This window comes from Amphiura filiformis, unplaced genomic scaffold, assembly GCF_039555335.1.
Source record: "Amphiura filiformis unplaced genomic scaffold, Afil_fr2py scaffold_21, whole genome shotgun sequence".
Classification (NCBI taxonomy): domain Eukaryota; kingdom Metazoa; phylum Echinodermata; class Ophiuroidea; order Amphilepidida; family Amphiuridae; genus Amphiura; species Amphiura filiformis.
The window spans coordinates 976,438-1,048,526 of record NW_027305485.1 but is presented as its reverse complement, the minus strand read 5'-3'; the positions used below and the strand labels follow the sequence as shown (position 1 = coordinate 1,048,526).

The window sequence follows — 72,089 nt, the reverse complement described above, 5'->3', positions numbered from 1 at the left end:
GATTTATTAAAATGAAACAAAGATGATTCAAAAGAATTCGCGCATAACATGATTTTTATAGTAAACCGTGAGGAATCGATATCGACCAAATGGCTCAAGCTAACTGTAGTACCATCCTTTAGGTGCGCGTAGTTAAGCCTAGTTCAGCGTTGTAGCTTCTCATAGTCATGATAGTGGAAAGGTGGATACGAGGATGTGCGGCAGATTCGGGAAGCATCTCAGGCTCATTAGGTTGAGAATCGGATCTCACATTTCAGAAAAATGGTTTAGAGAAGGGGCGATTTTTTTCCCAAATATTTCTCCAAAAATCTGAGAAAAAATACTGTTTTTTTTAAATTGTTTTTCTAGTAGAAATTTTAAAACAATTTTCAGTGCGTTGGTAAATTTACCGTCATTGTGACAGGAATCATTGCAAAGTTCAAAACAGTAGTATATTTTGGGTCCCTTTTTCGTCAAGATATGCACTTTGGGGCTAAATTTTCAGAATCCCAGCCGCATACCCCCAATCCATGACCCAATCCAAAACCAAGTCGAACCGTGAAAAACATTAAAATATCGCAGTACTTCAACATAATTACAATGAAAATCATAATGTAAATTTTTAAGTTTCAAATTGTGGTATTTCAACATAATAACATGTAATACTTTTTATCTCATATGTGGTGTGATCAAACAAACTCAGTCTGAAGTCGGACATATTCAATTTCAGTTTCTTATAGGATTGTAAACAGCATTTGCAACGCTACATTTTGCAGGAACCTCTATTGAATTTGGACAACAAGTTCACAAGATGTGAGCAATTAAAGAGTTTCCAAAACAAAACAAAAGGAAATACTTCCTTTGTTTGGCTATATATCTCAAAATCAATATTTCCGACTTCCGACTGATTTTGCTTAATCACACCTCATACCGTAAAACCTCGTCTACAAGCATATATAGTGTTTTTGATGAAAGCTAAATTAATACGAAAGAGTCGAAAATATGCCAATACAATAGATGGTCTTACAAAAGTACTTGTTTGTATATATACACGGTATGCTTGTATCGGTGAGTTAATTGCTCAAACTCACTAATGTTATACATTTGTCGATGGATGGCGCCTGGATTAATTTAGTTATCATCAAAAGCATCATGCTCGTAGACGAGGTTTTACGGTATTTTATTTACTTCTCTATTTCAGGCGAACCACAAGTAATAAGACTACAAGTACGTCTTGCAAAAGATTATCCATTGGATTTGTATTATCTCATGGATTTGAGCAATTCACTCAGGCTTGATCTCAAAAATGTTGCGAATCTTGGAGTTTTTCTAGGTAAATTAGCTTCTTGTATTTTCATTGCATGTTATGAAATAATATACGGCTTTAATATGACATTGGGCTATTCCAGAAAATAAATGCACACCCCCTATAGAGGAGTTCGGATATCCGGACTTTTTGTCCAGTCGTGACTGTTGGAAATCCAGACTTTTAAAGTGCCCAAAGGCAAAAAAATCCGGCAGAAAAATAGTTTAAAATCAGAAATCCTCAATATGAGAGCTCATTTTCAACATTTCCGTGATTTTTCCTTCATTTGATTGGATTTCCAAGCTTTTCCCAGTAACATTGGCAACTGGAAATCCAGTCGTTTTCAGAAAGCAAACTTGGAAATCCGGACATTTCTTTGATTGAAAATTTACTCCTCTATAGGGGGTGTGCACCTATTTTCTGGAATAGCCCATTCAACAACGGTTGGTAAAAGCCCATGCTTTGCTTGCTCAGTTGCAATTACATGTGCATATTATTTTAATAGTGACATAATGGTCAGAAGCAAAAATTGCTGATTTTTGTAGTGGCGATCTGACCAAACCAAATTTTGGTTTGATTTTACCGATCTTATTCCCCTATCTTGCCCGATGATGATGATGCGCGATGCGCGATGAACCTCCCTAAATCATATTGTAAGCAGAACGGGGTAACCGGTTCACATACAGTGGCGGCGCAAGGAATTTATTTTTTCTGGGGGAAAATGGGAGGGGTGAAATTGGGGGAGAGGATAAAATTCACCAATGTGAAATTTTCCTACAATTAGGACGAATTTGGCCCATTCAAAAATAGTGGACTTTTTGTGGGGGTTTTTTGTCCTGACTGGGGGAATGGAGGGCAAAGAAAAAACGGGAATGCCCCTTGCTCCCCTATCCCGAGACACGGCCGCCACTATTTACATGGATGTCAGGGGCAAGTATTATTCTTTTATAATTTTTTATTTATTTATAGAACGTGAACTGAAAAAATTAACTGCCGATTTACAGCTTGGCTTTGGATCTTTCGTTGACAAGACTACTTCACCATTTACCACCAACATAGATACGTAAGATTTCTATTTGTTTGTTTGTTTGTTTGTTTGTATGCTATTCATATCAGCTCATATCGCATCGCCTTTTCCGTCGTCTGTTAAGGGCAGACGAGGTGTAGTTGGTCAAAGCAACCAAAATATCGATTGTCATGATCGAAATCAATATATTATTGAAAAAGTACACTTTGATCCTTCATTCTACAAATCATATACTTTGAAAACTTGCTTGATTTATTGTTGTTAATGAGTTATGTAAGCCTACGTTTTACAAAAGTGTTGTTGTTTAAGTCCTCTTTACAACATAACCCGAGAACCACATGATCTACTAAAGTAAACATCTCAAAAAAAGTAACTAACCCCCTTAAATAATGGCCATTATTCTAAAAGGGGTTATTGTATTACAAATCTGTCAAATGCATTGGAAGCAGAATTTATTTCTGCGCATTTTGACACCTCATTTGATACGATAGCCCAAAAAACAATAAAACACCGGTCAATTTAATGTAGTGAGGTCCAGATTTGAAAGTTGCACTAACATACAAATTTTTACAATACAAAAACACTTAGATATCATTACACAGATTTCCTTCCATTATTATATTTATTTATTTTAATCATATTTATCCAGGGTAGCCCAATTCAGCCAAATAGCTGGTCTAACATGGGGCCCTGCTACACATATATACAATAATTTAAAAGCAACAATTATCAGCATACAATTTATATAGTATATACAACTCTTAGATACATATTTAAAATACAAAAATACATACAATTTTCAAAGTAATAAAACACATCATTTACAAGTATATGCACAAAATTTTAGGACTTGAATCTTTGCTTGAAAGTCTGCATATTTGTTGAGCTTCTTAATTCATTACTCAGCTTGTTCCAAACTTCAACCCCACTGTACGAAAAAGATGACTTAAAATATTCAGTATCATAACCATTCATGCAAGGCGGTAGAGCCAATAAATTTGTCGCAGCTTGTCTGGTATTAACATTATGCTTTTCATGTATATAAGAAAACCTGTTGATTAGGTACTGTGGAGCCATATCGTTTAGACATTTAAACATTAACAGAGATTTGAAGTACATTGCACGATTCGGAAGTGATTCCCATCCTAATATAGGAAACATTATATCAGAAGACGTAAGGTAATTGGCACGTAATATTATTCTTGCACATCGCTTCTGTAACACGCTTAATTTACGCATATCTTCATTGAAGCGACCAAACCACACTACACTACAATAGTCGAACTGCAGTTGAATAAGAGCTTCGTATAAAACATTAAGAGTGCGTACGTCAAGAAATGTTTTAAGGGTACATGCCCATGAGTTTCATTCAGGGGCGTGTTTGTAAAACGGCACAGCGCATTAGTAAAAAGAATAAAAAATAATAAAATACTAACCGGGGTTCGAACCACTGCCAATTTCACTGAATGCTAAAGATGCCTATGCTGTGCCACGGTGACTGTGGTTAACATTCGGCGATTTTCAAAGATATACATATCAACACGTTTCTAGTGTACTGAAAATCATTTTGATTTTGATTTTGGTAGGAATACGGTCATAGAAAGACATATGACTCTACTTGTCTGTTTGTTTTTCATTTAATACAAATTAATTTTGATACATTGAACTGGTACAACTCTTAGCACTCGTGATAAACGACGATTAATTTAGTAATAATAAAATGAAAACGCTGGGTCATTCACGACGTCATTTGTAATTTATGTCAAAACCTGGGGAGGACCACACACATCCGTGCTGCATGTATACGTGCTCAATCGATATCAATGATCCAGACAATAGCGTTTGAATATACCGCCCTGCTTGACACATCTTGTCACTTGCGGGAAGATATACTATAGGCCTACCCTAATAGCTTACAATAGATACCCCACCGTAAATAGCTCTGTTCGTTATCTCGCTGTGCTAGTTTATACACGCAGCGTACGGACTTTTGAACCATATTTTGTTCAAAAATGATAGGAAGGGACTGTTTTCAGCTAAAATGTTGGTTATCAGCAGATGCTTAATGATACCGGGAAGTGTTGCAGAAAGGTAAGCGTACTCTTTATTTATTCAAAATATGTATATCAATAAATTTAAATTTGAAATCCAAAAAGTAAATGTCAGGTCAAAATTCTCACCTTAGAATTATTGTGAAATAAAATCAAACCAAATTTAGGCTCCGCAAACAACGTCCAATTATTCCCATTGGTGTTTGCTACACGTGCATATAATAAATTATGATTTGGGGCTAATTTGAGAAGAGTTAATGCCTCGAGTTTCAAAATACACCGAGTGATGTTTTTTGATCAAAAACATCGACAATTCAAGACTCTGTAAAAACAAATCAAGAATTTTCTGGGATAATTGCAACTAAGTGCAATGAAAGTTATGATCTAAGCTACCATATGCATCATTAATTTCCTGACTATGATATTTAGTTGTGGGAAAAGATTACTTTAATGTTTTGGCGGGATTATTTCCCGCCAAAAATTTCAACCAAAAAGAGCCTTAAGACGTCTTAAGAGTCCTATTTTACAAAAAAGCTTCTGTATAACAGAGTTAACATGATTGTGCCAGAGTAATTTAGAATCAATCTTTACACCAAGACATTTGGCACTATGAACTCTTTCAAGTTGGCAATCATCAATGGTAACTGAAAAAGCAGAACATTTATCATTACGTAACTTAGGCTCACTACCAATGAGCATAACGTTTGTCTTTTCAGTATTAAGGTTACACGAAGAAACGTATAAAAAACGTATAAAAGACGTATAAAGTTGTTCTCTAAAACAGAGTTTTCTCAGTAATCAAATATCGCAGCGAGTGAAATGTTGGTGCATTGGATGTAGCTTAACATTTTTGTGTGTGTTATATACAAATTTTTAGAATAAGTTTGAAAATCCTTCGTTTAAAGCATTTTTACGCACCATGTTCACAAGACAAAAAACACGTTCCATGACGTTTTTTTTCAAATGTGCGCCCCGTATAAATCCACGCCGAGTGATTGTTTTCTTCTTTTTCGTATTGTACTACAAATCGATCAAAGAAATAATGTTGCCATGGGGAAGAACCAAATACAGTACCGATTAAATTTTAAAAGCCCGTTTTGGGGAAAATTTTGGAGAATTTGCTTGAGAAAAAGCTGGTTTGTGAAATTATCGATATCTTGATTACGGGACGTTAATTTAGACAATTGAATACCTACATTATTTCTCAACATTCTGCCAATTGCTATTCCATTTGATTTTCACTCCAAATTGAAGCTAGTTTTGCAAAAAACGATGTTTTTCTCCATCGGGTTCGTCCAAAATTTCAGCGCCGACATGCGTGTTTATTCTAAGAGCCATTATGCGGACGCAATTGTAATCAAGTCATTGCGTCAAATTATAATTATATATCCCCTTCGAGGACAATCAATTGCGTAAGCTGATGTGTGGCCGAGCGGATAGAGCGTTGGACTTTGAATCTATTATGATTTATTTTTTGTGGGTTCGAGTCCCCGTGCGGCTAAAATTTCGGGTTTTTCCTCTTTTCTCATTTTTACTTCTGTTCTTCCCTCTTTTCTTTCTCCTTTTCTTTTTTTCATTTCTTTTGTTTCTTTCTTTCTTTCTTTTTTATTCACTATTTCTTTATTCTTTCTTGCTCCTCGATCCTTTCTTTTATATTTTTTGTATATTTGTTTTAATCGCTGACTACAGTGATTGATTGTTTTTCACTTTATATAATTCAGAAATTTGTAGGCCTGCTAAGTCTGTCTTGTTGAATATTCCCAAATTCAATTTAAAAATAATTGCTTCATGATGTTGTTGTTGATGTTATGTATTTATTTCATCAAAGATATCAAGGCTCTATAAATTTAATATCAACACATTTTCTAGACGGGGCGGGCATAGGGGCCAGAGGAAGTGCCCCCAATCGATTTTAAAATGTATAAAATCCTCATGAAAATTGCCGAAAACGGCTTGTGCCCCCCCCGCCGCATCACGAGCTCCGGGCACGAGCTGAGCCAAGTTTCATGTCTCCCATGGCATTCTGTACAGTCCAACCAAAGCCTCAAGCTTTTATATCAGTACTCATGCAAAACCCATCATCTATTAATAAACCATTACTTCAATCACATTTTCACAACATTGCTGCAATCTTGGGATTTCCCAAGATTAATTATACACATTCACCTTTCACATTACATCACTTCCTGGGGTTTTATTCTGATGGTGCAATAATGAACTGGGGATTTCCAAATTCCAAACATAGCTCTGACTTTGTTTACAGTAATTTGGGGGGAATTCCAAAATGACTTTCCACACCATTATCTTGCAATTACAAGGGGCTTTTCCATCTCATGAAATACTTTCAGCTTGTAAACAAAGTTAAATAATTAAATTAAATTAAATTACTCAGGGCATATCACATGGGGAAAACCAATAAAGTGTTTCTTGACTTTGAAAATAAATATATCTATTCAACTGGACTCACTTTTATTGGAGTGGCTACAATATCACACCTTATCCAAGGTGCATCTACACGTCGAGTGATATTCTGGCGGCAATGGCTTATTGAACTGTGACAAGATGGATTTGCCAAAGGTCGTAAATTTTGGGGCCCATAATTCTGTAAAACAGTTATAAGATATTTGGCACAAAATTAACGACCTTTGGCAATAACATCTTTTCACGGGTCAATGACCAACTGCCGCCAAAACATCAGTTGACCTGAAGATGCACCTTGGATAAGGTGTGATACCGGGTGTCCCAAAAAAGGTTACATGTAGATTTTTGAAAATAATCTAAGCTAATGTTAACAAATATAAACGTCCTTTTCATGGCAGAATCTATGTACCCTCTTCTAGCACCCCTGTTAATGTCAAGTTCACAACGTGCGTATTTAGCCCGCATTCCACGAATTCCTGAGCCAGCTGTTTACCATGTTTACGTGACATTATGCAACACGAGGTTCGCTGCCCGCACACGGCGCACAGTGCATTAAAAGCTGGTCATTTGAATAGGTCCAGCCATAGCATGGCCGGCGCAGTATATTATTCTGTTGAACAGTTAATTAATTTTGTTCAGTTTTATTTCAGAAAATGGACAATATTTTTTCAAGTATATAACACAGCAGCGATTTCAACTCAACAAAACCCAAACAAAGCCTAAATGCAAATTGTTATTAATTTCATTATGTTGATGGCATGAGATACAGCGGGCAGAAATGCCTTCACCAAGAAAAAAGTGTTCCTCTCTAATGACCATCTACCTTTATTTATACCACCAAGAGTCAAGAAGCTCTATAAAAGATGTGCAATATTTAATTGTCAATAAGGTTCTTTAGTGCAATAGTTTTTTCAACCATGGAAGAAATACGAGAAAAATAAAAAGTAATAAAAAAAAAATAGAAAACAAGATGTGCTTGTGTTTAACTTTCGTTGGACGATATTTTGATGATCAGTCACTCTTGACATCCCTGTCATCTTGCGCTCATAAGTTAAGTTGCTTTTAAGATATGGAGTTAGAACTCAGCAAACAATTACAAGAAGGATGAATGAATAATACCTGAAAAAATGACAGTGTTTTGTTGTACCGTCGCAAAATGCGGCTCATTTTCTACATGTAACCTTTTTATGGGACACCTTGTATTATAGCCACTCCAATAAAAGTGAGTCAAGTTGATTAATATATTTATGTCCATTTAATGCCTTCAGAGAATGAACTTTAAAACGCACTTTCAAATTCCCTTTGCATTATTGCTTTTACATTGTCGTAATGAAAGTAGAATGAAGTTCTGCAAATCTATTTAAAGTGATCACAATATGAATATCAAATTCAAACATCAACACATTAAATTAACAATTTTAATTGACATTAAAAGACATTAAAATGTCTTTTGTTTTTGGTTTTCTTTGTTGAGATAGTTGTGAAGCGGATTCCTGTTGCTTCGATTGTGATGTACCATTCGGTTTTAAGAATCAACTTCCCCTTACGACGGATACCGGAAGGTTTTCAGTAAGTATAGATTTAAAGATAAAGAAGTATCAGCCATTTCTTCTTTTATCCACGGTATTTTTACCCTAATCATAGCAGACATCAAAGAAAGTTCAAAAAAAGTTTCAACTTCTTTCAATCCTTGGGGAAAATATCTGCTGCGGGTGATAACTGAATGTCGAAAGCTTTACCAGTAATAGACGTTGGTGGCCGGCTTTTTGGTTTTTCTAGCAGGTGGTGAGCGCAATGCATTCTCTAAATTCAGTAAATTTCCTTTGTCGGCCGTGTAATTGAATGGGATTATTTTGACATTTTTAAACGCTCAAAATATCACAAACAAGTAGACCTATGTTAATAAACAATATAAATACAAGCTAAAACCGTTGCCATACGGCTGAGCAGTTTTGCCGTCTCTCTCTATCATGTCATCCGCCGCCTGGTTTCCAGCAGATAATTATAAATTCTTGAAAGTTTATAACCTCTGTCCTTTCACCTCAAACTTTGTCCCATTATAAAGTGAGTCATCAATATTACTGTGGTTATATTATTATTATTATTATTATTATTATTATTATTATTATTATTATTATTATTATTATTATTATTATTATTATTATTATTAGTGTTATTATTATTATTATTATTATTATTATTATTATTATTATTATTATTATTATTATTATTATTATTATTATTATTATTATTATTTGTCTTGTTTTTCCAGGAACGTGTTGCAACATTAAAGGTATCAACAAGCATAGATTCTCCAGAAGGAGGTTTAGATGCTCTCCTGCAAGTAGCTGTATGTAAGGTAGGTATACAGACTGTATCAATAAAAATTATACAATTGAATACATGAATCCAAAACCCACCCAAGTCCATGGGAAGTGATTTTGAGAAAAAAATCTGTGTATCAGTTTAATTCCTTCAGTTAGATTTACCTGGTCAATATGGTAAGTTGTACGTGCAAATGGGTGGGTTAAACTGTATTAGGTATGACGATTAGCATTTTGGGGACTTCGTGGGGTTCATTTTAAATTCTGGACTTGGGTGGTTTTTTGAATCATATACAAAGACACTAATGTTGGAATGAGATTAACACTAGTAAGATAATACAAAATAAAGCACACAGTTATGTATAATGTTGATAAGCATTCTGCCATGTAATATAAACCGCACACTTTCCTTGATTAAACCCATTTTTTATTCAAAAGTCACTCTCCAGCAATGAATGTGTTATAAGTGGACTTTTATACATACTGGATTTCAATCAATGTGTTACAAGACTCAAATCATGGACTTGGGTTGATTCGTTCATACATGCTATTTTTCACATGCTCAATAGACACAGAGGATGAATTTGAGTTGTTCTTTCATACATATGACAGGCCTATGTATAGCAACACTTTCTCCTGCTTAACTCAATTTGACCAAAGTACGGACTTGGGTGGGTTTTGTATTCATATATTCAATTGCAATTTCGCTTTTTAGAACAAAATAAAAGAGATCGTGGCAACAATCTTATATGCAGTGGAATCAGTAATATCTTGACTGACAGAAAAAAAATACTTGGTTTCTTTGCTAGTTGGGGCTCAAACGTCTTGCTCAGTTAACTAAATCGTCCAGAAAACGAGTTGAGCCAAATTGACTTTTATAATTAGCAAGTGCATTTTTGCACTTCAGAAAAAAAGTGGTCATGGCGTAAATGTGATATGCAGTGGAATCAGTAATATCTTGCCTAACAGAAAAACTTGGTTTCTTTCCTAGTTCAGGTTCAAACGCTATGCCCGATTTTACTTAATCGCCCGAGTTGGACCACTTTTTGTCATGTTCGCACGTAAACCACCAAATGACTCAAACTAATTGTAGGACCATCCTTTAGGTGCGTAGTTAACATACGGGTGATGACAAAATCCCCACAAACCAGGTATCACATTTCGTATAAGAGCAGAACATGGTTGCAAAGCTTTTATTTGAATCTTGAATTAAGAAAATAATGTCGTTATAATTCTTAATGTTTTGGGTTTTAATTGTTTGAGTCTAACTCGTGAATGAGCTATATTAATTTTATGGCATATATCTATACCTTTAACTTATACGTCTCTTTTGTTTTTCTTTTTCGCAGGAACAAATTGGCTGGAGAAATCGCGCTCGACGTATGATAGTTTTCGCAACAGACGCAGGCTTCCACATGGCTGGAGATGGAAAAGTATGACGTCCTTATAAAAGCATAATAACATTTCTATATAAATTAAGTGAAAAAGAGATGATGATTATGATGAGGATGATGATGATAAATGAAATTTGAAAGAATTTGTAACTGGGCTATTCCAGTTGAAATCCGTATACCCATTGTGGAAGATATGACTTAAATCTCACACACAGGGAGTGGGCATTTCAAATGGAGTTACCTGAATGGGTGACTCCATTTGAAATTCATACCATACCATGTAATCGATAAATACGATCGTCTGAACTTGTCTTTCGTAAACATGAGAGCCATCTTGATTATGCAAATTACATGACCTTTGCTGATGAGCCGATATTGGAGCCATCCAGAACCGATCAATCGATACTGAAAAACCCCGTATGTCGTATTAGCATTAATGGACCGCCTAGAATTCTTCTCTGCCATTGGACAGTGCCTTAAAAATTGAAGCAGTAAGACAGGTGAAAAAACGAAAATCACAAATCATATATATTCGTTATCCAAACCGGTCACTAGCACAATAGGGTTGGTGGTATGTGCTATTGACTGGTTAAAACAGGTGAAAGATTAGGATGAGGATTTTTTTTTGGTTTTTTAAGGCACTAGCAACGGAATGTCATGTGTGAGAGATTGAGGTCATGTAATAAGGGCTTTCAATAGCCCAATCCACTTTACAACTACATAAATTTTAAGAAATAATTTCTGATAGCGCAAAAAGAAAGACAAGTTAGTCAACCTAATTGAAGTAAATAATTAACTTCTGCAGTACCTTTAATTCTTCTTGTCTAGTTAGCAGGGATTTCTAAACCAAATGATGGAGAGTGTCACTTGGATCCAGTAACGAATGAATATACGAAATCAACTGATCAGGTAGGCGCATTATGAGCATTATGGTGAAGAGGTGTCACTGAAAGTAATTGGGTGTCATGGGGGTCAAAGGGTGTCATGGTTGATTAGGGGTGTCATAGCGGGTCAATCTAGACTTCGGTGGTCAAAGCCTAATATGGTTGGTCAACTGTCATGATAGGTCAAAGGGTTTTATGGTGGGTCAATGGTGTCTAATATGACCCATAGGATGGTGTCAAATGAATGAGAAAAAAATAAGGAATACAATAAAAAAAAAACTGGGGTCGTACACTTATATTTCTCAAATGCTTAAGCAATAAAATATACGTCACTTATACGTTGAACACGGATCGATTGGCGCGAGGTTCATATTGGTTCGTATGCACCAAATATGTATCTTGTGTATTTTTTAAGGGGGTACTACACCCTTGCCCAATTTTGTGCCTATTTTGTATTTTTTTCAAAAATTATAGCGCATTGGTGACAAGTAAGATATGTATATTATAGGGGCAAGGACTACAACTACTGCACTGGAAATTTTATTTCAGTACAGACAACAGTTGTGGAGTTACAGTCAAAAATGAGGGAAAACCAATATTTGATCAATAAATCAATAACTACTTGCCTTGAGTTGCTGAATTTTCAGTGCAGTAGTCATGGTAGTTGTAGTCCTTGCCCCTATATAATATACATCTTGTCACTAATGCGCTATGATTTTTGAGAAAAATGCAAAAATAGGCACAAAATTGGCCAGGGGTGTAGTACCCCCTTAAATGGACAATTCGGCAAAATACGAGAAAAATCGCAGTATTGACAAAGTTGAAACACCATCCAAAAATTGAATTCATGTAAAATATCTTATTTTATCTTTCGGCTTTTGGCTTAAAAGCACTTGCAGGCTATGTTAGCACATCTATGACACGAACAAAAATACCCATATCTGAAGTTCGGTGATTTTTAGGATCATCCGGATAAGCATATTACTGAATAGGCCTTTAAGAGCCTATCCTATTTAATATGACAATATTAGAACAAACTGTTTAAAGAAGTACCAGTAATAGTAATACTCTCAGCAGTGTCTTATTATAAATTCTTTCAACAATTTTGCTACAAATGTTTATGTTCCTGCAGGATTTTCCATCGATTGGGCAAATCAATGCCAAGTTTCAAAAGAAAAATATTGTACCAGTCTTTGCTGTTGATGAAAGAAAATACAATCTGTACCTGGTAAGTGACAATATCGTCTCAACCTAGACTCTTGCTAAAGTGCTAATATAAAGCACTGTACAATATGAGTATTTAAGTGGAGAGTGATAGCACCCTCTGTTGATGACACAAATCAAATCCTGTTAAAATAAATGTTTTTAAAAACACTTTGTTTTTTGACACCAAGCTATAAATAAATAAATAAAAGAAGTAGATATAAATTAGCACAGTAAAGAAAAGATGGGGAGTGGTTAAGCGTAGCATAGCCCGTCACAAAATGCGTTATTTATTAAATCATTATTTATTCCGTTATTCCTTTTTACAATTGTTTGCTACCATTACGCCAACTATAGAAAGATCTTGGTAATCGAATTAAAGGAGGATTTCGTGATCCTAGTATCCTCTTTTTATGACATTTTCAGTAGATATCCACGAAAAAAGCTTATTCCCAAAATTTAAGTTGATTCCGATTTTGCGTTTGAGAGTTATGCATGATTATGTGTATTGCACTGCTCCATAGGCCACTGTTGTAATTTCGTTCTGGTATACCAGAACGAAATTAAAATTTTACGATATTTTTGCTAAACGAATTAATCTGCAAGAAATATTTGGTGCATAAACATTATGTAGCCAGAGGTTTCCAGTGGTATAAAAATCTTAACTTTTTTTTAAAAAAGTGGGAGGGGGGGGGGGTGAGGCTGTGGATCACGAAATGCCCTTTTAAGCTTTAGATCCAATTTAGACGACTTATATATAAGGTTAGAAAGATAACTGCACTAAAATGCTTAATATTAGCACTTTAAGACATATTTTACAGTGCGTAATATTAGCAATTTGAGAGACTGGGATGCCGGTTGTCTATTGTGAATATATTGCTGATCTAGTATGATGACCCAAAGCAAGTCCTGTTTGTAAACACTCAAAATAAGACGTTATCTTCTAACATAATATTTTCAAATCTTTATTTCAGGAATTGCGACAATTAATAGAAGGTACAAAAGTAGGCATTTTAGCTCCAGATTCAGTCAATGTAGTGAGACTTGTAACAAATGCATACAGGGTATGTATAATACTAAATTGCATGCTTGACAATTGAATACATGAATACAAAACCCACCCAAGTCCATGGGAAGTGATTTTGAGAGAAAAACATGTGTATCATTTTAATTCCTTCAGTTATATTTACCTGGTCAATATGGTAAGTTTTACGTGCAAATGAGTGGGTTAAACTGTATTAAGTATGACGATTAGCATTTCAGGGACTTCGTGGGGTTCATTTTAAATTTTGGACTTGGGTTTTTGAATCATATACAATGACAACAATGTTTGAATGAGATTACCACTAGTAAGATAATACAAAATAAAGCACACAGGTATGTATAATGTTGATAAGCATTCTGCCATGTAATATAAACCACACACTTTCCTTTATTAAACCCATTTTTTTTTTCAAAAGTCACTCTGAAGCAATGAAATGTGTTACAAGTGGACTTTTATACATACTGGATTTCAATCAATGTGTTACAAGACTCAAATCATGGACTTGGGTGGTTCTTTCATACATGCTATTTTTCACATGCTCAATAGACACAGTGGATGAATTTGAGTTGTTTTTTCATACATATGACAGGCCTATGCATAGCAACAAATTCCCATGCTTAAATCAATTTGGCCACAGTATGGACTTGGGTGGCTTTTGTATTCATATATTCAATTATTTTCCTCTACTGTATTTTTGTCTTCGTCATCTCCTCCTTCTCGTCGTCCTATTTCGCTTTCTCGTTCATTGTCTTCGTCTTAACTTGTTCTCCTTACTTTCTTCCACATCTGTTGGTGCTTCGTCTTCCGGTGCTGTTGGATCTTCTTCATCACATTCTTTTCCCCTTTTTTCGTCTTCATCTTGTTTCAACTTCTGCTGCTGCTTGATCTTCTTGATCTTCTGCTCTTCCTCCTTCTTCACTTCACCCCTCTTTGTATTTATCTTCTACTTTTCCTTCCAACTTTATACTTCATAGTTTAATCAGCTACCTTCAGCTATATTTATAAATACGTATTATAAATACGCACGTGACCCATGGGCACGACATGCCAGCAAGACCAGCAAGTGTGACCAAATACTCATTGCTCTTGACCACTATCAGAAATTATAGCAAATTATTACACATGGGAGGATTCCGAATTTGTAATTGTCAAAAACAACATTTTGAAAGTATTTGCCGACGGAAAAAGTTATTTAACAACGGAAACGTTTACAATAATATTACAAAATTGAATAAAATAGACAATTTTGCCGCAAAATCTGGTGTCGTTTACCGCCTTTGCATTAAAATGTTTAATGTGGTGACTTTGAGCGTTTTGCTATTCTTCCATGGAGACTTTGTCGGTTTGGTAAAAGTTTCCATGGAAAGTCTCGTGGCGACTTCCTACTTTTTGCTCTCATTCCTAGCTCAAATGTACAGGAAGACCATCCGCTGTGTCGAAGGTCACTTCCAGACTTCCTGTCTACAATGTGTTATGGCAGCACGGAGGTGGTCACGTGCCTATTTATAAATATAGTCCAAGCATACTGTTGATCAAAAACAAAAATAAGACTGAAATATGATGTTGAGAAAGTACCAGTTTCTTCACAGAAGAGTCGAAAACTAATCAATATAAAAAGATGAAGCAAAGAAATAACACATTTACGATCGTTTGTTTAATTATTTTCAATACCATCAGCAAATTACGTCCGAAGTCAACGTTGGGGACACTTCTCCAGATAATATCGATATTTCTTACACGTCCTATTGTGTTGGCCAAGGCGCAGTTCCCGGTTCATCAAAATGCACTGATCTGTTACTTCAAGAAGTTGTGGAGTTTGATGTAAAGATTATGGCTAAAGATTGCTCACCTGATGGCGGACAACAAACGTATGTATCGTATTTGTTAACAATTGCATACCTTCCCTCTTAAAAAAACAAAACAAAACAAACCAAAAAACTGCAAATATATAGTGCACTACGCACAGGTACAAATTGAAGCTTAGACATTGATCCACAAGCCTCAGCAGACTCTAGCTGACCACTTCTGCTCCACATCATTCCATAACCATTAAAACAACTCGGGGACTTTGCTGCTTTAAAACGCACACCCAAGACATTCCACAATTGACCACCGCAGCCAGAATCAGCTTCTCGAGTTTCGTACGGGTTACAAATAGGGAAAATCACCAGTAAGGAAACTCAATTTTTCAACGAGAGCGTACTAAACCACCGCCATGGTTCGAACCCGCAACCTCTCGCACCATAGTCGAACGCCTTATCAATTGAGCTAACGTGACTGCTGAAAGACCACTGATATCGTGAGGTCCTTGATTTTGACGAACGATGTTATTCGCAATCCCTTTTTAAAGCGAGAGTACAGATCACTCGTCTTGAGTCTTGAGAACGATGCCTTCTATTTGCGAACTTTTGAAAAGATCAAATTTTCACCTCCAAATCAAGAGAGTATAAAGCTGCACTGAAAAAAGTGATTTTCTAAAGTATTTGACCTGTGCACTTGTAAATTGGTGGGAATGTGTGTGCTGATCAAACTTAGCGATTCCAGCCAAAAAAATGATCGTCGTTATAACGGTTGCCATGGTAACGGTGGCCATGTTGGATTTTCACATGATGTCGTTGCGCGTCATTTTTCTCAGTCGTTCTTTGGTATTTTTTTCTGAAATTTGTTTTATTTGACAAATTTAGGTCTAATTATAAAATGTATAGAGGGAATTTAAAAAAAAGGTTGTACGGTTACGCTACGGTGCATTAAAATTGGTAAATTTGCGCATTTTGGCGGTAAATTTACAAAAACGGGTCGTTTCCATGGTTACCAGATGTTTTTCAAAATTTCCTTCTATAAATATTTAGATACAGGTCTGTCCAACATACTTGCCAAAAATAAGCTCAAACAGATACACCATTACCAAGAAAAGTGACGCGCAAGGTAAAAAATGATGCGAAACAACATCTGGCAGAAAATGGCATTTTAAGTCTAGAAACACTTAATATGTTAATTAGGCAGCAATTATGCATATCAAATATTATAAAATCATGTTTCTGACAACAATAACATTTATACTAATTATTAGCACTCTTTATAGACAATAAACATATTACATTATTCAGAAATTAATTTTTAGCTGGAAATTAATATCGCCCCTTGAAAACAATACAATACATAAGAAATACATTACGTGTATTAGTATAGGACAGAATTCAATTCGCGACTTTTTCACGTCACGTTGTTCCCTTTGATTACTTGCAACTTCTGAACCAAATGTCCGATTTGAATCAAATAAAAAGCAAATAAAGGCCCAAATTCTATAGATTTTTTAATTTAGAAAAAACATAAAAAGACTAAAATATCCCTATTTCACAACAATCCTGGTGCAGCTTCCCCTTAATGCAGGTTATATTTTGTTCCACAGATTCACAATCAGACCGTTTGGATTTGACGAGAGTCTAACAGTGACTGCTGACGTCATATGCTCATGTGATTGTGAAAGTAAAGGGGTAAGATTTTTTGAAATTAAGAACTTTTCCTGATCAATATCTATCGCTGCCTGAACTGAGACATAATAAAACAGATATATATCTCAGTAAAATCAATACAAAAATATACATAAATATTGTATGTGTTTCATGCTTTTTTTATTCCCTGTGCTTTGAACTGGTTCAAGGAGAAAAGAAAAGCACCAGGTCCAGTAATCATTTATCTTTGCATAATAATCTCTCTTTTTGTTGTTGTTGTTGCTTTATGATATGAATCATTATAAATCGAGGGTTGAGAGGTAGAATGCCTCAACTCACAATCACATGCTCTCACAAAACGAGCATAAAAGTCGCCAGGGCACTATAGAAGATACAGTCCATCAGTCATGACAAAATTCAGTAGAAAACAAAAGACATTCTGAAGGAAATATTGATATTTGAAGACCAAAGCGAGGAGCCATCCTAACATGTCTGGTATGATTTTAAAGCATGTAAAATAAGGATTCAAATCTGGAATATCTCAGACAAACATTTTGTTAATTTTATGCTCATTTTGTGAGAGCTGGTCATTGTGAATTAAGGCTTTCTGGTTCTGGGCCCTCTATTTAGGTAAAAGACCGTTCGTTATGCAGTGGTGGAAATGGTACATTTACATGTGGACAATGTCAGTGTGACGAGGGTCGTTATGGAACAGAGTGTGAATGCGATGGTGACTCCGGGACTGACGCAGAAGATTTATCAAGCTGTATTCGGTATGCGTATTCGCTAAGCGATCATTTAAAATAATACACTCATAGGTTGTGTAAGAAATATCATTCACAACCGTAGGCAACTTGATGGGGTATTTGCAAAGACAGAAGTATGAATTTAATTGGAAACATCTGTAGGATAAATTCCGACTTCTGCTCCCCCGTGATGCATAAAGTTATCCATGAGAGTTTTCTGTCAATCGGAGGGGAGGGGCGTTAAGCCATCGATCCCGTGTACAGAGAGACATACGTATACATGTATCTCGCAGTTGGTTTAAAAAAGAGCAATGTGTTTACTCCTGATTGTCCTTTCCAATCCATCCCAAATGCATTTGTCATGAATAGTTTGGATGCTTTTATAGGGCCAAGGTTCTAGTTTTCAAGCAATCCAAATAAACAATCAAATCAAGGAAGATTCTATTCAACGATATCATCTCACACCACCAAATAAATCCCCATAGAGATATGTACTAAACTTGCCTCAAGGAAACGTCATTTTTTCTTCGCAAGAGCGACTCAGTTCCTAGCGACAGCTATGATGGTTGAAATTAGCCCTAGCCTGATCCCCCTGACTGGGAAAAAATATAGGTTGACCGTCATCATTTTTTACGACTGGCCCTTGAAGTCTATGATATGTCTGGGAATTACCTAATTTACCTGCAAAATCATGCCAGTGTTTCTGTATAGAAAAGGCTGCTTAAAATCATTAAAAAATACTCGATCTCTCCCACCTGTAGTACATTTGCAGGATTTGATATTACTAATCATGACCAATCCAAATTTATGCAAATTTCTGCTCATTTTAATGCTTACTTTAGGCCATCTATGGGTTTTTCTGAGAAATGCATTCAGGGCGTACAAACGTATAATACTATTTGGTGGTGTAAAATCATATTGAAAGTTTTATTTACGCTTGTGTTGGCTTTAGTAGATTCCACCATAACTAATTACAATTTTGTCCTCATATTTCTAGACAAAACTCCACCAACGTGTGTCAGCTGCGAGGGCAATGTATATGTGGTCAGTGTGCGTGTAGTAATCCAGAGGTGGGTATACGGTATACCATTCGATATGCATGATCAGGGGCGTAGCCAGCTTTCTTGGTCAGGGGGGGCAAAATAACATTTTTGGGGCACAGACGAAAAAAATTGCAGTTGCATCATACAATACATAGAGACTGTATGTCTTCGAGCTTCCCGAAAAGGGCCTTATTGGGATAATGTGCGCACGTAGCGCGAAAAAAATGGTATTTTACACTATTTTCGCCCATTATCCGGGTAAAAAAGGGCTTTATTGTTACAATTTGCGCGCGTAGCGCGGAAAAAATTTTGTATTTTACACTATTTTGGCCCTGAATTTTGCTAGAAAAGGGGCTCCTTGCCCTTTTTCTTTTCCTTTGCCCTCCTGATTTTCTCTCTCATTTTTTGTCAGAGGGGCACTTTTTCTTTCATTTTTTGTCAGGGGGGCACTCTGCCCCACCTGCCCCCCGCTGGCTACGCTACTGTGCATGATGAATAAAATGCCCGGGGATCTTAAAAATGTGTACGGAGAGGTGCCACGCAGACTTTCGGATGCTGACTTTACCTACTATTTGCTGTTTTGCTACCCAACAGCATACAAATTTTTAACAAAAATCACCCGAATTTGCCCTAAACCCACCCATCGATATACAAATTCGCTAAAAAGGTACCCCAAAACCGTGGCACATCCCCGTATACTTTCAACCAGGAAGAGATCCCCGGTAATATGCTTTATTCACAGCTTCACTAGTGGCGTCGCCAGAATTCATTTCGAGGGGGGGCAATGGGGGAAGATGAATTTGGGGGTGGGGTGGGGGAGTCGGAATATTCTCTTAAAATAGGGCCATTTTGGTCTAAAAAAGGCAATTTTGCCCCCTCCCCATATAGGTCGATGTTGGCCCAAAATAGGGGAAATTTCAAAACTAGTGAATTTTCATTATACTGCAATGTAATGTATATATATATCTCGTGATAATAAATGTTTGACAATATTATTGTGATACTGCTTTTTAAAGTGAACATATAACAAATGCTAATGTTTTCTGATGAAAGAAGTATTAATCTTTGTCTCGCTTCTGTTTCTAATACTTTTTCAGTATTTTGGCCAACATTGTGAATGTGATTATAATTGTGAAGAGTTTCAGGGATTACCGTGTGGAGGTAAGCTTAGTATCATCATCATTTATAAAATCATCGTTGTTTATCGTCTTCATCGTTGTCGTCATTATCATCACCGACGTCGTTGAAGTCAACATCATTGTAATTGGCATCGGTGTGTTTTCACCGTCGACATCGCCGTCGTCGCGCCGTCGCAGGTTGTCATGGATATTTATCTTGTTTTTGTTTTTTAACTTATATTTTGTGTACAATGTAATTCGGCATCAGGGCCGCGATTTTGTGAGGATAAATAAGTTATATCATATCATATCATATTATATCATATCATATCATTTCTTAAAATATCATATTATATGATATCATAGCATATCATAACATAGCATAGCATATCAGAGAAAAGCATATCATATCATTTATCATATCATTTATCATATCATATCATATCATATCATATCGTATCATATCTCATATATCATATCATATCATATATCATATCATATCATAGCATAGCATATTATATCATATCACACTGTAAGTACGTCAAGTTTCTGCAAATTATCACCCGACAATCAAAATTTGGTAGCTACAATTACAACCCTGCTGTTGACCCTAAAATGGAACAACTACCCTTTTAGCAGAAATACACATTTCTGTGTTATCTGTTGATGAATTATTGGATGTTTTTTACAGGTGAAGAAAGGGGTGACTGTAACTGTGACACAAGGACACTGAAAAGAGAATGTCGTTGTAAGCCTGACTACTACGGATCTGCGTGTGAATGTATAACAAGTAGAAAGGACTGTGAAACTATAAATGGGGTAAATATTAAGAGTGACATAACGTTATATTTATGATATTACACGTTTATATCCGTATAAATTGCCATTGTGGTAACAAATTAATATATTTAACATTTGTGTTTTTCTTGTAGTTACTTTGTAATGGTTGGGGGAACTGCACGTGTGAAGGTAAATGCGAATGCAAAAAGGAGTCGCCATTCAGTGGTGACAAATGTGACGAATGCGCGGTACGTATAGCGTCCATCGCGACTTTCTAAATCTCCTCGTCATCCTTATGTCACGTGATAATATCATGGCTCGTCGTATTTGCTCATGATATTTCAGTCAACTGATATTTGTATTTCAGCCCATAACTAATACGTGTTCAGCTGCAAGAAAGCCCATGCATATACCGTACACAATGTTTCTCATTTCCCCTCATTCCAAATCATTTTCTCGAAAATTGAAACCGGCCCGACCGGTCCTAATAATTGTCCCGGCCCATTACCGCTCACTCTGTGAGTCCGTCTATGATTGTAACTATTGTAGAGGAGGGTGACTCGATTGGCCGCCTCATTTAGGCTTTTATTGACAGTACTTTGATGAAGTTCATAGAATTCATCTACAATTTCTTCAGAGTTGGCCGAAATTGGTGCATAACTGCAGGGGCGTAGCCCGGGGGGGGGGGCGTAGCAAGCGGGGGGATAGGGGGGACGAAGTCCATGGGCCCTGATGACTATTATTGGTTAGGGATAGGGCTGATAAAGGAGATGTTAAAAAGGCCACATACTGCTCCTTGTCCATGGCCCCGTTGCTCCTACGCACTTGCATAACTGCAAACATTGAAGAATGGTCAGTTCTCCATTCTGTTTTTTGAATCTTGCAGATATGAGGCGTGGTGATACTGGGTTATATCCAAGAAGTGCATTTTGTGCTATCTTGCTTAGGATGAACGCCACTCCTGCACGGTGTATTATGTGATTTTCCGAACACACAATCTTGAATCCTTGACTAGTCCAATGAGTTTCTGTTACTACTACAATTTCCCATCAGGGATGTTCCACATCATTACTTGAATTTGACATTTGTTTTTGCTGCTGAACATTACCTTACCAACGTGTTTCTTCTACCTTAAACAGACGTGTGTAGGACAATGTGCTTCGTTTCAAGACTGCGTTTTGTGTGAGGTTTTTGACAAAGGACCTTTTACTGATGAACAATGTGACATGTGCAAAGCTCCGATTACTTTAGTGGATGATCTTGTAAGCCGTAAGTATGATTCTCTAGATGAGTTGACCTTGACAGTCGCGTAGCCAAGGGGGAGGGACAAAGGGCCCAAGCTATCCAATGCGATAAGTCTTGCCCATTTGAGGTGCTGGCAGGGGCGTAGCAAACGGGTGGACAGTGTGGACGGAGTCCATGGGCCCCGAGCAAAAGCAAAAATGATGTTTGTTAGGGATAGGGCTTTAAAGGAGATGTTAAAAGGGCCCCACACTGCTATGGGTTCTCGAAGCTCTTGATACGCTCCTGGATGCTGACCACCTTTTTTTATTTAAGACTCTTATGCATTTATTTGTACCTTTTAGCTCATTTGACCCTTTTCGTCAAATTTTGCCCCCCCCCCCCCCGCTATAAATGTCCTGGCTACGCCACTGACCCATGATATCATATGCATGCATAGTGCATTCAGGAAAGGAAGTTTCCTATTACTAAGACCTAACTTTTGAGACAGCTTGTATATTTAAAGGTGCAAATTTAACCATAATGGCACCTTGTTTTACCTTATCGTTCAGAAATTCTTGTGACACTCTTATACATACACACCGTGTCCGAGTTTCATTGACATGATTGTGCAATCAGACGCAAACTAGTGTTTTTGATTCTGTCTTTGATTATCTGTGGGTTTGTGTTTAATCGTGTTTTTACTTCGTTTCATGCAGTAAATGGTACAGATATCGTACTATGCGAGTACAGAGATGATGATAACTGCACTATTCTATACACATACAACCTACAGGAGGATGGCACGTACACACTGTCAGTACAGAGAGAAAAAGGTACGAATATCAATATTATATCAATAACAACAATAGGTCTGCCATTACACAAACAAAAAGCCAAACAAACAATATTATGAATTGTAAGGAATAGGTCATATTATATGGCTAATTTAAATTTAAAATATGTGACCGTCCACGGCGAATGAGCCGTAAATTCATACCCCGGTCAATTTTGTTTTATTTCGTGTTTAAAAAATAAACATCATAAACTGAAAAATGGTATATCATTTGACTTCAAACGATATCCAGAAGCGGGGTTATGGTTTGTTAAACTTTGCTCCTTCAACAAAATTATAGCTTTTACGTTTTTACATGTGTCTCTTTTTCCACATTGTTGGCAAATTATAAATATCAAACAGTCATAATTGGCGGTCATTTCAAATCATCCCCAAGTCAACGAGGTTTAAGAAAGTTCTCTCATTGTTAATTGTTGGTTATGCATACCTGTACAAAATACAATGCCTGGTAACCCACCACTTGAACAGGATTTAGCAATATAAGCAAACAAAGACCAGAGCTATTAAAAGTTCTATCGCCATCTAAGGTAGAAGCTTATTATCCACTTCAACAATAGGATTATTGATTAGATTTTGACTATCGAAATGAGACGGATGTCGGGCCAGCTTAAGTTACCGATGAATATGACCTTACACCGTAACTTAGAATACAATTTAGGGCATTTACGGCTCATTTGTGCTGCCGGGTCACATATATGTAAACAGCGCCCTCAATTTGTACACAAATGACCAGTTTATAGAATAAAAATTACCACATAAAGTCAAAAGTCAAAAAGAAAAATGAATAAATGACCACAACAAACAACCGTGGCCTATAATACACCACAACACATGTTTTTTTGTTTTGTTTCTGTTTTGATTTTTTGCGGGGGTGGGGTGAATAAAATATAAACTACTAATAATTTAATTGATAATCTTTTGTTTCTTCTTAACGCAAACCTTCATTTTCATTACCTTATGTAGTGTGTTTCAAACCTAAAGACGGCGGCAGATTAACTCAGGTTGCGTGGATGTGGATTATAATCGGCATTATAGCCGGTATCCTATTGCTGGGAATCATCATTATTGCTCTTATCCGATTATGGATTTTTATCCAAGAACGCAGAGAATATGCCAGATTTGAAAAGGAAAGGAAAGGCGCAGGCTGGAACAAGGTAAAGAGCTCGAAAGCAGAAAATGTATACTTTGCCGCTGTGAATATTTTGGCTAATAATGTAGGCCTAGTGTGCCTTTGCTGTGCAGGAAATTGAAATATAAAGTTTCAGTTGGTCGTCGCTCACGTGGCGTAGCTATAGGGGTTGTGACGGCCGAGGGCAAGGATATTATAACCGAATGATGCTCCCCGAACTCTCCCCATCAATCAAACAAATGCACGCGCGCAAAGCGCGAGAAAATTTGCACACATATTACTAATTGGTTACAATCAAGTTGAATTTCGGCCTTTAAATGGGCTTTCAAAAAACGTTATATGTTGAACTGAGCGGGAAGCGAAACTTTTGACTTTCGCCGCTTGGAGGAAGCGATTCGGCGCCTCCTAGCCTCCTAAGCCCCCATGCCACGTGTCACCGTGACCTTCTAGCTACGCCACTGGTCTCTCAAATATCGGGTGTTTTTAAAAAAAGCCAGTACATAGTACATTAATAACGTTTGCGTCAGTAGATCACATCAGGACTATTGTAATCGTATCCGCACGGAATCGTCAATCATATCAAAGACCCAATGAGCAGCCACAATTGGATAGCTAGTTCAACTTAATGTATTGTAATTTGTAAACATTTACTTACGACGTTTGTCGGCTATAATACTGTTGTCTAATATAATACAATATAAATCTTGATGTTTCTATTTTCAGAGTGACAATCCTTTGTTTAGAAAATCAACGACAACATTCCTGAATCCCATGCATGGAAAGTGAAGTCTGTCAATATGAAAATTATCCTCGATGATCCTCACCCTGTATCCAAATTCATCACCATCACAAAGCTTTGAAATAATGGCTAGCAATGTAAATAGGGTCTATTACAAACGATGAACATTTGATTTTTGACCAATGAAATGAATTGTTCTTTCCAAAGTAAGAATAAATAAAGGAACCAGCCCATTCATGCCATTGGTCAAATCTCAATCACCCCTCGCTAGCGCCGGGAGTATAATGCAGTAACTTACCAAAATGATGTAGCTTACATGTATAATTGTGGTACAATGTCGACCCGGAACTACTTGTGTATCGGAAGGATTTGGACATAACTTTTCGACCCGGAACCACTTGGATCATCGTGGAATGTTTGAAAAGGAAATTAAAATGTAAACAATGGTATATAATTTGTAGCAAAACGAGAGGTTTCCTTAATTTAATGCAACTGAAAACATAAAGAATGGCATATCACATAGAATAGAAATATTATTTGATGTCATTAAAAGACATGATTAATATATTGTAAAATGTAGTTTTGTATTAATTTTATAGCAACAAATAATCATTCAGTAAAATACGGTGCAATACTCACACATGTCCAAAAAGTTTAAAGCATTGCATTTAAGGACCATTATGCAGTCCAAAGTCTGAAGGTATGCACATCACATCGAGGTTTTTCAAAGAGACGAAAAAGTAGTAGTCTCATCATCGCGGTTGATCAAAATTCGCTGTCCAATCAACACGGAAAAGGCGAGAAATATCATCTAGAAAGCGGAGAAAGACCTAATCGGTGAGCGTATTCGTGTAGGCATACATTCTAGATAAAGACTTTAACGCCGCATCACGCAGAATTAGAGAAGCAATACAAATACGCAGAAAGGGGGCCAAAACGATCAACCGCGCGACGGGGCCTTTCGCGCGAATTTATTCCACTTTTGCAGCATATTTCATCAGTTTAGCTTCAATATGGCAACATTTTTACTCTCCTCTTCCGTTACAATGCGTTCTTTCTTGTCAAACACGAGTTCTTATGACACCCATTTGTGATGCAGGGGTTAGTGGGACTTGAAACTCCGGTCCTGGTCAGTATTGGTTGGCTTGCGGTAAATGAGAAGTTTAACCGTACAGTGTTTCTTTCTGGCTATGAGGGTATCCAGAAATTGGATGGTTCCTTCCGCCTCTTCCTCATAAGTGAACTTTATGGTTCAACGCCACTAAGTATGTATTACACGGGTTTCAATAGGAAAATGGGTAATTTCGGGTGGAATTTTCTCATATTCAGAACTCTCACAGTTAAATGCCACTAATATCAGGTGAAACTATATGATTTAGATGCCAAATGATTAAAAGCTCAACATAGCATAGGTTGACCTGAGACTTTTCTTGTTTTAACGCACTGAACCGTAAACACCTTAAAATGGCAGTGCGCCCTCGAAGCTGAAAGTTACAAGGGCGAATATTTACTAGAAAACCAAAGCCGTGCGTATGAATTTTGGTACTGTTACAACAAAAATGTCATATAATGAGAGATAATATTCCATTTTGAGCATCAAACCCAAAAAGTACTTTTTGGGTATATTAATATACTTAGTCAATTTCAGCGATTTTAAAGCAGCCTTTTTCAGATGCCATGCAAAAAATAGTTACTTACTCGTACTTCCATGTATCGCCCAGGCCTATTAGTGGTATATAACCTAATGGAGTCCGATTTCATTTATCAGTTTTGTTGATGTGGTCCATTTGCTGTTGGACTGTGTTTCTCTTCGCCATCGACATATCTTAACCGCAATTGTGGCTTGCAATCCTGGGAAGCCGTGGCAAAAGCTTGATGTTCCAATGCTTCCATAAAGATGTTAGCCGCAATCGGTGATACTGGGCTTCCCATCGCGGTCCCAAACAACTGACGGTAAATTTTCCCTCTGAAGGTGAAGTAGGTGGTTGTCAGAATAAAATCCAGAAGTTGAAACCGGTTTTTTCGTTGTATACTCTCAAGACGCTTTCTTTTCCCAGTCTTTTATGGCTTTCCTTTCTTCTTTGGTAACAGTTTGCTACGGTACTTTTGAAGACTTCAACGTGCTCGCTACTTTCGCTCTCAGTTGGATTCCATCAGGTGTTTCCTATAGGTGTTTACATGCCAACTCGGTAGCCAATACAAATTCTTCCGCAGATATCTCTGGTGGCGAATGGCGACAGGAAAAAAAACTGACAACGCCAAGAAATCAATAGGTGATTGGATGACCAGTTCTCAGTAGCATCTTCATCCAGTGTTGACAAAGATAACAGAGTAGTTATCGAAACGTAGGCTACACATTAAGTGCAATTTATTGGATCAGAAATGAGACTTTATTCTACCGATTCTGATGATTTTGTTCAACCATGGGTCAAAATTGGGTTACATAACCAATAAAATGGGACCCTGCACTTTAACATGTTTAAGGCTCAGAGATGTATTTTTATATTCTTTTCCGACAAGTCCCGCGACCTCTTTTGGAAGAGGCCGCGACCCCCAAAAGGGGAACCTCTAGCTTTCAGTAATTCGCTATTTTTGAATACTCTCATATTCATCAAAATTACGGTCTTGGCATCTTTTGGAATAAACATTGATATAAACCGTGAAAATGGCAAGCGATCACGCGAGAATTTGCAATGTTAAATTTCATTTATGAAATAAGGTTAAATTTGACAAAGTATAGAAAAGCTGCTGTGATTATTACTTTAATTGAAAACTTTGAATTAGGACGTTAGACTGGGTTATTGGGTATTAAAACTTTCAATAAGGATGCCGGATGTTTGTGATCGGCTTCCATCTGGGTAAATAAGGATGTGGGTGAAGTTACAAAAATACCACGTTATAAACGTGGACCAACTGTCTACCTTTAATATTGATATAGGCCATGTCACTGTGTGTAGGCAGTGCGTCTCCGGATACGTGTGGTCGGAATTTATGTTGGAAAACTCGAGAGACAGTCACGTACACTTAATGGGAAACCGTAGTGTGGCTAAGAAGAAGGTTATTTCAAAAATAGTAAAGCCAGGCTTCAAGTTTCATGAAATCGAATCGGTTTTGCTACGTTACGTTGTGGTGAATCCCTGCACGGTCTACGTATTCGTAAATGAGTTGCCATTTTGGGGTTAGTCAAGGCAAGATTTATCGGTGAAGTTCCAACAATATTTCAGCAATATTCTAGACAGCATCTCAAAGAAGATAAACATTCTGATGAATTTGTAGCAGGCTTTGCAAGGAATATTTCTAACACCAGATTACGTTTACGATAAAGTAAGTATACTTTATATCAAACTTTGTAATGTCATTTTGTTATCTGAATTATTGTGGTATCTGATCAGAAAACAAGTAGCCTACATAAATAAAGACCTACTTTTGCCATTCCCAGCGTTACGGTTTAGAAATTAGATTGTACGTAGTCCAGTTGATGCACCCGACAAGCCCCAGAAAACACAAACATTTTCGTGAAAGAGTAGACAAGAGCAAAAAAGGTTGCCAGAAAACGTAGGCCTACGGTTAAAATATCGGGTTATATAGCCTAAAGGGTATATGATTGAGTAACATTTTAAGACCATCAAGGTGTATCAGAGTAGTCATGGTCGTTCAACGCCAAAAACAATCTAGATTCTAGATTAGGGGATTAATTAAAAGTTACACCTCGGCGATCGGAATGGGTACGGAATGCAATTTTTTTCAAACCTGACTTTTTGGCATTGTATTTAAATGTTTACACATGTCCCAACTTACACATTAATGGAATCAGCCAAATTCGTAAACAGGGCAATGTCGACATCACAAGCAGTTATGTACACATTAGCTGAATTGCTTTCACTTATCATGCCTACTTGATCTGAATATTGGTCCTTAAAAGGGGTCTCCGGCAATCATAACATTATGCCTTATATGTTATAAAATAATTATCAAGCACGAATCACATGGTTTTATTTAAAACATACTCATATTGACCATAAAAACAGTCGGCTCTCAACTCGCGATATTCAAAATTCCCGCGCATGACGTAATGGTTATTTGTGCTCAATTGTCGATATTTTGAATATCGCGTGTTGAGAAACGGATGTTTTATTCCTTTTTATGGCCAATATTTGTTTGAAATAAAACCAGGTGATTCGTTCTTGACAATTATTTTTCTTACATATAAGGCATAATGTTGTGATTGACGGAGACTTCCTTTAAGCTTTATCTTGATCTGAATATTGGTCTTAATCTTAAGCTTGATCTTTATTTGTTTTTCAGATTCATTCATCATGACACATAATAGAGTATTCCTTTTTGCGTTAGCAGTTATTTTTTCCGCACCAGTCCTCTATCATTGTCAGCAACTATCACAGAGTAAGTTATTGGATACTGTTGTGGTTAGATAAAACCAGCTTTTACACATTGCCCGATATGTTTGGTACTTTAGTTATAATGCACCACAAAACAAACCGCACATTACAATTTTGGACGATTCATCATCATCCTTCGGCTGCGGAGCAGGCGACTACAAGTTTCCTCCAGCTACAGCTACGGTATTGAGCCATTGCCGATAGTTGACCTTGACTCAGCATGCTGTCCGTGTCCCCCAAAAGACACTGGATGTGTTTCCAGAACAAGGTTCGTTGACGTCCTCTTGCTATGAGTTGGGACATACAATGCATACTCCTTTACTGGCTCATCGTCAGGCAAGTGGAGTATATTCTACCCGGTAGATCGAGCTGACATGCCCAGTAAGAGTCTGGGTCTGGAATCTACGCTCTACTGACACACCGCTTCCCGCATAATATTCTATTCTGTTCTATTGGTTAATAACGTAGATTGATCTAAGTCATGCCTTATAATTTTGTATCTTACTAGAACTTAAAAAATAATTTTGATGTAATAAAATCCGATAGGGAGAAACCAAACGGGATGATTTGAAATCGCTTTACCGTTTTCAGATGCGGTAGCTGACATTTGTGCGGAAGCCATGCGTTGTCGAGATTGTATCGTAAGCGATCCATCCTGTGCATGGTGTGAAGACGACGTAAGTTTTTATGACTCGCCCAACAAAGTTAAAATGTAGTATAAACCTGTCCTGAAACAAAGTGTGATTGCTGATGTGATTTTCTGGAATGAAATTACCATCAGGCTTTACAAAAAGCCACCCACGTTTAAAGCTGCATTTGTACTCCATCGCTGAGCGACGAGCGATTGGTATTTGACCAATGAGGTAGCGTTATTTTCTACTAACGCTTGATTGGCTAGAAATCAATGGCTCGCCGCATAGCGATGGAGTATAAATTCAGCTAATAAGAAATGGAAATAAAGATCGTAGAACAAAAGATCACGTCCAATATACCCCAGCCCCTGGGTCAAGGCATAGCACATCGTCTACACCAGGTAAATCATTATTATTATTAATAATAATGATAGAAATACGACATGAAGCAAAGCACTTGGGTCTATAAAATGCCCAGCCGGCTGATGAGAGTAGCTGCTAAGTTACAGCATAAGCTGCGTTTATACTACGCGCGCGGTGATCGATTGGTATTAGACCAATAAGGTACCTCGCTTTTCTCGCAGTTCTATCTCATTGGCAAAAAACCAATCGCTATAGCTCAGCGATGTAATAAATTCAGCTATGAGTTGCCTTTCAGTATATGTGATGCGATCAAGCAAAATCAGTCGGAACTCGGAAATATTGATTTTGAGATATAGCCAAATAAAGGAAATATTTCCTTTTGTTTCTTCTCGTTTTGGAAACTCTTTAATTGCTCAAATCTTTGAAACTGGTTGTTCAATTTCAATGGGGTTTTCTGCAAAATCCAGCTTTGTAAATGTTTTTTACTATCCTGTAAGAAACTGAAAATTTATTATTGCCGAGTTCCGACTGATTTTGCTTGATCGCATCACATATTCAGGCCAAATCCTATTGTTGAAAGTGTCTCACTGTCTGTACATTGACAATTTATTAAGAGCACATTCCTCAAGCACATATTATGCGATATGCCTAGTTGCATTGAGATGAATTGAGAGGCCACCACTTGAAATCATTTCTGGTATTTGAGTAATGTATGGTAGTGTATTTACTATTGATATTCAATGTATGATTGCATCTCAAATCCATAGGCGTAGATCCCGGGGGATGGGGATAAATCCCCCCAATATTTTGCCAGGGGGATGGTTCATACAATCACCCCCCCCCCAAGGTATGTGGGCTTTTCAGGGGCGTAACCAGACCTGACTTTCCGGGGGGGCAAGATTGAAAAATTTCCCAATTCTTGACCAAAAGTCGCGAGCTGCTTGCCGCGGAGCGTTAAACGGGTGGGGTCCAGGGGCCCGCCTTAGGGGCCCTCGTGGGGTCCAGGGGCAAAGCCCCGGCGGGGGTCAAGGGGGCGGAGCCCCTGAAGCTCCTGCTTTTTGGCATATTAGAAGCTAAACAATCAGTGTTTCAGAGTACACATTTCAAATTCCCTCTTTCTTTCCCTTTTCTCTTCTCCCTTCCCTTTTTCTCTTCTCCCTTCCCCTTTTTCCCCTCTTTTTTCTTTTCTTCTTTCCCCTTTCTCTTCTTCCCTCTTTTCCCCTTTTTTTTCTCTTCTCCTTCCCCTTTTTCTTCCTCTTTTTCTCTCCTTCCCCCTTTTCCCCTTCCCAATTTTTTGCTCTTCTTCCCAGTTTTTTTTTTGGGGGGGGCAGCTTTCCCCCCGGCCACCCCACTGGTTACGCCACTGGGGCTTCTGACCAAATTAACCTCACATTTGGCCATTTTAGCCCCCAAAACCGCTACGCGCGAATTTATTCTGCTTTTGTACAATATTTCATCAGTTTAGCTTCAAAATGTCCAAGCGCATTTGTACCATAAACCTTTTTTTTCGCCAACAGGTGCCGGATTCCCTATATTTTAAGATTTTTTCCCAATCCCATCCCCTCAATGTCAAAAAGAAATCTACGCCACTGCTCAAATCCTTGAATAAATCCCTAAATCCCTTTTTGGTACTTGTAAAAACCTATTGTTGGACTTAAATTGCGGTTTAATATGTGCTGAAATAATATGGTAAGCTGCTGTCTGCGCTTTTAACTTCCAGCCTGCGCTTTGGAAACAGAAACTGACAAAAATCTAACGAAATAAGTAAGCACAGACTATTTCTGTGTTTACAATAGCGGAAAGACGGGAACTCACGATGAAGAATCTTTAGTCTACAAAATGTCCAGATGCCTTCGCAATGGTCGCCAAATGGTTCGATTTGCTTATGTAACTTATGAAGGAAATGGTGATGGAGAATGATTCGTGGATCTGTCGGGTGGAAGAAATTACCAGCTTTAGAAGACAGCCGTCCTTCAAGGTCGTGGGGAATCAGTAGAAATAAAGAGTTACGTGGCTACCCCATAAGGCACCGGCGCGCGGCGGCTGACCTTGAACCATTGCCTCGTGTGTTCATGACGTGTTTAAATATCATTATATCCTGTATAGAGTAACCATGTGACTTTATTATTACAACTAAAATTCCTCAGTCCCCAAACTTTCGCAAAATGTCGCATCTTTGATGTTTGTTTTCGTCCAAGTACCAATTCCGTCCTAAGTTCTTCCGTAACCATTTTGCTGCTACCTTGTAAAAACAAATTAAAGCATTTGGCGCCAATTTTAAAGACATCTGAACATTATGAGGACTAACGTTTTTTCGTCTCTGTGTTCAGACGGATTTCCATTATTCCGCTATTGTAAGCACTAGAATACGCGCACGATGTCACTATAGGTGACATCCCCATCCCATTGATGAGCCTGATCTTACTTATTTCACACAAAGTACATTGCCATAATATATTAAATAAACAGGATATTTGATGGATGTTCAACTCTTTGCCAGTGTGTGTGTACTTGATGGTATATAACAACGGACGAATAGAAGCTTTTATTCATCAGTGTCCGATTTGAGCGCTGACATATGGAAAATGTTGCCAATCAATATCATGAAGCAGTGATGAATTAAGTCGTGCAATCATCACATATTTGTACAATTAGGCGACTTTATTATTATTACTTATAGACGTTTGTATTCATACATTGGGCTTATCGAGGTGTATCGTCAGGTCATAGCATGTTCATTAATTTAATTAATGCTTTTTTTGTGCTTTCACGCTCACGCTTTTGTCCCTACTCGCACGCGCGTTTATCAACGTTCATTCCTTGTGTATGCTCGTCCAATTTTATATATATACTTCACGGCAGTTTCCTACTTTTTACTTTTGTATTTATAATCACACTGCCGACGCAGCTTTTTACTGTTTCATTAATTTAATTAGCCGAATAAACTACTTTGGACGCCGTTTTGGAATTACATAGAAGGTCTAGGTAACTCAGGCACACCCTTGGGCTGTGTAACAAAAATGGTACCACTTTCTCAAGTGGTACGCTTACACATGACTTTGTTGTGGGCACTTAGTGATAATTCGCTGTGTAAAGCGTTAATATGCTGTCGTGTCAGTAACCAATTTAATGGCGGAACCATTTTGTTCAAAACAATGGTACCACTTTTATGAATAGCCTGTCGGCAAATCAAATCGGCATTAAAGAAACAATGTGTTACGTAATATATTTTCTACCCCATGTTTATATAACCTCCTTGGTATATAATATAATATGGATTACAGGATTTTTCCGGGAAGCGGTGTGATTCTCTTATGAATATGCAGACCAGGAATTGTGGCAACATCACTTTCCCCACCGGATCCGTTAACATCACAAAGGTAGGACAACATGAATTATAAAAACTATAATGAAATATATTTTGTAAATGGCTGCAAAGATAATTTAATTTTGAATAATTAATTGGTATAATCGGAGACTGAATTTAAAAAAAATGCTATTTTGTGTATGACGTTACATGTCAATCGAACTGAGAATTTGCCTTGAAGAAAATTTTTGAGAGCAGCGGTAAAACAGCTTGCCCTATGGTTAACTTCGCACCTTCAAACATACAAACCATCTTAGTAATTGAAAAATTTCTTTCCTGATGGTATCATGTCAACAATGCCTAGAAAATTGGGTTTTTTCCTGTAAAAGTACCGAAATAGTTTGCCATCCTGATCCTCGATTCATTTTCTTCGATGAAGGCACCAGATGAATCAACTTTCTACGCGCCAATAATGTTTACCAATCACGGGCTGCGGGCGTTAATCGTCATACGCAAACTAGTCCTTTTAATTCAGTCTCCGATTAAAAACATAACTATGTGTTCAAGAGATGTGTTCACTGTTGAAGAGATTTTAACACGTTTCAATTATTTCCGTTTTGTCGTTTGTTTATTTTTATGGTCTTTGGCGATTTTTACAAGCTGTATCAAAATGGTTGGTACCCACTAGTTTTTAGTGTTTATTGACAAGCTCGCTCCTTCAGTATGCAACATTGGGTCGTTTTGAAATTCCCATGATTTATAGTTTTATGAACGCACATAACATTCATTGATTAATAAGGCAGCTCCTATTATACAGTAAGCCAAATAATTAAGGTACCAGTTACGTTCACCACCTGTATATCCTAAATAAAAGCAGATATGTCATAATTGCAACCAACCGCCAATAGCTGCATCTTTTTAGCTCGAATTTAAGCCTCATTCGTTGAAATTGTTCAAGAAATAAAGACACGACGATCCAAAAAGCCAAGGAAGATGCAAATTTAAAAGATGCAATTTGCCACATTGCATGCCCTATTGATTTGTACACAAAACGTTCGTGAACAAGATAACTGTTGCCCGTGCTTTCATTGATTAGCAGCACGAAAAACTGGCGTTGTGCTTTCATTGATTAGAACTTTTTATTTCGTACCTTCATTAGGTTTTGGATCACCGTTTCTTTAATTCTTAACCAATTTCAACAAAAAAGGTCTTAAATCAGAGCTAAAAGAGTACAGGCTAAAGAGTCGGCTGCTTGATTTTGACACATTTGTCTTTATTTAGGTTATACTGTATGTTGCATTTTGGTGTGACAGTCTTGTCCATAATCTGAAGCTGATGGATACCAATCATTTTGATACACCTGTATGTCATCACGCCACAAACAAGACAATGATACATTCTTTAATGCATTGTGCTTTTTCCCTCTGGTGTTCAGGAAGCAGAACTAAAAGATGCAGATAACAACGGAGAAGCAGTTCAATTCACTCCACAAGAAGCTCGAGTTTTTTTAAAAGTTGGTACGTATTGTACCCACAACAACACAGTAATAAAGTTCTAACAACATAATAAACGCACGGTGCATACCCGGGGCACAGTGACATCGCCCCGATATCTTCATGGTAGAAATCGCCATGGTAGGTTGAATCCACAGCCACCCATGGCCATTTTATTCGGACCTTATGAGATGCATAATTAGCGAAGTGACCTGACTAAGGCTACTGACAATAGACGGGGTAATTGATTTCTCGCTGTGTGAGTAAGCTTGTATACGACATTGTGGTCAATGGTATACTGTCTCCACTTGAGTGAGTGCCGCTATAGCCTGCTGCGCGCTGTAGTCCATACAGGAAATTAGAGTTTTGGTCAAATTTTGAGTTCAAAGCGCACGGCCAATTTTCAAAGCGCACGCTAACGACTATCATATCTGTTCAACACGTATTTTCAAGTGTATGAGACCACATCTGGTTTCTTGAGAAAAAATCATTTACGGGAGATATTCATCATTTTCTAACCCAGTATCCGAAGATTTTCGTCTGATATCAAAATCGTGCATAGCAATTCACGTGTATCGATCCCGTGTATTCATTTTAATGTCTCTGCTGCACCAAATAATTATTAGCCAGGCGATGTCGGTGTGCGGGGTGCATAGTCTTTTGGAAAGGGATCTTTTTAAAGGTGTTAAAGTCTGAGAACGTCCCTCAGTTTTTTAGATCGTTCGTAGTAGCCTAAACCTTGATTTTTATTCGATTTAGGAACCTACTTATCTTAGAACATCTAATTACCTTATTAAAGGGATATTCATTGGTCATGCTATATTGTCAATTATTGTCTATTGTCAATTTGTTGCCGAATTCAACAGCCTCGCTTGCGCGAGAACATACGAGATTGCGTCCACGTTTGACACTATGTTTGTTCAAAAAATTACAAGAAAAATATACATCGTACTTGTTTAGCAAATTACTCCCTTTAATTGCCCATCTCTTAAAAATAACTTTAAGTCGTATTCCTAACAAAAGGGTAACAATAAAATTGAGCTTTCTTTAAGGGATCTGGAATGAGCGTTTTGAGCGTTTCGACAGTATTTTCTGTGGGACATGAGAGCACATCAGACATATCGAATTGCATTCTGAATACGAAGAATGTCTTTCTGATATCAAATAATTTTAATTTTTTGAAATTCACGATATAATACAAATTTTCTGACAAATTATTAAAATTTGATATTTTTCACATTTTTGATATATAACAGTCCTCAAAGTAAATTTTACAAATCTAATGATATATTCTTAAAGTGTGTGTAGCTGGGAGGAAAAGCCGACGATCAATTGAAAATTTTGACCTTTCATATTGAAGATATGGATTTTTTTCCCCAAAAGACCTAATTTTTGTTGGTGTTTTGGGAAAAAAATTCATATCTTCAATACGAAAGGTCAAAATTTTCAATTGATCGTCGGCTTTTCATCCCACCTACATACACTTTAAGTATAAATCATCAGATTTATAAAGTTTACTTCGAGTACTGTTAAATATCAAAAATATCAATTGTTAATCATTTGCCATAAAATGTGTATTACATTGCCAATTTCAAAAATCAAAATTATTTGATATCAGAAGGACATTCTTCGTATTCAGAATGCAATTGATATGTCTGATGTGCTCTAATGTCCCACAATAAATACTGTCCAAACGTTCATACCCCAGCCCTTAATTCTATATTCATATTTTCAATATTTCAGGCGAACCACAAGTAATAAGACTACAAGTACGCCTTGCAAAGGATTATCCGTTGGATTTGTATTATCTCATGGATTTAAGTCAATCTCTAAAGCCTGATATCCAAAATGTTAAAGGACTTGCAGAGGGGCTAGGTAAACTATATTAACTCACTTAATAGCATTAATAGTATGTTATAATTCTAATAAATCCAATGATCAGCAATGAATGTCGCTTATTACATTCACACCACCACAGAAGCGAATGGGGCTACACCAACATGACCAAAATTGCTCAAATGTTGCTAAAACGTATTATAATATAGGATTATCCCGTTAATCTTCTATTGAATGATTATATATACAGCTGTATTCCCTGGTTATAAGAATTCCAAAAATCAGAAAATAAGTAGTTAGGCTTATCTCGACTTGTGCCTCTGCATTTACCAGTTACAGGCGACACACAGATCACAAACAAAAAATGTGCGCCATTTTGATGACAAAATGTAAACAAGGAATAATTATTTCACTATCTATGACATTTCGTTTCCTCAGAAATAGCACAGTCATAGGTCACCTAGGTGTTTGCCGAATTGAAAAGGTTGGGTGAAATGACATTATAATAAATAAACCGAGAGAGTGAAAAAATCAAAACCACTGGGGATCGAACCAGCGCGCAAAATATCTCAGACCAAGAGCACAAACAACTGTGGCGCACGGACTCACAGGGGATTGCTAACAAATCCCCCTATTAAAGCCAGAATCACTTCCTTCGCAAGGTGTCTCAGTGGTAAAATACAATATTATTTAAATCAAATTAATTAGGTGACCTGAATGTTAACAGTGTGGAGCCCAAATGCTTGTATTTCACCTTTTAGCCTTATATAACTGTAGTAAGTCGTATATGTAATACCACATGTGTGCCAAAATCAGAATATTTTTGGGAGCTAATCATTAAGTATTATTCACCCAGTTGTTATACCCTTTTCTTTTTATAGAACGAGAACTGAAAAATCTAACGACCGATTTACAGCTGGGGTTTGGATCATTTGTTGATAAGACCACCTTACCATTTACCTTGTTCGATGTTACGTAAGAGATGATAAATTATGGTAACCTACTTGTATAATAATAAAGGAATTACTTTTTAATATAGTTCAAAACTTTTGAAGCACGTTTGTAGCAATGTTGTAGTAAACACATAATATACGGCCGGGGTTGTACAAATCCAACCTGGTCTCTTTAATATGCAGTGTCTATGGCATTGAACCCATACTCGTATTCAGTCTATGAAACTGAATATACGGCGGTAAACAGCGCCCTCTGTTTTACATTAAGGTTGTTGTTGGGATATTACATTAGTAAATGTTACATTAAGGTTACTCTTGCCCTGCGGGGCCCTTATATTGGGGTCCCACTTGGAGTATTTAGTTGTCGTATGAGAGTCACCGGCCTCAGCCGACCTTGATGTTTGATCCTGGGGCCCTGCCCTCTATCGGGGGCTAATTTATAGCTTAAGCTTGTTTGCTATTGTTTTGGAGCAGTATTGTTTCTTTGTAAGCCAACATTGTTTCTTTGAGCAATGTTGTCTTTCTCCTGGTATATCTTAGCCACAACAATGGCAAACCACATGACCAAAACCAAAAATTTAATCTAGGTACTTGACCGATTGCAACCAAATATGTGATCCGCTCCAACAAAGCCCGGAACAAGTCGCCAGGCATGTTTTTGAGTTATAGGCCTTTAAAGATGACATTCCCATAAAAAAAAAAAAAAATCAAATTTTGGAATTCTTTATTTCATGGTATTTGACCTTGGGACTGAGTGGACTTTCAAATCCTAGAAAGTACTTATTAAAAAGAGGCTTATTTAATCAATAATTGACAGTTGAACTATGATAATCACTATTCAATCCTGTGTAAAGCAGGAAACTAATGAGCCCATTACTCGAATAGCCGTTCAACAAAAATATCAAGGTATCATTTACAATATATTCCATATCTTGAAAAGTATTGATGCTATGTATATAATTTTGGTATCATTTTGAAGCTTATTGTCCCGTGCTTACATTCTTATTCAAATTATGAAATATCAAAAATGAGACTTGTTCCTGGTTTTGTTAGAACGGGTCACATATAGGTTATGTTACTCCAAGTATAATAATATAATATTATCTGACTAAAAGAATGTGAATAAACGATAAGAATATTTGTTTTTACTATCCTCTGCCGTGTGATATTCTCCAATTCTTATTCAGTGGGAGTGGTCTAGTTCGTAAACACATAATCTGACTGGACAATCGCGTAATTTCGGGTGTCATCTATCACTATCAGAGTTTTGATCACGCGTAACACGCTTAAGGGATGGGGTATGAGCGTTTGGACCGTATTTTTTGTGGGACATTAGAGCACATCAGACATATCGAATTGCATTCTGAATACGAAGAATGTCCTTCTGATATCAAATAATACACATTTTATGGCAAATGATTAAAAATTGATATTTTTGTTATTTAACAGTACTCGAAGTAAACTTTATAAATCTGATGATATGTACTTAAAGTGTATGTAGGTGGGATGAAATGCCGACGATCAATTGAAAATTTTTACCTTTCGTATTGAAGATATGGATTTCTTTCCCAAAACACCAACAAAATAGGTCTTTTGGGGGAAATCCATATATTTAATATGAAAGGTCAAAAATTTCAATTGATCGTCGACTTTTCCTCGCGTCTACATACACTTTAAGAATATATCATTAGATTTATAAAATTTACTTCGAGGACTGTTATAAATCAAAAATGTGAAAAATATCAAATTTTAATGATTTGTCATAAAATTTGTATTATATCGTGAATTTCAAAAAATGAAAATTATTTGATATCAGAAAGACATTCTTCGTATTCAGAATGCAATTCGATATGTCTGATGTGCTCTCATGTCCCACAAACAATACTGTCAAAACGCTCATTCCAGATCCCTTAAAACGATTGCTTTCTTTGTTTTGCCTTTTTTTCGAAACAGGTGTTTAAACGATGGGTGTTGCTTATCTTGCGATCTTCCATTCAGTTTTAAAAATCAACTTCCTCTTACGAATGAGATTGGCATATTTAAGGTGAGTATTGGGGTTATTTACATGATGTTAATAAAACTCCTTTTTTAAATGTTAACTGCGGAAAATTACGAAAGCTTACATTGTGTATAGGCTCTAAGAATGGTCCTGAAGTGAGTAACTGATAAAAAATCGTCATCATGACCAGGGACAAGAATATATCAACTTCAATGGCGTCTTCTAGCCGTTGCTAGGAAATAATGATCAGAACCACGAAGCAAAAGAGCGCGAAAGTGATTCCAGTAAGCGACTTTAAAAGTAGTAAAGTAATTGAATTAATTTACAGTTTTCCACTTAATAAACGTGTATCTACAACAATATATATATATTACTCCCAATGGGCACGTCAGCAAAATGACGTCAATATAACGTCTGAACGTTGTATAGTGGTTGTAGGATGGTTGTATAATTATGAAAGTTGTTTTGACGTAAATTGGCTGGTTTAACGTTGTAATAACAAGATTTTACGACTGTGGGCAAATTTTGTTATTACAACGTTAAACCAACCAAAATTTGCCCACGGTCATAAAATTATGTTATTTCAACGTTAAACCAACCAATTTATGTCAGAAATCTTTCATTTCCAATAATTCTACAACCACTATACAACGTTCATACGTTGTATTGACGTCATTTTGCTGGCACCAGGCTAATACTACTGCTGCTGCTGCTGCTGCTGCTGCTGCTGCTACTACTGCTACTGCTACTACTACTACTACTACTGCTGCTTCTGCTGCTGCTGCTACTGCTACTGCTACTACTGCTACTGCTACTGCTACTACTACTACTACTACTACTACTACTACTACTACTACTACTACTACTACTACTACTACTACTATTGTTCTTATTATCAGGAAAGTGTTGGAAATGTGTCAGTCTCCACAAGTTTAGATACTCCAGAAGGAGGTTTAGATGCTTTGATGCAAGTGGCTGCATGTGAGGTAGGTGATTGCATGATATATTATGACTAGACTAGGCATGTGTTAGTAAAAGTTGATAGTTGATAACCAAGGTATCTTTACTAATTTGAACCCGCTGAATCCAAAAATCTGGTGAACAAGCGTTATTTTGAGTCTATGACCCTCAAAATAACCCCAGAAATGACTCCATAGGGTTATACAGGGGTCAAAACTTAAGGGTGTTTTTTTTTTAAACTTAACTGACTTTCGGGAATGAGAATGGTAAAATCATTCTAAATTTAGATATGATGATCCATCTTTCATGAAAGTGATAATCCTTGGATCACATGTCCCAGTGTTTCTAGATGAAAATTGCCTAATTTTGCCGACTTGGTCATTTTTGGCATGAAACCAAATCACGTATTTCTAATTGAAAAATCTATAGTTCCAAACCGATTCTGCTCATGATACTATACACTTCATCACCATGCTAAGGTACCTCTAGGGTATGTAAATTGTGCATTTATATCATCTATATCTCACTACATTTATAGCTTGATGAAACTTGTATTTTCCAGTGAAATTCAGCTACAATTATGTATCTATTCAAACTCGTCAAGAAATTTAATTAAAAATTACACGTATTAATATCATATTTAAGATAGTGTTCTTAAAAAAATAAAATGTCCCCGTTGGCTTTTTATTCCTAGGTGCAGTTAGGCACCAGAACCAAATTTGTTCGATCTTTGGATCGACCGTCGATGCTGTTTCGATGTTTGTTATTAATGATGAGAATTAATGATAACTTTATATTGGTCAATATCAATACATACTAAAATTCATATGTTATCACAATTAACAATAGTCAATTAATTGATTTAATAAATAATAAGGTATCGATGGTCGATCAAATGATCGAACTTATTTGTTTCTATTGCCTTATGCGCCGTTAAACTTGTACCACTTCGGAACAGGTATAGGATATATCACTTTGTGATTAGAAATGTTGGCCATGTGTATGATTTCAATAGTAAATGAGCCTGTCATTGTTTTTCCAAAATGACCCAGTCTATTTACTCGAATGTGTAAATGCTATTTTCTTTATATCTATGTAAAACCTTTGCATGGATTTTTGACCATGTTAACCAATGCCAGGGTAGAGTTTGAATCTACACAATTTTTGTTGCTTCTATTTTCTTTTTCGCAGGATCAAATCGGCTGGAGAGATCGTGCCCGACGAATTGTAGTTTACGCAACGGACGCAGGCTTTCATATGGCCGGAGACGGAAAGGTATGAAGATATTATACAAATACTACATGGTTAGAGGGGAAATAGTGCAAACTATTTTCTTTCGGTACTGGCTACGGCCTACACCCGAACCCGGAGGGTGAGGGGTGATAGGCCCGAAGACAGTACCGAGGGAAAATAGTGAGCCCTTTTCCCCCGATATAAACCATGTAGTATTTGTTTTGACTTTGACTATGGGGATGAGGTTATCGTGGTGATAGGGAAAACTATCGCACGGTGTAATAGGTCGTGTTATTTGTGATTGACCAATTAAGTGGCCTGATTTACTCATGAATATGCATGAGGTGTAATAATACCATCTATAATGATACAGGGTGATTCAAAATGAAGCAACCTCATGTGTGTGGTGCTTTAGTACGAAATCTAGAAGGAATCCGATGTAAATGAAAATATCATTGTAAAGAGCAAAATGAACGTATAAATAAAAAAAACAAACAATTGTTGTACTTGCTTACTGCAAACCCAAGCATGTAGGGGTGGTCATGGTAGTGTATTGACTGGTATAGCGCGATATTTAAATGCAAAATAAAGTTGTGTAGCAGGAGTGGTTTCGATCAATAATGCCTAGTGGCTAAATTATGGCCTAAAGATGGGCCCCAAGAGTTCTTTTTTAAGTTTTCAATTTCAATTTTATTGCACTGCACACAAGCAAACGAGCCAAGTACAATATTGCACTTCAATAATGGCGACAAAGTTTCATGAGACTATAGGGGTCCGCGTGAAGTTCATTGTCTCTTTCGTCTCCAGTTTCCCACAGCTGATCGGATATCAAGTACATGTTAGTAAGCAATATAAGAATGTAGGCAAGCTTTAAATCATGTGACTCTAGTGATCCGGCAGTCCGAAGCTTCGGGATCTTGAAGACTGCGAACTGCTAGATCACAAGTAAACATTGCTAGAGTTAGGCATGCGTTGCAAATAGACCCAAAGATCAGCAGCTCAAGACGCAACCCCTTTCGCAACATTTCCCAAACAAGTTTCAGTCGGACCATCCGGAAGACTATGAATTACACAAGTTACAAGAGTTATCATGGTTATACGAGGAGGTATCCATACAAACTGCAGCACCGTCGTGGATATATGTTTCTACTTGTGCAATTAAAAGATAAAATTATCCAATTTCTGTAGCTATTTATAACACATCTGCTTACGGAACTAGCACTTCCAGTGTATTATTGGAAGAAGGGCCCAACTCCGGCTTGTATCACTACCTCTACCGTTGCCATAGAAACATCATATCATTTCACATGAATGTAAATGTATGGTCATGGTGAAAGGTCTCATGAAGTTGGAAGCATTCTGTCTCTAAAACTTTTCCAAATATTAAGTTTGTTAATATCTCAAAAACAGTTTTGATGGAGTTGGGCCCTTCTTCCACTCAGGTATTCAATTGAGCAAGTACCTAATTGGCGTAAATAATGAACTGTTGCAATGACTCTCTATGACAGCTAGCGGGGATTGTTCAACCAAACGATGGACAGTGTCGTCTTGACCCGGTTACAAATGTATATATGAAATCAGCTGAGCAGGTAAGAAGAGAAATAAAACACATTATGCTTTGTATAGGATCAACAACTTATAAGTTCCCCCTAAATACTTTTTTTAAATAAATCGTAAAATATTTGACGAAATGCAACGTGTAAAAAGACATAAGTATCCTTATTTGTTTTTCACATATGGACCAAATTATAGCATCATACGTCAAATGTTGCGTTCAGTCACAATGGTTCATTATGTAAAAAAAAGAGATCGTTTTAAACAGTGGCATCTGAGTCCATAGGAGTCAGATCTCAAACAATACAGTAGGCCAGGACTATGCATGTGTTTGTTAAAGAAAACCTGACTGCTATGGACTCAGGTGCAATTTTAAAACGGCCTCTTTTCTTACACAATTAACCATTGTGACTGAACGCAATGATGTGTGACGCTATAAATTGGTCCACAGGGGTAAAACAAATAGGGCTATACATATCTTTTTACATTTTTATATTTTTTGACTTATTTTAAAAAGTAATAGGGGGAACTTATAAGTTGTGAAAAAAATCCTGGTTGCATCAATGTGATCGGGTATTATCGGTAGGCTACATAATATACTGAATATTTAAAGAGAAATTGTCAGAGTCTTGGAGCTTAAAAGGGGTTCATTAACTTCATTTGAACAATGTGCGCGCGTACAATTGTTGGTATTTTGGACTATTTTTGCCCATGATTGGGGTTAATTGTTGGCGCGGCTTTGACTCTTTTACTTATAACTCGAGAACCATGCATCTCAGATAGGTCAAACCATACTTTTTCTGAATCGTTATGACTTTGACGTGGGTTATTACAAGATCTGATCAAGTTTGAAATTTGACCCTTGTATGGCCTCAATTGTTTTCTGAGCAAGGTGCATTTTTGTCACCCAAGTTTTTTCATATTCCTTGAGGTCAGATTATGATATTAAAACTGATTCTGGACCTTGCTTCTTGACTAATGGTGATCTTAATATTTCCACAGGTCTTACTATTCTTCAGCAAGTTCTATAATCATATCAAAACGAAAGGTGTTTTCCCTATCCCGAGAAAAATCATGCACATGGGGCGGACACCCTTTATATTAAGTATTAGATCTCCTTCACATAGTCCAAGATGTTGGCTTCCCTTATCGGTAATCCCCTTCGATACTATAGACGAATCCAACGAGCCAAGTCATGGTCAGGATTTGGTCGTCCATTTTGTGTAGCCTCTAGCACCAACCTGTTTTTTTTAGCGTCCCATTGTACAAATAAATGCTGCCTAACACCTAGAGAAGATGCAAAGACGAGGAGGGTTAATAGAATAATATATACAATAGAGGTAATCCTGTCGCATCTATTCATACATAGTCCTTTTGTTCATCCATTTGTACATCTATGAATAGATGCGACGGGATTACCTGCGGAATTATCTCTATTGTATTATTCTATTAACCCTCCTCGACCTTCTCTAGGTGTAAGGCGGCTTTTATTTGCACAACTGTTGGAACTGTATTGTGTTGTAAACTTAAATCATTCTTTTGTCTACCTGTGTTTTCGCGGAAGGTGTAAAACGGGTGATGGAATGCAGTTTAAAATTTCCGCCAAGGCCGAATCATTTCACATTTTGGATGCATTGTAGCCGACGGGGACCCAACTAAAGGTTGCTAGTCAGGTGTAGGAATGCGTGTATTTGGATTCGTCTATATCAATGTCTTTGTGTGTGTATCTTTGTGTAGATGGGGAAGTGAGCTTGTGTGTTACATGAATAATTCATTTTCTAAATATAATGTACTTCTTTCAATATTTACGCAACGTGCAGGATTTTCCATCTGTTGGACAAATCAATGCCATGCTTCGAGAGAAAAATATTGTACCAGTCCTCGCTGTTACTCAAAACACTCATTACGACGTGTACACGGTATGTGATTCTTGTCTGCTGAATTGTTAGAATAATCCTTGATTTCGTGATATGGTACATTTCTAATTTGATACCAAATATCAAATTTGCATTAACATGTTTACGTGTATTTTGATAAAACAGTTTTGTTGAAAATATCAGATCTGAAAAATTTTCCCCTGCTCATATGCAAAATAAAAGTACCATGAACATTTGAGCAAAATATGAGCAAAAATTACACATTAATGAGCCTGATTTTAGCACTGATTATTGATAAAAACAAAACAATAGGATACAAAGAAAATATAAATTGATGTATTATGAAAACTGTATCCGATTTGTTTAAAAAAAAAGGCATATTTATTATTGTACGTTGCCCTACTCAATAATCTATTTACAACAAGCACTGAAAAAATTTTCAGAAATTGCCGCAAAGGGTTTTAAGACAAGACAGGTGCCTTATAGTTTTAAGACACCTGAAAAAAGGGTGCCACTACAGCGCCGTTCTTTAAGAGCCAAATCCTTTAACATCTAGGATTGGATTCTTTGCTGATTGATCTGGAAGTAGAAAGTGAATGGTAAAATCACTCTAATTTAATGCGCAAGAACAGTTGCGTCTTCCCATGGTATTAATATTGGAACTTCCGAATGAAAAACCAAAATAGCTATACGTCATTTAGGGTAACCTTTGAATGTATTGCCGCTAATAGTGCATGGTGTTACGTCACCCAGTGCAAAATTTGCTACACTAGTGGAACCATAGAAGAACTCCTGGAAGCGGCAGCTTTAATTAGCATGAGGCCGCATTGATATGTAAAGAGCGTATTGTTATTTAAATTTGTGCCCAGACGTATTGAGGGCGACAGTCATGTTATCCAGACGGCGAATGGCTGCATATGCCGGGCATGTCAAATTGCTGAGTGAAGGCTGATAATCACCTTTCTGTATAGGTAAAAAGCTAGTATATTTCGTGTACCAGTTGGTTATAACAAAAAATTAGTATCATATTAAATATATTAAGTGTATAAACTTTGAAATTTACATGAATTTGAAGAGCAGAGCTTCGAAATCTAGCTAAGTCAGGTGGTGTGAAATTCTGCTGCGTGACCCCTCTGCGTGGTAGAATTATATTCATAAAACATTGAATTTTACAGATATCATGGGCAGCCAACCACGATTTATCAGCATTTAAAATATATGTTAATTAACAAAGATAAATAATAAAGAGTACAAATGGCAATTAACTAGTAAACAAGCCTGAAATCTTAAAATGTTGCCACGTGATTTCCCGAACACATGATATATCAACATGTGACCACTATTCAGATTTACCGTAAATATTTGGAGTATTGTTGCACGGCTTGCATAGTCGTATAGTCAACTGTGCATTTCTTTACCTCCGTATAAAATCAATAATTCATGCTGGGGCCAAGTAACATTCTGTCTGCTTAGTGCATATTGGTATTATATTTTACTTGAGAGCATAATAGAAATACATAAGACGAATAAGGCACCATGATGGAAGGTCAGGTCGGGTATCAAAGGTTATTGTAACTTCAAATACTACTTGTATTTCACACCTTGCCTCTGTCACATATTTCCTTCATATTATTGACAGCAAGTCCTAATTATGACTTTGCTATTGCAAAATGTCATTTCATATCAAATTAGTAGACTTTCTTTGAAAAAACATCTCACTGGTGCCTGATGGGAATACCCGTCCGCCATTTCATTAAACTGGATCGTTTTCGCCTGGTTTGTGCCCAGATGTATTGGGGGCGCGCTATACTCTCATTGAACAGGCAAAGTTCGCAAAACTAACAACGTTGTTATTTGCCAATATCAATTATCATGATCCAAGGGGTCGAACATGAATTATTCATAACGGATCGATAACTGGCCTCACTTTCTAGCTAGTAAACCAGCGGAATTGTTCATAGGTTTTGCGTTGCTAATAGAACAACCGTGAATTTAGTGTCACCCCTTTGGTGGAAACAATGCTTTTTATCTTCTGAATACCCCTACGAACAAAACCTGTGTTGGTTCCATTTTTTCGAATGTGTCTTCGGCGGCCATTTTGAAATTCAAAATAGCCACTATATTTAGCCTTTTTTAAGCCGTATTTGTCCCGAAAGCGCACAAAGTCATATTTGTCTTAATGATTATTTATACTTTTGATTGTCAAAATCCACTAAGAACATAATTAGGATCATTTTCTAGAATCCAAGATGGCTGCCAAATCCAAAATGGCCGCCAATTTGTCTAAAATGGTCTGCCAGCTATAAGGACATTGATTTCTTTCCTTTTTTGCTGATTATTTTCACTTCTTATGTTTCTGAGAATCCACTGAGAACTAAAAACTTAATTTGGTCCATTTTCTCCAATCCAAGATGGCCTCTAAATCCAAAATGGCCGCCTTCTATTAAAATATGGCATACCGCTTTAGGCAATTACTATCATTGAGAGTAAAACACATGTATCTCATTACTGTCAGATGTAGATAAGAAAATTATTCTAAACATTTTAAAGTAGTGCAACAACATTGTTTAATTAGAATGTGGGTGCATTTCACCTTTCAAAATGGCTGCCAAAGTGTCTTGAAATTGACTAAGATTTGTTTTTAAAAGTTGAACTTTCAATATTGTAATTCAACTTTAGACATTTATGATAGAGCTGACCTTGAGGCATTTAAATGCCTAGTTGTCATCATCTATGTTATCAGTATTTTCAAGTTCCTCATTTGGTGCACAGCTGTATTGGTACACTCTTCATCTGCTCAACAAGCACATGCTTCTGTAAAAGTCAGATCGTGTCGTCTGCAGGAACATCTTCTGGAGCATTTGCTTATTCCACATCCTTACCTAACAAGCTTGGCAACAGACTCGGGAGCTATTGCAATGTCTGACAGGATTGGTACTGGAATGTTATCTGCATCACTCGACCATCCTAGCTTGAACGCGTCTGGAATACTTGGATTTACCACAAGGTCTTGACTCCAAACATATGCTTGCATATGCGCCCGCAGAATGTGTTGATGCCACGCACCAGAAGTTGGAGGGATATTATCAATCCCCCCCCTGGTTGGCTCTTAAAGCGTATCCATCTCAGTTTTTCAGCTGTTTTGGCTTCTAGGTCATTTTTTGTGCCCATGAGCCGGGCCATGAGCCTGCACAAAAACCTCTAACAGCCTAAAACAACACTTTGAGAAGGCATGTCTGCATCACCAAGTAGACTCAGTGCTGTGAGTTCGCCAGGTGTTGCTTCAGTGAAGGCGTTGAAGGCAGTCTTCTTGCCTATACCTCTGATATGTCCACATGTGTCGCATCATGTTAAACAATGAAATCCCGGAAGCGCTGCTGCTTTTGATGTCAAAAGACGGATATGTATTGGTTTCAGCAAGATTTCCCTTTTTGTTGTCACCTGTTCCGATAAGCATGGTTGTCTGAAGACCGTGAGTCTTTGAAGAGCAAGGACCATAACATCTGTATCTTGGGTCATGATATGGACATTCTTTCCAGCTTCAGAGATCTCTGCTGCATGTAGCATGATTAGAGTGTTTGCTTCCTCTTGTGTATTAACACCTGTCGATGGCTGAACATCATTCATGTTGCTTTTCACATGCAGACGTGTTACAGGGACTATGAAGGTTGCCGTGTCATCTTTGATAATTATGGAAGAGAAAATTCAATCAAAGATATAATCAGACGTCGCAAGTTAGGAGTCCAATCATCAGCGAGAGCCTACATTGTTGCTGACGCAACCCCCATCCATGACTCAGAGCTATTTTGGCTAACAATAAAACTAAGGACTCCCTCACAATCTACCTGGCAAACAAAGTTTTGCAGCTGAAGATTCCAGTAGTCACTGTAACACGTCTGCATGTAAAAAGCAACATGAATGATGTTCAGCCATCGACAGGTGTTAGTACACAAGAGGAAGCAGACACTCTAATGATGCTACATGCAACAGAGATCTCTGAAGCTGGAAAGAATGCCCATATCATGACCCAAGATACAGATGTTATGGTCCTTGCTCTTCGAGGACTCATGGTTCTTGGTCTTCAGACAACCATGCTTATGGGTACAGGTGACAACAGAAGAAAAATCTTGCTGAAACCAATACATGATCCGTCTTGGGAGATCAAAAGCAGCAGCGCTTCCGGGATTTCATTGTTTAACAGGATGCGACACATGTGGACATATCAGAGGTATAGGCAAGAAGACTGCCTTCAAGGCCTTCACCGAAGTAACACCTGAAGAACTCACAGCACTGAGTCTACTTGGTGATGCAGAAATGCCTTCTCAAAGTGTTGTTTCAGGCTGTGAGAGGTTTTTGTGCAGACTCATTGGCACAAAAAATGACCTAGAGGCCAATACAGCTGAAAAACTGAGATGGAAACGCTTCAAGAGCCAACCAGGGGGGACTGATACAATCCCTCCAACTCCTGGTGCGTGGCATCAACACATTCTGCTGGCGCATATGCAAGCATATGTTTGAAGTCAAGACCTTGTGGTAAATCCAAATATTCCAGACCCGTTCAAGCTAGGATGGTCGAGTGAGGCAGATAACATTCCAGTACCTATCCTGTCAGACATTACAATAGCTCCCGAGTCTGTTGTCGAGCTTGTTAGGTGCGGGTGTGGAATAAGCAAATGCTCCAGAAGATGTTCCTGCAGACGACACGATCTGACTTGTCCAGAAGCATGTGCTTGCGGAGCAGATGAAGAGTGTACCAATACAGCTGTGCACCAAACTGAGGAACTTGAAAATACTGATAACATAGATGATGACAACTAGGCATTTAAATGCCTCAAGGTCAGCTCTATCATAAATGTCTAAAGTTGAATTACATTGAAATTTCAACTTTTAAAAACATGATTTTCTGCATTTCATTGCATAAATGCTGAAAAATTAATCTTAGCCAATTTCAAGACACTTTGGCGGCCATTTGAAAGGTGAAATGCGCCCAGATTCTCCTTAAACAATGTTGTTGCACTACTATAACATGTTCAGAATAATTTTCTTATCCATATCTGACAGAAATGAGATACATGTATTTTACTCTCAATGATAGTAATTGCCTATAAGCGGTATGCCATATTTTAATAGAAGGCGGCCATTTTGGATTTAGAGGCCATCTTGGATTGGAAAAAATGGACTAAATTAAGTTTTTAGTTCTCAGTGGATTCTCAGAAACATAAGAAGTGAAAATAATCAGCAAAAAAGGAAAGAAATCAATGTCCTTATAGCTGGCAGACCATTTTAGACAAATTGGCGGCCATTTTGGATTTGGCAGCCATCTTGGATTCTAGAAAATGATCCTAATTATGTTCTTTGTGGGATTTGAGAATCAAAAGTATAAATAATCATTAAGAAAAATATGAATTTGTGCGCTTTCGGACAAATGCGGCTTAAAAAAGGCTAAATATAGTGGCCATTTTGAATTTCAAAATGGCCGCCGAAGACACATTTGAAAAAAATGGAACCAACTCAAGTCTTGTTACCTAGCATATAAGGGTGCAAAAAAACCTTGGTTCCACTAGTGTAGCAAATTTTGCACTGACTTATGATAATTCTACGTAACACCATGTACTATTTGTTTTCGGCGCCTAAAGCTGAATTAATACTCAATCGCCGAGCGATTGCGATGAAACGCTTTTGAAAAGCGATGGGCAATCGCCGAATTTTGCGATGTATCGCTCGTCGCTTTTGCATTTATACTTATCACGGCGATAGCGATTGCAGACGACAATTAAAATATTCTAAATGCCACAAAATACATTTTTAAAACATCAGTTGCTGTCAATAATTATTGCTTTGAATTAATTCATCACCAAAAGTTAATATTCGAGAAAGGTAAATTAATTAGCAAAATAATAGATTCAGATGGTTGTATATGATTGGTTGACGCATTCACGTGTCAAGCGATATCGCAGGGAAGTTGAGATTTCTTCAACTTGCAAAAGCGACGTCGTTTTTGCCTTGGCGATTTGATCGGCATGACGCTCTGGAAATGTAAATAAACATTGAGCATGCGTGAAAATCGCTTTTCTGCAAAAGCGATCGAGTATAAATTCAGCTTAACGCTTCGCCATTTTATTTCCTAAGAGAAACGGTTTCGTAGTCAACATTCAAAGCAATTTATGTTCTAAAATATTGTTTTTAATTTTTTTTATTCCAGGAATTGAAACAATTAATCGAAGGTTCCCAATTAGGTCCACTAGCTTCGAATTCATTAAATGTAGTGCGGCTTGTGACCAATGCATACAAGGTTTGTACAATATGTTCATTAAGCATGATTAGAAAAATAAAAGGCACGATTAAATTGGGTTAATTATTGTTAATATGGATTCCATGCAGCATTCCTGTCTGACAACATCGAATGCAAGTTACCAAGTTATAGGGCATTTAAAGTTCAGAATAAAAAATAAACACCACACAATTACCATATCAGGTCATGCGGTTGATTATCTTCGACGTTAAATTTGATAGTTTGACTGGTTATACCAGTTTGGTGAGTGCATCTTTATCTCTTTATGTCAATTTCCCAGCAAGAAAACAAACAAACAAACAAACAAGTGCATTATAGAAATTACCTATCTCAACCATATTCCACATTAACCGTAAATGTCCTTCCTGCTCTCCTCCTTCTTCTCCATCCCTTTCTTTTCTTCCGCCTTTTTCTTGTTCTTTATCGTCGTCTTGTACTTTTCTTTATCTTCTTTATTTTGGTCTTCTTCTTTTCTCGCCTTTTTATCTTCGTTTGCTTAGCTCCCCATATTTCCGAAACGTTGACGCTGCGAAAGCACAATTTTCCTTACTAACCGTAACAAAGATATTAACCGTTTCTCTGGTTTCATCGTTTCGATACCTTCAGCAAATTACGTCCGAAGTCAACGTGGGAGACACTTCTCCAGACAATATCGATATCTCTTACACGTCCTATTGTGTCGCTCAAGGCCCGGTTCCAGGTTCATCCAAATGTACTGATCTGCTACTTCAACAAGTTGTTGAGTTTGATGTAGAGATTTTGGCTCAAGATTGTTCACCTAATGGGGGACAACAAACGTATGAATTGTTTTTTGTCGTTGTTTTCTAATAATTATTGTATACGTTCATCTCTATAACGATCTCCTGATTTACGTTTGACAATTCCTTTCATATACGACAGATCGCTCCTCTCCTTTGTATTTAAATAATCGCAGCTTTCTGCTAATTTTGTTTTTATATTTAAAATACCACAACATATATTTCAATTTTACTCATATGTGACTTTTAACAAAAGGCGATGGTTCCCGTAGTATTCCTAATTCAAACCAATTCAATGCACGACCTCGGAGTTACTAGTACCTGCATGACTTTGGCGGGCTATTTTGAAACAGGCATGGTGGCACATGCAGGTACTTCTGTTGAAAGTCCTAAACAATATATAGCAGTCGCTGATAGGATATGCAGCTTATAGAACACGGATAACCTTTATTATATTTGGTGTTGGCAGGCAAAAATTAACCAAAAAGCAGATTCCATCGATGGTCTTTGACAAAGAAATCTAATTGGCTAAAAAGGGTCACTGGATTTAATTCTTGGTTGCATAGAAATGGAGTACTGTTATATTGCAAATTTGAAGAAGGATATCGATGTCATTGCAATGTACCCACCTACATGGTGTAATACCATTGCATTGTGCTCAGGGAAGTTCTATATTGCAACATTAGAGAATGAATTTGGAGAAAACCTTCTGATAATTACAAACACTCGCTGAGCAGCAAGACCTTCGCTCTAAGCTTTTAATCCGATAAGCTGATTATCTATTTGTTTTCATGAATTGGAAGACATTCTTTGATGTATTACTGAGTTCAATCATCTGAAATTACTGGAGCGTGAGCCACCCAGGCTGGTGGCTCAGCATAGTATTTTATTAACGGAAGGTTTTCTCCAAATTCGTTTCCTAATGAGTACAATTGCATCGTGTAGATGGGCTTAAAAGGAGGCCGTTTAACTGCAACTGAATCTCATATATCATATTGTTTTTTAAAAAAATGGCACATTTTATTCGTCTGTGTGTGTAAGTCATAATCTTATAATCTTAACAAGTATCTTGTAGAACTTAAGGGATCTGAAATGAGCGTTTAGAGCGTTTCGACAGTATTTTTATGGGACATGAGAGCACCACAGACGTATCGAATTGCATTCTGAATACGAATAATGTCTTTCTGATATCAAATAATTTTCATTTTGTGAAAATCACGATATAATACAAATTTTATGACAAAAATTTGATATTTTTCAAATTTTTGATATATAACAGTCCTCGAAGTAAATTTTATAAATCTAATGATATATTCTTAAAGTATATGTAGCTGGGAGGAAAAGCCGACGATCAATTGAAAATTTTGACCTTTCATATTGAAGATATGGATTTTTTTCCCAAAAGACCTAATTTTTTTTTTTTTGAAAAAAAAAAAAAAAAATCCATATCTTCAATACGAAAGGTCAAAATTTTCAATTGATCGTCGGCATTTCATCCGACCTACATACACGTTAAGTATAAATCATCAGATTTATAAAGTTTACTTCGAGTACTGTTAAATATCAAAAATATCAATTTTAAATGATTTGCCATAAAATGTGTATTACATTAAGAATTTCAAAAATCAAAATTATTTGATATCAGAAGGACATTCTTCGTATTCAGAATGCGATTCGATATGTCTGATGTGCTCTAATGTCCCACAATAAATACTGTCCAAACGTTCATATCCCTTCCCTTAATCTGAGTGTGTTACGGTATAGTTTGACGTGTCGCTACACAGATTCACAATCAGACCATTTGGATTTGACGAGAGTCTAACAGTAATTGCTGACGTCATTTGTTCATGTGATTGTGAAAGTAAAGGGGTAAGATTTTTTAAAATAAGAAAATGAATATTGAAATAGACTAAGAGTTATAACAAAATAATATAAAGAATAATATATATACATTTTAAAGAAATCTATGTTAATTGGTGTGCGTTAATCAATACTTTATTTTAATAATACGTTTATTAATTAATATAAATTTAAATAGCGGGTCTTAGTGATTAGGGCAGGGCCGGATTTACCATAGGGCCCCCAAATTTTGGGGCCCCCAAAATTCCCTGTGCAGTGTGCATTTTTCACTTTAGCCGAAAACACTATGTTTTGGACCAAAATAGGGTACAAATATTGCACAATTTTGCGCGCTTCGCTCGCACTGGCCTGTTAATGTTATATAGCAAAATTCAGCTTCAATTTGGGCTTAAATAGTCTACATTTGAAATTTTTCTCGCGCTTCGCGTTCAAATGTCCTAGTCAAAGCCTAGTCCTAGCCACTTAAAGGAACATGCCTTCCTCACGGTGTGTTGGGGCCTCCAAATTTTGGCCTGGCCCAGGGCCCCCAAAAAGGGAAATCCGGCCCTGGATTAGGGTACTCGTCGCTAGTTTATGAGGTCTGGAGAAACGTCTGTAGAGTAATGTCAAACTTTCGATCTCCCCAGTGATTGATACATTGCAGCAAAAAGTTTAGGGTGTTAAACTACGACTGTCCCTAATCGTACAGATGCTGTTTGGATATTTACAAACTAAGTACAAACAATTGTTTGCACCATTAGGACAACAGTCGGGGTGAAAGTGAACTGATAGCGATTCTGATATCCATAGTTAACAACAAGATTTTAATTACAAGAAAGGTGCTTTTTAAGTCGATGCTATGTATAAGAATATGTGACGTGTCATGTCAAAAGGAGACACTTTTGGGCAGGTTATCAATTTTGAGGTTTTTACATATCTTAAATATGGAGATATTTTGGTCCACAACGCTATTTTCCCCAATGAAATCGGACACTCCTAAGCGAAGATATTGCGTTCGTAAGTTATGGTATTATAAAATTGGAAATTGAGATATCGGCCTTTAAAAATATTATTGACAATGTTGAGAAGTAGAAATTACCTTGAAAGATGTCTCAAAAATACAAGATGCCAATTATATTCTGGTCTGAAACTATCAGACAATATTTTTAACATTAATAACATCACAAATTCGCAATAAACCCAAATTGTGAAAAAATCACCCCAAGCAGATTTTTGGCTATTTCTCCATTTACGATCCTGCCCAAAAGTGTCTCCTTTTGACATGACACGTCACATATGTAAAAGAATATGGTCTATTATACCTCGGTAAGATTATGTTTTTCATGTTGTGGTTTGTTGTGTCATTTAGATAAAAGACCGTTCGTTATGCAGTAGTGCAAATGGGACATTTACGTGTGGACAATGTGAGTGTGACGAGGGTCGTTATGGAACGGAGTGTGAATGCGATAGTGACTCCGGGTCTAGTCCAGAAGATATGTCAAGCTGTATTCGGTATGCGTATTCGCGATGTTATGAAGTTTTGTTTGACTTTTAAAAATGACTATATTGGTATCCGTGTGAAACCAAATAATTTTTCTTTATATAAAAGATCACCCCTGTTTCAAATTGTTTCTACCTCAGAAAAGATATATGATAAATAAACGGGAATGACATCAATCTGAGCCAGTTTGAATCTGATGTTTAGGTTGCGGGCAGTAAATTCAGGAACGAAAGTCCATTTTTAGATGCAAGAGGAAATCGGAATACCTGGAAGACCTACGAGAGCGCGTATGATCTACTAACCAAATGCAGTGCCTTTGAACGGCCAGGACTCGAACCTGGGACGTCAGTGGTGCAAAGCAAAGAGGTTAAGAGTTCCGTTGTAATTTTGTGATACCTGCTGTATATCCTTCGTTACTTTTAAACCAGATTTATCCTAATTTTTCTAGACAAAACTCCACCAATGTGTGCCAGCTACGAGGTCAGTGTATATGTGGGCAGTGCGTGTGTAACAATCCAGAGGTGGGTATCGTTCACTATTTTATATGCCTGGGCTGGAATATACTTTATTCACAGCTTTCGTCTCAGCTCGTAAGCGAAGTTGGCGTGGCCCCACAGTTCCCGGTCCCTAAAATGCAACAAGACTGAGAGAACTTCGGAATCTGCAGAGCGGGGGATGTGGATGGTGGTGATGGTGGTTGTGGTGATGGTGGTGGTGGTGGTGGTGGCATAGGGCCTGCACTTTGGCTCGTTTTTTGCAGGTTTACATGGTCCAATAATCACAAGATGACTGACATGTGGTAACAAAGGCAACAGTCACTGCTATTTGATTACTTCGCCTGTGATTGGCCATCACTGTGATACGATGGTCAAAAAACCAATAGATGACTGACATGACATGACTGGCCATTCAATACATGCCTGTGATACACTATAGCCTTTTCTGTAATACATGTTTGCTTGACTGCATTGACTATACCCGGGAACAATACACACAGTATATGCATTGGACCAGGGACTGTGTATGAAGGGACTCGTAACGGATTATAGATAGCTATTGTCAAGCTATTGTTATCAGGTTATCTTTATGGCCTTCGATTACATGCGAGTTGCATCGAGGGCGTGATGTTTGTTTTCTTATTATTTACTCATGTTGCCCTATTCAAATATTTCTAAAGTTATGTCAAATAGAGTGCTTGCACGAATGGTCATTAGTTCAAATCATCCTCCAGACAAGCTCCATAAGATATGCTAATGCATGGAGTACAAAGATTTACTTTGATCTATACCAGTTTACAGGTGATTGGTATTGTACTCCATGCATTTGCATTAGGGTGATTCACAAAAAATGAAATTGGTATTTTTCAACGGGACACCCCCTCATTTTGTTCATTTTGGTAATAAAATTATACCTGCAAAATATGAAAAAAATTCAAAAAGTTTAGGGGTGCTACCGGTCAATGAACTTTTGTACACAAAGTCAATGGGATTTTTTGTCAAAAATTTCAAACGCTTATTTCAGGGCCTAAAAAGTCTACCAGGCTTGCAAAACTGAAGTAAATGTTCAATGATATACCTAACTTTGTGAAAACATGGGTTTTTACCAAATTAAAGTTCATAGTTGACTGTAATAATAAAAATGTTCAAAAGTGACAGAGGGAGTGTAGCTCAAGAAAAGAATACCCTGGGATATCCCCTGGAATCCCACCAGGCACCCCAAATTTATACCTTATTGAACTGAACTGTTGATGAAAAAAAGATTAAAATTCTTCACATATTAGTTTACCCCAATGGTGATACCAGCTTTTGAAATCTTATGTAATAGTAACTATCAAAATCCATACATCTGTATCAGGGTGGTCATTATGGCCATACCTGATGAAGATTTGTATTGTTTGAATTGAATGACCACAGGAAGGATTAGATTCACCATGGTTGAAAAGAAATGTATATAAATTGGGGTCACAACATTGGATAGTGGCCAGTTCAAAACTACACCTTGTGCAAGGTACTTGTGACAAGAGCTAGAGCCCCATAAACACAACTTTATATTAGCCAAGTACCATAATATTTTGGCTGTTCCAGCAACTGCCTTGCCCCAAATGTAACAGTTTTCACAAAAATGCAATTTTCTGGAAAGCGGGTTAACATTTTTACAATTTTCTTTAGCATTTATTTTAAGGACATTACTCACACTATGATCAAATATTTTTGGCACAATCAGGGAAAATTAACATGGCTTTTTTGTGTTGTAAAGAAAATGGCTCATAAATCCCATTGACTTTGTGTACAAAGTTCATTGACCGGTAGCACCCCTAAACTTTTTTGAATTTTTTTCATATTTTGCAGGTATGATTTTATTACCAAAATGAACAAAATGAGGGGGTGTCCCGTTGAAAAATACCAATTTCATTTTTTGTGAATCACCCTAATTTGCATATGTCTTCTGGAGCGTATCTGGAGAATGATTTGAACTTATGATCTTCCGTGCAAGCACCCTATTCAGTACGACAGCAACTTAGCTCACTTCCGGTAATTTTTACAGGCGCGACCTCTGCTGTTACGTAACGCAATGTTGAAAATCAGGTGGCAAATACGGTTTTTCAGAAAACATAAAAAAAAATGGAATACAAGAGTCGTTTCTCCCTTCATTTCCATATTGAGCCCATAGATAAGATATGAAACATGAGTATAAGGCAAAGAATAACGTGTAAAAGTTGAATTATTGTGGAAAAAATGAATGCTTTTGGTGCGCGAAGTAGCCTAAAAAATGAGAGAAAATGCATGTCACGATAACAAAAATGGTTATATCTACAGCTTTGAGGAAACGCCGGTCTAATGCTTTTCTGTTATGATAAACATTAATTAACCACAGCTTGTATTAAAATTTCAGCGAAAATGAGCGGTGGAATAACCTGGTCGTAGGTTGAAAAGTTGCGTTCTTTGAGTCCTCGTGTCGTAAGCGCACGTTGCAAGTGTCACGATGCTTCACGAAATGGATCCCAGCCGGCGCTGTCTATTATACATGTAAAAACGTCTATTGTTATATATTTTATAAATGCAAAATACTCTATTGTGTAACAAAATATTGTAGTCGTCAAAGAAGGTAGTATCATCTCATTTAACTGAAGTACAAGCAGTTTTGAAAAGATTGTTGTTGAGTGAGATCCTTGAACATGTTGAACGAGAAATAAGATAGCAAAAGAACACCCTTTGCCCAAACAAGTTGCGATGGCTTGTGGACAGAGCGAAGGTGTGCAGTGCGGAAGGTTGTGAGTTCGATTCCCGTGTTATTTTATCGATTATGTGGATTTTTTCAGTTCGTTTTTCTTTTCTTTTTTCCTTCCCTTTTGTCTTTAATAATATAGGCCTAATGAATGTCAGCTTGAAGGCCCACTTTTTTCATGATTTATTTCAGGTCAGTTCAGTTCAGTTTTATTTTCATCTCAACACACATACATATAAATAACATGATATAGAAAAAAACATTTTGTAATAAATTAGTAACAATGCAAAGCCAAATAATTTACAATTGAGATACCAATATTAATATTACAAAATAATATTTTAATAATGTGGTATGAGATGCCACAGAAACGCATGTTTAAGCCTAATCCTACATTCGAGTTCATATCTTTTTACAAAAATGCATTTAAGTTCAGTAGCTTTCAATATGAAATAATCAAATAAAGCATGTCAAACTTAAGTAATTTTTTAAAAGTTCAAGAATATATATATATAGGCCTATCAAATAAAGGAACGTCAACACAGATTTTCACGATTTTTTAATTGGACTAGACCCTACCCTATCGGCAACATATTTTATGAGCTTTTATGCATACATATTAAATCATGAGATGCACGAATTTCAAACCTAATATTTTGGCATATTTGTAATTTTTACACAATGTCCAACTTACACCTCGGAATACACCTAATTGGAATCAGCCAAGTTCGTTGTCCAGATAGAGCAACTAACTTATTAAGACTAGTCCCCCATAGAACACCACAGTTAAGCGGTCAAGATAGTAAGTGTTTTCTTTTATTTTTATCTCGCTACTTCTGCTTCAAATGTAACGTGAAAACCTTCCTGACAGTTATTTACTAATATTATAAATATTGTTATAATTTTTGGAAAAACAAAACTTCAAATTTGCCCGAAATCGTATATTATGGCTTTAATAAAAATATGAAAACTAGGATTTAAAAATATGAGTTAAAATCAAATCGAAAATCAAAGAGAGGTGCTTGCGGGGTTCGAACCAAGATCGAACTTCCAAATACATGTATTTACCACTAAGCCATACCAGAGATATGATTAATTCGGTGACAATAATAGCAATGTTATTCCCACTCAGTGGCTCACTCGTGTATTCTATTTCTGGAATGAATTAACACTGTCCAAATAATGTAACACAAACCTTTATGCTGACTTTTAAAATTGTTTGAACGTTGGGAGTATTATTTTCAAGTTAAATAACCAACAATGGACAATTCACAATGAAAGTTTCTTTGCAGGAAAAACATCGCCCGTACAATATATGGCGTGACAGTAGTCACGCACAAAGATAAACATTTCAATATGTTCAATATGCGACTAGAAATATACCCCAACCAAAAATCACGAAATTTTCAGGCAAGCTAACTTTAGTTATTCTATAACATGACACCCGGCGCTTTTTATTGCTGGATGAAATGAACATTTTTGTGTTCGTGACATGCAATTTTTCTCATTTTCCGAGCTACTTTGGACATGTTCAAGCTTCTTTTTTCCCATTTAATTCAACTTTTACACGTTATTTGTTGCTTTACACAAATGTTTGATATCTTATCTGTGGTCAGGGTACATAAATGGAGCAATATACGACCCGTGTCTTCCATTTCTGGAGCTATTTTGATAAAAAGCGTTTGCCGGCTAAAATTTCAACATTGTGTTACGTAACCCGTGTTCACCAACCCGTATAAATTTTCTGTCGAACAAAAGAGGTCACAAAGTTGCTGTCGTACTGTAGAAAGGTCTGACGCATAACAAACTATACATTTTTGGAATCCTCATGACCATACGAGTATTTTGATATATTACTTGGCATAGTTGGAGCACTCTGAAAATTTGACCCCATGTGACCTTGATTGACCCCTCCCCGGAATGCCCGGAAGTTTCAGGAGGTCAAGTAGAACCATGTGCTTCTTTTGTCCAATTTGCCATCAAGATTTCAAACGGAAACAGTTCAGACCCAGAGCACGATCATGTCAGAAATTTATATTTTGTTCTGGGCATTGACGTAGCGTCATAGGGGCATGGGGGGGGCACGTGCCCGCACCCCCAATCGATTGCAAAATTTTAAAAATCCCATAGGAAAATTGCCAAAAATGGCTTGTGCCCCCAATCAGACCTGGTGCGCCCCCCCCCAATCATGGTCGGTGCCCCCCATCAGATGACCTACGCTACGCCACTGGTTCTGGGACTGATTATTCGGACTACGATCAACGTATTATTCATGCTTGCTCAACTGAGGATAATTTGTAAACCAACAACCCGCATGGGACAATGGGTGGAAGCCGTTTCCAGTCCCTTCAACACAGTCCCTGGCATACGTATAGGCCCATAGTAAATTTGTCTGCTTTATCTGTTTTGTGGTGTTTAAGCAAATAGTTAAACATAATTTCCATAAAATGTAAGCTTTTACTGTCAGATATGTCCCCCTTTAATTTTTGATCCGAACAAGTGAGGTAAAGCAAAGAAAATTGGAATTTACTACTAGCGCCAATGAATGTTATACGATTGTAAAACGGTTCGATCCCCTGGGTGTGTGTGTGGGGGGGGGGTGCGTATGTGTGTCCTGCACGCGTATTTTTTCTGCAACTATAACGGGACGCAATACGATACCGGTATGTTATAAGAATCAAACTTACAAGAAAGATGGCTCTTGTCAAATCCTACAATTCTGTCAGAGAAAATATGCATATTTGCATTAAATTTTTAATTAATTGACATAATTGATTAATTAATAAATATTTTATTTAATGATTTACCATAATTCCAAACATGTCAAACAATAGGCTATGTCAAATTAAAGCTAATGGTCAGAGCACATTTTGCAGAATGCATTTAGTATTTTAGTTACATGATTCCAAACATTCTATTCCAATTTTTGCTATACACGCATAGAAGCTGTACTTTTAAAATCCGCACCTAATCAATAATTTCACTCCATTGTCAAAGTACTGTGCTCTCTGTAGCATTATGGAGTGACCAGGTCCTAGAGTGTGATGGTTTTGTAGCAGATGACAGTGCTCATTCAAGCCTGTCAAGGTCACTTAGTAGCCACTTGCTGAATGGATGGCCATTATCAGCTATCAAAGAGATGCCTTGTGCAGCTGCCAATCACAGTAGAGGTTTGATAACATTTTGTTAAAAACCCAAATGTGATATAAGGACAAAGCTGTGCATGTTGGTACTTAATTGTTTGGATTCTTATGTTGAAATTCCCTTGTATTAGTATTTTTATGTGTAGTGTATATTGTTCATAAATTATATAGCTTTTAAATTTTGGGCATTTTTGCTCTGTTGCACTGTACCATTATGGAATTAGAGCAAATCAATTACCGACACAAGCAGGTATACAGTGTATTATTTTATTTTTATTTCGTATCTCAGGAGCATCTAGCTCACTTGGAAAGGCATCAGAATTTGGTACACGAGCGCTTCGAACTTTAAATCGGAAGGTGGCGAGCCTCATCACGGTCACATTAATTTTATAAACCAAATATTGTTCGAACTTTTCATATTTGTTTTTCTTTTATTGTTTCTTTTCTTTGACTTTTTTTTCTTGTTTTATTTAATTTTTTTCTTTATTTTTCTTTTATTCATATTGCCAGGGTAAGGAGAGGAGGGTACTAATGGCCCATTCAGTGGTTTTTTCATCCGGACGATCGTAAAAATCATCAAAATTCAGATTTTGTACTAGACTGCGGAACTCAGTCTTCAATGATATAGTCAGTAATAATCTTTTGGTCATTGTATGACTATCATCATTGACGACTGAGTTCTTATGATACATCATCCGAAGAGCAGTTTCAGACAATTGCTTGGGATTGTTGGGGCAGAGGTTATCTTTTGAATTCTTTCATGACCACTGAAGCAGAGTCAAACCTGTCAAGGACACTCGGCGTGTATTGAACTGACCATGTCACTCGCAACAAAAGAATTTCAAAGGTCATAAAACATCAATTTGGTATCTTCTGCTAGTGGTTCAGCCGAAAGCCGAGTAGGCCTATTTAAGACAAAAATAATGCATTTACGTGAATCTGTAATTTATATACTGACAGTATATATAAATTAGCTACATGTATTTGAATGGGGCATCAACTTCGTCGATACTGCCGTTTTCTTGGTTTTTTTGCCAATTTTTTCATTAAAAAAAATTATGAAAGTAACAATTAGATTTTTTTTCCCACTTTCGCTGGGATCACTGAATGGGGCTTTGCAACGCGATATATTCAAAACTTGTATTCACCTACTGTTATAGCATTAATCCGATTATTACACAACTTCGCCAGCGTATTCAAGACATCCAATGCAAATAATCACCTAGATTATGACGTATCATACTGTAAATATGGCGGAGTACTCAAATTCATTCAACAAAACCATGATTACAAGCTATTGCAATCTACCGCGACAGCTCGTCTCACACACATAACAAATGCACTATACGATCAAATAGGTTGACGACAACGTTTGATTGAATGCACTGCATTGCGCCATGATTACGGTGAAGGACACCGGTTCAAATCCTTTGTATGGAGCCAATCAATAATTTCACGCACATCTATTATTGCCCAATTATTGCCCGGGATGATTGCACACTGTAAAAGAGCTATTGTTATAATGTTTGATGAAATCGTGTTTAACTATTTGCTTAAGAACGGCACAATGCAGACAAAGCAGACATATTTACTACATGTGGTACATGTATATACATATAGGGAATGTGTGCGAATTACCTAATTATAATAGGGGCGTATCCAAAAATGAATTCACGCCCCTTTCAAATGTCGAGCCAAAGTGCAGGCCCTATGTGGTGGTGGTGGTGGTGGTGGTGGTGGCGGTGGCGATGGTGGCCATATTGGAGGTGGTGTTGGTGGTGGTGCTAGTGGTGGTAGTGTTGTGGCGGTGGTTGTATTAATGGTGGTGGTGATCGTAGATTGTGTAACGGTATATTGTAAATCCATTAATAAACAGTTATGAAATAGTTAACACTAGTACTGGTCTTCTAATGAATATTATTTTAGTTTCCCATGATTTAAATTGATTTAAATTTTTAACTGATTTAAATATTTGTTTCAGTATTTTGGTCAATATTGTGAATGTGATTATTCGTGTGAGAAGTTTCAAGGTTTGCCATGTGGAGGTAAGCTAAATGGAAAGACTTCATTACCACTCTTTGTTTCCTATTTTCATAAAAATTAAAAGATAAATACAAAAATACAATGTTATGACGATATAATTATTGTCACAACATGGGCGCTTCTGGGTATTTGAATTGATGTATTTTCCTTTCAATGAATGATACTCTTTTCGTGAGAATAACAATCAGTTTGCATAAACCGCGCGATGGAGTACAAACCCATTTCGCTGTCTTGCGGCCGTTAGGCAGGTAAGTTTGTGTCAAATGATGTAAATCTTTTGTTGTACGGGAGATCACATGTTCCATGTATGTTCTGCACGTGTACATAAAGTCAAATTTTCACACCTCATTGGGCAGGATCGTAAGTGGAGAAATGGCCAAAAATCTGCCCGGGGTAATTTTTTCACAATTTGGGTTTTTTGCAAATTTGTGATGCTAATAATGTTTAAAATATTGGCTGATAGTTTCAGACCGAAATATAACTGCGATCTTGTATTTTTCAGACATTTTTCAATGTCATTCCTACACTCAACATTGTCAATAATATTTTCAAAGGCCGTTATCTCAATTTCCAATTTTATAATACCATAACTTTCGAACTCAATATCTTCGCTTAGGAATGTTCGATTTCATTGGGGGAAACGGCGTTGTGGAGCAAAATATCTCCATATTTAAGATACGTAGAAACCGGAAAAATTGATTACCAGCCCAAAAGTGTCTGTTTTTGACATGGCAGGTCACAAATGTTCTACATACTAGGCTGCCTTGCCCGGGCATTCATTTCGTAAGTGATCATTCGGTCATATGAAAGCGGTTTTGAATAATGAGGCAGGCGTATGCAATCGTAGTTAGTTTTCAGCTGTTTCTGAGCTATTTATAGACGAATCCAAATATGATGCAGCGGCCTTGGCGGGGATTTTAAACTGTAATCTATCAACCGTGTTGTTGTTGCGGTTGTTGTTGTTGTTGTTTTTTAGTCATTTTTTGACAATTCAGGCCGATTTTGCCCCCCCCCCTCACATTCCAACCCGGATTGGCGCTAATGCCCGTGTTACACGTAGACAAAAGAATGATGAAATACAATGAAAGATCAATTTTTAATTGGCTTTTAACTCACATCTGGGCAGTCACAACACCAGTTTGGTGTAAATGGGACGCAGTTATAGCCAAAGGACTTGTGACCATCACATGGCTCGTTGGTTTCGTTTATATGTTAACTTGTATTTGTATGTTTGTTAACTTATAGGTCCAGAAAGAGGCGAATGCTATTGTGACACAAGGACACTGGAAAGAGAATGTCGTTGTAAGCCCGACTACTACGGATCTGCGTGTGAATGTGTAACAAGTAGAAAGGACTGTGAAACAATAAATGGGGTAAATGATAAGGGAGACATGTGTTATATCGTTGATATTTGAATCATCCTTTCGTTGGATAATAGTTACGATCATAATTCAATCGTTAAAATTGCGTAAAAACCAGTAAATCAAACTTCCTAATATTGAAACAAAACATTGAAATTGAATTTGAAGACACGCTTTGGCTAAAAAAATTAAATTCGCGATATAATACAAATTCTATTTTTATAATTTAAAATTTTCCACATTAACAGTCCTCGAAGCTAAGTCCAAAACTCCTTTGGTAGATAAGTAACACACACGATAAAGAATGACTGGGTTTGTGCATGCAGTAAAAAAGGCTTTACCCCAAATTTAAAAGGCCCATCAATATGCACAGGCGCTACTCCACGCGCTAAGAACAGAAAACATATAATATTTAATATTTTCAGTATTGTAATTGAATCCGAACAAGTCATCAATAATTGTATATTTTCATGTTGTATTACAATAATCATGTAATTCAAAATCATAAAGTGTATGTCATTTTTTTGTAAATACATATTTCTGGTTATTTTGTAGTTACTTTGTAATGGTTGGGGGAATTGCACGTGTGAAGGTAAATGTAAATGCGAAATGGATTCGCCATTTAGAGGCTCCAAATGTGACGAATGTCCGGTACGTATCATTAAAGATCTTTCGTATCATCCTTGTGGCCTTATTATATATAAGTCAAAAAGCACAAATAGGACTCACGTAGGTGGTGCCGGTCTCACTTTTTTCTATGGTCGCATTACCTGCCCCACCAGTTTAACGTTGGCCTCACTCTGGGTAGTCCTAGTATTTTGAAGGCTACGCCCAGAATGAGGCCATTTGGTGTTGGGTCGCAGGGATTATATCACTTGAGTAACGTTGGCCTCACTCTGGGTAGTCCTAGTATTTTGAAGGCTACGGCCAGAATGAGGCCATTTGGTGTTGGGTCGCAGGGATTATATCACTTGAGTAAATATATATTTAGATTTCCTTCTATCCACTTTATAGTAATAAGGATTTTTGGTTTCCCTGGGCTATTTACTACTTACGCAATTGCTCAGACCAAATCACTGATGGGGCCTGGCTACAGATTCCAAGATGAGTAAACACTATAAGTGAGTGCGACCGACTGCAAGTGGGCTGACGTTGAGTTGGCCCCAACTTGGCCTCACCCACATTATAGTGATACCAGAGTGAGGCCGGTCCACTAGTATGAGGCCGATGTGTGCTCTCACTCCTGATTTCATCAGCATATTAGGACCAGTTTATAGTTCGACATTTTCCTTTGCGGCAAACCCAGCGATTTTCTTAACGTTTGCGACTGAAGCGAATAAACATCTGCGGCAAAATTGCAAAAACTCAAGCAAATTTTGAAAAGTCTGCAGCAAGATTGCAAAACACACACGACAATGTTGAACTACGGTATATAATGGCCCAATACGATAACATATCAATATGTAAGTGCTCTTTAGCAAAGTCATAGTTCATTATATTTACAACCGTATGACAAAACAGGCGAAAATAGTAACTTTTTGCACAAGAATTGGCCATGGCTCATTTTAGTGACGCAATAATATGGACAATATAAGTGTGCTTTTTCATTTAATGACATAAAATTTTGAAAGTTATTGTAAGGAACACTTGAGGTTTTGACTTTTAAAACCTACATTTTGGTTAAAAAATGTGCTTGGATAGGTAGCTTTCGACAGATTTTCCACATTCGCCTTGCTATAACATTGAATTGCGTTATCTGTTGACCTAGTGACGAAAAGTGTTTTTAGTAGGAAGTGTTAGCTTTCGTTTAATATCAAAAAAAATTTTTGATTGGATGAAGGGAACACTTGAGGTTTCGACAAAAACTAATCAAAGAGGCCCATTTTTCAGCTAGAAGCTCTACAGCTCTTACATTGCTATGAACTCAACCGTTTAGTGTAATCAAAGACTGTGCGGAGACAATCACTGCTTGCTTGAGAGCTCTTGGGCGAAAATATGTGCTTATGTGTATCGAGGTGGAAACTGTGCGCATGATGGTTTTTAAGAGAATCGTTTTTGTATAGAAACCTTTCCATATATGTAGAATGAGCTGTTGGTCGAGACGTCCCTCCATGGAAAAATTTAACGGGGAAAGTGTCCCCTCCGTCCCTATACGCTTCGCCGCCTAAGTGCAAATAAGCCCAATCGCCATTCTAACTTCCGGTTTTTGAGAGCAGTTTTAGGACACTTTGACCTCTGACATATCGGGAAAATGTACGTAATTATTATTAATTTTCTTATTATTGTCACAATTTTGATCATTAAAAATACCAAATAATTAATTTATAAAACACTAATATTTTTTATATTTGTTTTAAATATTGTAAAACATTTTAGATTATATTTTGTATGTACAAAAACCCAATATTTCTGAAAGGTCAAAGGACAAAGTGTCCTAAAACTGCAAAAACTGTCCCACAATGCATTGCAAACTTCCAATGCCGATTGGGCTTATTATGGTACATTCTGCGAAAAACGTGTTGTCAGTGAAAATGGACAATGGTATGATGAAACGTTCAGGTGGTGTATGACGTGCATTCCCTAAATTCAGTAAATTTTCATCGTCAACCGTGTAATTGAATGGGATTATTTTGAAATTTTAAAACGCTTGAAATATCACAAACAAATTGGCCTATGTTGATAAATAATATAAATACAAGCTAAAACCGTTGGGGTTCGATAATGAACCCCACAAAACTAACCGAGTATATGGAAAATGCCATACGGCCGGGCGGTTTCACGAGTTGCCGGCGCGATCATGTCATCCGCCGCCTGGAAACGTTGTTGGAAATGTTTTGGTACTAATTTTTTTCTTTTTGTGTCAACATGTAATGACATTATGTAACGAAAACGGTTTGTGTTTGCCGAACGAACGGGTTTTTTTTTATCATAATTATAACAATATCTTTATGTTACCTTAAACAGACGTGTGTAGGTCAATGTTCGTCGTTTCAAGACTGTGTTTTGTGTCAGGTTTTTGACAAAGGACCTTTTACTGGTGAACAATGCGACATGTGCAAAGCTCGAATTACTTTAGTGGACGATGTAAAGAAACGTAAGTGTGATTCAAAATTATCTTTGAAAGTGACAGGTGAATGCATTATTAGAATAATTAAAAACGACTGTCATACGATGATATCCCCTTTCTGCTTTTCGTTTTGAGAATTACAATATCAATTGGTGCTCATTTTTTTTTCTCCTCGGTAATACAGTTTTCTAATTCCCCATATTTCTCATATTTTGTAGAACAATTTCACCCATCACGTCAATACAGGCAACTGTAAAATTGAGATACCGTACCGCATAAAAAAATGTCACAAAAAAAGCTCAGAACTGTGCAAGCAAAAATTGATGTAAAGTAAGGATTTCAAAAATAGAACACTTGGTTTACGGGCAAGTTGTTGATGATAATAACTCACTTTTCAAATTATCTACTATCTATCTATTGGATCCGATCGTGTCACATGTCGTAGTTTTTTCAGCATATTGCCGAATACTAGGTTACTATAAACCGTACCAATTTGTTTAATTAGTCTCGGGCCAGACTGCACGTGATTCAATCACGAACATACCGTTTCATATATAGCAACGACAGAATCCGGCTGTGAAGGAGACTATAACCCGGTATTTTTCAAAAGGTCATTGTGCTCATCGCGTGTGTTGCTTTCACTATTTGATAGCATTCAGACAATAATATATAGATACAGAGGAATGGTTTATATAGTTATCTGGGGTATACCACAATTAAGTGTTTTCTTTTCCCTCCTTTCTTCTACCTTCAAACAGTAATCATGGTAAATGATACCGATTTCGTACTATGTGAATACAGAGACGATGATAACTGCACTATTCTATACACCTACCAGTTACAGGATAACGGATCATACACAGTACTGGTACAGAGTGAAAAAGGTAGAAACATTAAACCAACAATTGTATAATTTACATACACTTACATACTAATTTGTACATTTGCCAGAATATCCCAATTATGCCCGGCACGCGCACATTCTTTCGTCTTTGCGATATTACGCAAATGTTTCTACTTATTTTAGTATAATTGGATAGAGACCCATTGCTACACATTGGCATGCCTGCCAATTATAATAGTATTTTGAACAAATATAGGGGTTACAATAACAACCCCACCCCCTCACTTCGTAGTTCGTGTAAAACAAAATAGCTCAGCAGGATGAGGGTAAACCTAAATTTTCCGTGATGATTGCATCTTGATTTTATCCTTGTTTTCTTTAGTCTGTGTCAGCCCTAAAGATGGCGGAAGGAGAACTCAGGTTCCGTGGATATGGATTATAATCGGCATTATAGCAGGCATCCTATTGCTTGGAATCTTCATCATTGCTTTAATCAGGTTATGGATATTTATCCAAGAACGCAGAGAATATGCCAAATTTGAACAGGAAAGGAAAGGCGCAGGCTGGAACAAGGTATTAAAGGCTTGAAAGTCAGGTTTATACTTTTACGTTATTGTGTGCATTTGACCGTTTTGTCTGCAGCCGTTCCCATTTCTCCTGTTGCGATCTTTTGTTCTTTCCATACTCATTTGTTCGGGGTTTTGTTCTATCGCTCTATCGACGACTTCTGCAAGAAGATGCTGCAGAAAATTGGCCGTTACAGCGGAGTATGTATACGGTGTCCTAGCTTTATTAAGCTAAAAACACGGTCGCTGAGCAACTAGCGAGTGATTTGTACCTGCTGAGGTGACAGACATTTAAGTTTCATTTGTATAAATTCAGCTGTACTTAAGAATGGTCTTCTGTTTCTTGTTTTTAGAATGTCGCAATTAAAATGGCTGCAATCCTGGAAAAATGTTTTTTGGTATATTTCTGCCCCCGCTCCCCCAATTCCATGTTGAAAAAAAAAAACGGTTTTGTCAAAACCATGTTGTCAGCAGGTCCGCAAGACCATCCAACATTGAAAGATGGCGAGTGGGAAAAGTTGAGATACAGGGAGAGTCTGTGCTTCACATATATTGCATGCTTTTTTTACTCGCTTCTCCAATTTTGATAGGGCGCTCATTGTACAGTTAGTGTACCAACTATTTTTCCTGGGGCGTAGCCAGCCTCATTGCTCCGGGTCGGCAAGATCTCGTAAATTTCCTCCACCTCCAATAATTAGACTTTCCTTCATTCACATCTCTCAACCTCCCTTTATTCTTCACTCTTTTCTCTTTCCTCCATTTATCTTCCGTTTCCTCATTTTTCCTTATTTTCCTCACTAAAAGCCATGGCTGCGCCATGCGTAATGTTTGCGCGATGTCACGTCAATATTCTAAACAATTTCCGCGCGGAAACAAACAAAACTGAACAGCAGCATTGTATAGTCAGTTCAACTTTAAATAGATGTTTTGTTTATTTGCGCTATTGTTGTTTACTGTTATCTAAATAATATATCGAACTCTTTTTGTTTCTATTTTCAGAGTGACAATCCTTTGTTTAAACCATCAACGACAACAGTCATGAATCCAATGCATGGCAAGGCATTAGAATGATCCTCGATTATCCGTACCTTGAATCCAAAATCTTCACTAAACTTTTAAGATATGCACCATGTCACAAATTCATTTTAAAGATCGTACATTATGTTATAATAATTTCAAATTGTACGCATGGCTTGTACGCATAGTCACTACTCCTGATTCCAGAAAAATACAGCACTAAATATAGCCAAATGAGATGCTAAATCCTAATCTTTTACTTAGTTCTAACTGGCAATAAAAGTCAAATTTGAGTATTTTTACAATTTAAGGAAAAACGGGCCAAAACATTCAATTTTGCTTTTACAATTATTTTAACGTTTTATGTTGATATCGATTATTGGTTATAAAGATATTAGAAAATGTTTTATTCCAAAAATTGTAATCCATAACCTGATTATTCCAGTTACTTAGTACAATATAGTATATATTAAAATTTGACTTTAATTGCCAGTTAGAACTTAATTTTGGCAAAACAGGATAATGTTTTTTAATCCCCCAAAAATTAGTGTTGTATTTTTCTGGAATTTTGAGTAGGTCGTAGCATTATGGCGGACAGCCTCTCACGTATATAAAATTTAGTGCATATTTGAAATATTAGACAACATAAAATATATAAACTAGTAAACGTAAAATTTGCTAATGAGGTATGGGGAATGTTGTGGGGTATCGGCCGAAAAACAACATGTCTCAAAAACTATATTGTTCAGGGTTGGCCCGCAGAGCTAAAAAAACCAGTATTACTCAAAAAACAATAGCGATCAAGCTATAAATTAGCCCCCGATAGAGGGCAGGGCCTGATGAACCCATTTCATACTTAGAGATAGCCACCCATTCCTTAGGTTTACGCATTTACCTGGCTTTCTAACCCTGCGGGGCCATTCTAATATAGGCACTATATTAGTTGCAAGTCCTTACTATGAGAGTTTCTGGCTTTAGCTCTACCAGACATGCGGCCTTGGTGCCTTTTAAGCAACCTAACGGGTTGGGGGCCCAGTATCAAGAAAAACATCAAGGCCGCAACCCCGGTATTGCTGAGGCCGAAAACTCCCATGGTGAGGAATTGCAACTA

General features: G+C 37.0%; 2 protein-coding genes across 2 annotated transcripts in view; both read left to right on the top strand.

Moving 5' to 3' along the window:
- LOC140143364 (integrin beta-1-like) overlaps positions 1 to 25,225 on the top strand; it is a 32,238-nt gene extending 7,013 nt beyond the window's left edge. The window contains exons 6-24 of the mRNA XM_072165219.1: positions 1,181 to 1,312; positions 2,255 to 2,348; positions 8,263 to 8,353; positions 9,057 to 9,143; positions 10,458 to 10,541; positions 11,331 to 11,411; positions 12,519 to 12,614; positions 13,564 to 13,653; positions 15,312 to 15,502; positions 17,044 to 17,128; positions 17,717 to 17,859; positions 18,830 to 18,902; positions 19,973 to 20,036; positions 20,685 to 20,812; positions 20,926 to 21,021; positions 21,913 to 22,042; positions 22,714 to 22,830; positions 23,814 to 24,004; positions 24,703 to 25,225. Coding sequence (XP_072021320.1) covers positions 1,181 to 1,312; positions 2,255 to 2,348; positions 8,263 to 8,353; positions 9,057 to 9,143; positions 10,458 to 10,541; positions 11,331 to 11,411; positions 12,519 to 12,614; positions 13,564 to 13,653; positions 15,312 to 15,502; positions 17,044 to 17,128; positions 17,717 to 17,859; positions 18,830 to 18,902; positions 19,973 to 20,036; positions 20,685 to 20,812; positions 20,926 to 21,021; positions 21,913 to 22,042; positions 22,714 to 22,830; positions 23,814 to 24,004; positions 24,703 to 24,765 — 2,036 coding nt within the window. The 3' untranslated portion in view covers positions 24,766 to 25,225. The remainder of the gene's footprint in view (positions 1 to 1,180; positions 1,313 to 2,254; positions 2,349 to 8,262; positions 8,354 to 9,056; positions 9,144 to 10,457; positions 10,542 to 11,330; positions 11,412 to 12,518; positions 12,615 to 13,563; positions 13,654 to 15,311; positions 15,503 to 17,043; positions 17,129 to 17,716; positions 17,860 to 18,829; positions 18,903 to 19,972; positions 20,037 to 20,684; positions 20,813 to 20,925; positions 21,022 to 21,912; positions 22,043 to 22,713; positions 22,831 to 23,813; positions 24,005 to 24,702) is intronic.
- Positions 25,226 to 33,430: 8,205 nt separating this feature from the next.
- Positions 33,431 to 71,294, top strand: LOC140143365 (integrin beta-1-like). The gene is made up of 21 exons (XM_072165220.1): positions 33,431 to 33,490; positions 34,853 to 34,934; positions 36,654 to 36,785; positions 37,628 to 37,721; positions 39,653 to 39,743; positions 40,598 to 40,684; positions 41,850 to 41,933; positions 43,400 to 43,480; positions 45,266 to 45,364; positions 51,525 to 51,614; positions 52,221 to 52,411; positions 54,157 to 54,241; positions 55,581 to 55,723; positions 56,161 to 56,233; positions 64,062 to 64,125; positions 65,369 to 65,496; positions 66,040 to 66,135; positions 68,449 to 68,578; positions 69,310 to 69,435; positions 69,778 to 69,968; positions 70,961 to 71,294. Exons 1-21 carry the CDS (start codon positions 33,431 to 33,433, stop codon positions 71,030 to 71,032), a joined length of 2,199 nt encoding a protein of 732 aa, XP_072021321.1. The 3' UTR covers positions 71,033 to 71,294.
- The last annotated feature ends 795 nt before the right edge of the window (positions 71,295 to 72,089 follow it).

Bases quoted from the DNA above. Each gene is read 5' to 3' on its own strand.
- LOC140143365 (XM_072165220.1), top strand. From the start codon at position 33,431: ATGCAGACCAGGAATTGTGGCAACATCACTTTCCCCACCGGATCCGTT. The intron at 52,412-54,156 runs GTATGAATTGTT...GTCGCTACACAG, and splicing joins CCTAATGGGGGACAACAAAC to ATTCACAATCAGACCATTTG. The intron at 69,969-70,960 runs GTATTAAAGGCT...TTCTATTTTCAG, and splicing joins AAGGCGCAGGCTGGAACAAG to AGTGACAATCCTTTGTTTAA.